Genomic DNA, 72,089 nt, shown 5'->3' with positions numbered 1-72,089 from the left:
CTATCTGTGGCCAAGATTGAAAGCATGTTCATGCTTGTTGTATAATGTTGTAACGTTCGCAATTCTCCCGCGGTTGTCATGGGATGAAATCCAGTGTGATGCGGACGGTGCTCGTTCCGCTTGATTGAGCATGGCTCTATACAAGAGCTATTTACACGGAAGTGTTTGTTATTGTTATGTTTGGAGCTCCGTAAGAGTTATTTAAACGTAAATGCTTGTTATAATACAAACATGTTATTATCTTTTGTTTCTAGTTGAAACCATCATCATCATCATCATTATGATGGAGACCATATAGACTTCATCAGCAAAAAATTAAGTCCCAGAATGTATTGTATGAGAACTTTATATAAATTTAACTCCTGTGATTTGATGTTACTTTCGTTCTATAGATCCGTTATATGTAGTGTTTGGACGTATTGCCTCTCCTGTTGGGCTGGTAATGTTACCGGAGGGAATAAAGGACGCCTTGAAACTTTCATCCGTCGGGCTGGTAAAATGATTGGTCTGGAACTGCCTTCCTTTACCGATGTGCACCTAGAACACCTCCAGAAAGATTTCGAACGCATTGAGTCGGATGCCTCTCATCCTCTCCACAAAGTGATCATAGACCAACTTAATCCAAGTGGTAGATTGAGGCTCCTCAGTGTGAAAACAAATCGATTTGCTAAATCCTTTATTCCCTCCGGTATCATCCAGTACAACAGGAAGTCAAGAAGATAATTTTATATTGTAATTTTTTAGATGTTTTAATATGAATGTTTTTATGCTATATTTGTTTTTATAGTGTTTTCTTTGTTATTATGACGAGCAATGAATTTCCTTTTTGAGGATCAATAAAAGTTATCTTATCTTATCTTATCTTATTATCATCATCAGTAAAGTCAGTCTTTATTCAATAGCTGATCATCATCAGCGTCATTATCGTGATCTTCATCACATCGGCAAGTTGCCATGGCCATCGCCATTGAGAGTTGAATAAAGTGTTTGATGCGTTACAAGTTGTCTGTGATTGTTTATTTGATCGTTCAAGTGAAAACCTACGCCCAACAGTAGAGGCTGTTACAGGCCCGTATTCATGACTATCTTTTGCCGATTTTAATACTGGTTTAGTCCAGGATTAAAGATTGTCCAGACTAAATCCAGAGATAGTTCAGTCATTAATACGGACCTTACGGGTCTTAGAGTAGACGTAGCAAATATTAGAATTATTATATCAAATCAAATAAACAATTATTACTTCTAATCAAAGTAAAGTTTAGTTGTCTGCGTCTCTTTATGTGCGTACGTTAAATTATATCAAATAATAATATAGTATGTCAAATATATTTCTTTTTTAATTTTGTCCAATATACATATTAAATATATCATTAATTGGTCATTACAAAATATAATTTAAAATCTGGTTATTAAAAATTGTATTATACTAGATGGTACGCTCGCTTCGCTCGCGTACCATCTAGGTCGTGCCCACAGATGGTTCTCGAATACACAGTAATTTCAGCGTCACAAAACTGGCGATTTCAAATGTACGTACCGCAGGACTATGGGCCTGTTTCTGCTGCATAAAAAATAACCGGTTAAAATCGGTGTGAATAAATTAAAATCGGTGTGAATAAATTAACTCAATTTTCTTGGCAGCAGAAACAGGACAAATTTGTGGTAACCGGTTAAAAGGCAGCGCAAAATAACCGGTTAAAAACACCAATTTAAATCGGTGTTAGAACGCCGTTTAACCGGTTATCGCTGAGCAATTCTTAAGGCTGGTTTCCTGTCGACGTAAGAAGTCGAATTTTGCAACGATTCTTGCGTTTCATACGTTTCTTACGTCTCTTACGAAAGTTGAGAAAAAATTGACGTCGTTGACGTTAGTCAAGATCGTGTCGGGCCGCAGAAAAACATCTGTAGTTATGCTGCTCCCGAAAGTTGAAATTTTAGCTGTGAAACACACGTCGTATGCTTACGTCGATTTTAGTGTTGTTACGAAAGTTGAAATTTTTGTCTTACGTCGGTCAGATTTATGACGTATTTGAAACAACATCTCTGATTGGTGTTTCTTTTTAGAGCGGGTTTTATCATTTTTCGCGCGAAATGTTGAATGATGTTATTGTACCTGTAGCTACTCATCAGTGTCAGTGCAACTCAGCATCAGTGTCAGTGCAGCACACCAACATATTATTTTTAGTAGATAGGCTAGGCCCTAGTAGGCCTATTAGTAATAATACTTAATTAATAATGTACTAATAGGAATTGATTTGACCAAAATCTAATCAAACTAGCCTATAAGGAGCCTAGGCTAGTAGGCCTATGTATTATTGTATGAATCAAAATATGAATAAATTATCCTGGCCCTTTAGGCCTAGCCTTAAATAGTTTTCAAAATTAAAAAAAAGGCAAATCATTTCGGGATTCCTATTATTATTAGACCTACCTAGGCCCTAGGTTAGGCCTTGGCCTATGGGCCCAGGCATACTCTAATCGAGCATGATATAGTACTACCGCAGTAAGATATCCATTATTTACAGGCCTATAATAAGAATAAATTTAACAAAACAATATAAATTATACAAAATCAAGCAAACAATTTTTTTTTAAAGTTACATAATAATATTATATTGCTTACAAAGGGGCTTCCTATATCTTATCTTGTTGCAAATGTTCATTTTCGTGACGTTTCTACCGATGCTGATTGTTTATTGCACGTCCATATATAAGAGTATTAGATTTTGATATGAGTTGTAAACTCCCTGATTAGTACATTATTAGGCCTATATTGAAACTACTGTGCATTTGTAAAGTATGTACAACATCGTAAAGTGGGCTAAAATTATAGTACTGTAGTAAACACATACAAATGTTATTGTCTGGCTTTATTTCACTATAAGGATATACACATTACGTCATAACTCTTGTCGCTCATTGGTTGCTTGTTACGATTGCGCTTACGTCTCTTGCGAAAGTTGACTTCAAGTCAACTTTCGTAAAGCCTGGTTTTGGAAATGCTAACGTTTGTTACGATTGTTGCGTTTGTTACGTCTCTTCCGTTAAGTTGAACAAAAGTGAACGTCGTTTTGATCGTTCTGAACCGCAGGCTCACGAGCCGATAACGACCCTTTCGTAAAGTTGACTTTTTTAACTTCAAGCGCTTACGGTCGTCTTATGATCGTTACGTAAAGTTGAAATTTTTTCTTACGCTTCTGTGTTTGCTCGATCGATGGTTGCCCATGTCAGGCAATTGTTTTTCAGGTAGGCAGCCTAGGCTTAGAAAGGCATACATGCTGTGTGGCATATACTGTACATAGGCCTAGCTACATAAAACGGAACATGCCTAGGCCCAGGCCCAGTCCTACATCATACCACTACTATTTTACTGTAATATAGGCAAGAGACCTGTACTAAAAATGTCCTAGACCGTAGCCTTCTTGTAGGCCTATCCTAGTAGGCCTACTTAGTAATACTAGGCCTAGGCTAGCCTACTACTAAAAGCCTTTTTTAGGCCTACCTACTATATAGCCTAGGCCCCTAGTACTTAGTAGTAGTAGTAGGCCTCCTATACTAGCCTACTAGGCTAGGCCCTACAAACAATGGAATTAGGCATAAATCTCTCTTTTTTTTTAGTGTGACTTTATTTTATATGATAGGCCAAATTAAAAAAAAACAACATTTTAACATTTTAATGTATTGGATCTACACACTCTACACAATAATTCCAACTTCTAAACTTCAACAAAAATGATCTACAGTGAAACTCTTCTTTTACATGCCCTTTGGTTGGAATGTGTTTAAAAACTAAATGTTTGTAACTAAAACTGTTATCATACTGTACACATAATTATAACTAATAACAGTAGTTCAGCTGCTTAACAGAAAAATGCTATAAAATTAAAATTTGTAGTCATTAACTTAAGAAAAACAAGTGAAAAACACTTTAAATATGTTTAATTATTTTTCTTTGATTTAAAATAATTATTGAAAAGCCTCAACACACTAGTTTTGAAATGTTAAATATTTTTACAGAGCAAATTTTAAACACAAAATGAGGCCTATAATGATTCCAAAGTAAATACTGCCCAGTACATAGGAAATATCACACTTATTTATTATTAACATTTTTACATGTGAACAGAAAGTCTGCTTCTTAGTACCACTGAAAATTAAACAAAACATTGATATTAACATTGATAATGTATCAACATTGAAAGTGTATGTGTTGCCTTTACAAATTGTTTTGCTTTATTAAATAGATATACAAGAATGACACCAGAAAGATTGAATCAACTTGTGTCCTTAATTCAGCCCCATCTGAAAGAGAGAAATTACAGTGCAGTGTACCACAGTTTCAGAGTTTAAAAACATGTTTATAATTTTAGTACTCAACTTTTTAGATTTATTTAAAGGTTTAATTTCCTGTATCATATATATTGTGTGACACAGTGTATGCAAAGAAAGTTACTGTATATCACTTAAGGTAATCAGTAAAAGTGTTTGTGTTTGCTTTTTAAAAATGTATTTAGTTAATAAGTAAGTAATTATAGTATTTAGTTAAAGGTTTGATTGTCGGTATTATATATTCTGTATGCCATGGTGTATGCATCTATTATTTTTGAGAATTTATATAAATGGCCTAATCCATAAAATAGTATTGTGCAGAATGTATTTGTAAATAAATTTATTTAACAAGTATTTACTGTATGCTTCTTATTATTAAGTGTGGAGGGATATTGAATGGCAATATTGTTTAATAACTTTATTGTTATCATTATTATTAATTGTTATTAAATATCTTACCTTCTGTATTTAATATTACATCTACTGCATCAGAATCTAATAGCATGCTTCTTATAGCAACACAAACAACAAAAACATTGATTAGTAAAACTCAGATGGAGCAAATAGTGCCGGTTTAAATTGTTTAAAAACATCGAATCATTTCTCCTAATAAAAGAATAGTTAATGAACTTAATTACATTATACAATTTATATCCAATTGATTATACATTAAGTATGACGGAAGCAAACTTTGAGAAGCATAATGCACTCAAATATGTGAATACATTCTATATAAATTTGCTTAAAGCCTGCATACGGTTTAATAATATTTATACTAAAAAACCTCAATGTATATGTGAAATAAAAACTCAGAGGTTATGGGAGAATATATATGTCATGCATAACAAAAAATCACTATTCTGTAAATCTTGGGTGAAATCAAGTATAAAAACAGTAGGAGATATTATGGATAAGTCTAGATTTAAGCATATTAATGAAATAACTCCACTGTTGAAACGAAGGGAAAATGCATTTTTAAAATATATGGCACTAATTGACGCTATTCCAAGAAACTGGAAAGTTATAGTGGTTGAGAAACCCTATTGTTATATACATAAAGAGGTTGATACAATAGACAAAAATGTTAATGTTACTTCAAATTATACAACTGTCAAACAATTCTATTTCACTTTTACCGAGGTAGCATATAAAGCGTGCATACCAAAAGCACAAGATAAATGGGAAAACCAACTTCAAAATTGTTTTATCGACTGGAATCTATGTTGGAAAAACAAAGTTAAGAGTATGTTGCACATAAAAAGAGTGGCTTTCTTTAATTTTAAGTTGCTACATAAAATTTTACCAACTAGGTGTAAGCTAAAATTATGGAATTTGTCAAACAGTAATTATTGTGAATATTGTAATGAGGAGGTTGAAAATGAAAAGCATATGTTATTTACATGCAAAGAAGTAAAACATTGCTGGGTAAAATGTTGCGCTATGTTGAAAACATGTTTTGCATTTACTCAGAAAGTTACATGGGAGAAAATTTTACTTGGAAAATATGATGTCAAAATTAATGAAATATTTTCCATTTTAACTTTCTGTGTTTATAAAAATAAAGTCAAACACAGACTAGGACTTGTTAAAAAATGTCCATGGTTAATGTTCACTGCGGAGTTAGAAGATATAATCAATTGTGAGTTTTTAATAAATAAAGAAAAGGCAAAAAAAATGTGGTCAGATATGGACCGTAACAATTTAGCAAGGTATAAAATTAACGTTTATAAAATTGATATTTAGGTAAAGTAAAATATAACTTTTTTTTTTTTTTTTTTTTTTTTTTTTCATTGCCTGAAAGAGATAAAAAGAGTTATAAAATTAAGAATTCTGTGGTAAATTATACGTACATTGTTAAGGATTGAAAAACGTGTAAAGAGTGTATAACATAGAGGAATTTTTTTTTCTTTCCTTATACTATTATATATAAAATGCAATGGTAGGAGTGAGATATCAGTTGTACTGAAAGTTAGTTAATGTCAATTATATTGTATTGTATCATTACATTACTCATGTGCTCAATGTACTCATTGTAAACGAACATTTTATTGATGAAGAAATAAAAGTGGGTCGATCCTACATAAGACAAAAAAAAAAAATGAACTTAATTACCGGAAGGAGAATATGTCAATAAAATAAAGAAAAGTGTGAATAGAAAGAACTTGAATATAATTGTACGTTTTTAATATAGGGCTAATTTTTATCCTTTTTTGGTAAAGAGGTGTTGTAAAAAAGCTGCTTTTATTAATGAAATTCGTATTTTCGTATCCTATTAAAAATAGGCCTATCCTTTTCCATTGTATATCTTGCGCTTACGACTCTTACGCTTACGTAAAGTTGACTCCAAGTCAACTTTACGTAAGAATCGTTAATAACGCAACGCAAGTGATCGCAAGCAATAAAATCCCGGTTTCCTGTAAATTCGCGATAAATCGACGTATCAGACGGAGATTCGATACCCCGGTTTCCTGTCGATCGTCTATTTTTCTTGCGTTTACGTCGATTTCACCAAAATATTGTCGTAAGCGGTTTCCTGTCAAATGTTGGTTTCTTACGTAAAATCGACGTAACAATCGTAACTGACGTTAGAAAAACTGACTCTAAAGGCTGGTTTCCTGTCGACGTAAGAACATCACTTTTGTTGCGACTACGTCGATTTGTCGTAAGAAATGCGGATTTTACAGGAAACCGATTACGATCGAAAATTTACAAAATCGACGCAACGTAAGAAAAATGGTAACGACAAACGATTTTATAGGAAACCGATGACCTAACAATTGTTGCGTTACGACGTTTTCTTCCGATTTTACAGGAAACCGGGATTTTTTATCTTACGCTTGAATGAACGCCCTTGCGTCACGTTTCTTACGTCTCTTACGAAAGTTGACTTGAAGTCAACTTTCGCAAGAGACGTAAGCGCAATCGTAACAAGCAACCAATGAGCGACAAGAGTTATGACGTAATGTGTATGTCCTTATAGTGAAATAAAGCCGGACAATAACATTTGTATGTATTTACTACTATAATTTTAGCCCACTTTACGATGTTGTACATACTTTACAAATGCACAGTAGTGTCAATAATAGGCCTAATAATGTTCTAATCAGGGAGTTTACAACTCATATCAAAATCTAATACTCTTATTTATGGACGTGCAATAAACAATCAGCATCGGTAGAAACGTCACGAAAATGAACATTTGCAACAAGATAAGATATAGAAAGCCCCTTTGTAAGCAATATAATATTATTATGTAACTTTAAAAAAAAATTGTTTGCTTGATTTTGTATAATTTATATTGTTTTGTTAAATTTATTCTTATTATAGGCCTGTAAATAATGGGTATCTTACTGCGGTAGTACTATCTCATGCTCGATTAAAGTATGCCTGGGCCCATAGGCCAAGGCCTAGCCTAGGGCCTAGGTAGGTCTAATAATAATAGGAATCCCGAAATGATTTGCCTTTTTTTAATTTTGAAAACTATTTAAGGCTAGGCCTAAAGGGCCAGGATAATTCATTCATATTTTGATTCATACAATAATACATAGGCATACTAGCCTAGGCTCCTTATAGGCTAGTTTGATTAGATTTTGGTCAAATCAATTCCTATTAGTACAGTATTAATTAAGTATTATTACTAATACTAGGGCCTAGCCTATCTACTAAAAATAATATGTTGGTGTGCTGCACTGACACTGATGCTGAGTTGCACTGACACTGATGTTGAGTAGCTACAGGTACAATAACATCATTCAACATTTCGCGCGAAAAATGATAAAACCCGCTCTAAAAAGAAACACCAATCAGAGATGTTGTTTCAAATACGTCATAAATCTGACCGACGTAAGAAAAAAATTTCAACTTTCGTAACAACACTAAAATCGACGTAAGCATACGACGTGTGTTTCACAGCTAAAATTTCAACTTTCGGGAGCAGCATAACTACAGATGTTTTTCTGCGGCCCGACACGATCTTGACTAACGTCAACGACGTCAATTTTTTCTCAACTTTCGTAAGAGACGTAAGGAACGTATGAAACGCAAGAATCGTTACAAAATTCGACTTCTTACGTCGACAGGAAACCAGCCTTTACGTCGACAGGAAACCAGCCTTAAGAGACGTAAGAAACGTGACGCAAGGGCGGTCATTCAAGCGTAAGATCAAAAATCCCGGTTTCCTGTAAAATCGGAAGAAAACGTCGTAACGCAACAATTGTTAGGTCATCGGTTTCCTGTAAAATCGTTTGTCGTTACCATTTTTCTTACGTTGCGTCAATTTTGTAAATTTTCGATCGTAATCGGTTTCCTGTAAAATCCGCATTTCTTACGACAAATCGACGTAGTCGCAACAAAAGTGATGTTCTTACGTCGACAGGAAACCAGCCTTTAGCTGCAACACGAAATAACGGTTATTTGATTGACAGTTGTGACCCCGGGTCAGATACCGTCGCATACGATGTGTTTTTTCCTCGTGGTTTTGACAGTCGAACGAAGAAGTGAACATGTATGTGGATGAATGAAATCACAAGATATGTTATTCAGTTGTGGGGGGAGAGAAAGTACGGGGAAGGATGGCAGGCAATAGAAAAGAATCACAGATAATAAATAAGAGCATTTTTGCGAAAGTAAAAGAGAAATTTGGGGTGGAGTTCCGGGGACTACCCAAGAAGCAATTTGAGTCGTTAGTACACGCTCGCGAAGGGTATGGATGGTCCTATATAAACACCAAAACTGAAACAAAAGGGACTCAGAATGTTGCAAATACCTACCAAACGAGAGTAGATAATGGTTAATTCATTATGAAAACCAAAATTTTATAGCAAAAATCATCCGAATTTATGTTATAAACGATGAATTTAGCAACAAAAACTTAATCCAAACGAGCGTATTTTTATGGCACGCCCTTAGTGCCTTTAATAGGAGAACAATGAACAATCTTACTTTGATCGTTTTACATATATTTTTTTTAGAAAAACATCACATCGACCGAAAACAAAGGTTATCAGAGCCTTTGATAATATATTAAATATGATTTTATTAAGCATAGAAATATGTTATTATTTATGTTAGTACATAAATATACGAAACAATGTTTAATACTCATTATTCTATTAAAGGCACTATGTGCGTGCGATATTCTATGACTTGGATACTCTCGTTTGATTTAAGTTTTTGTGGCTAAACTCGTCGTTTTTAACATAAATTCGGACGATTTTTGCTATAAAAGTTGGGGTTTCATAATTAATTAACAATTATCTACTCTCGTTTGGTAGGTATTGCAACATTCTGAGTCTCGTTTTTGTTTCCGTTTGGTTTTTTGTAGGACCGCGCTCGCGAAAGACAACAGTCGTTCACGTGGGAAGGGCCGTGTGTCATTATTGCCTTTGTTGAGGAATTAGGCTAGATAAAAATTATCCTAGGCGATCGGGCGCTGCACGACCCTCCCCATGTTATTGAAGGCGCCATGAGAATTAATTTTATTAACGATGGTAAGTAGGCTTTACAAAAACAAAACTTGTAGACCTGGAGACATTTTATTTACCTTGATTTACCTTGATCTTGGACATCTAAAGCAATGCTTGTGTGTCCCTCCGGTATATTCTATTACATGTTCTATCATACGGGGAAAACTTTAGTGGGTGGTGATTCCAAAATTTTTCTAGTCGGTTTTTAAATTGATTAACATTTGCAGCTTCTATTACATCCTGAGGCAAGTTGTTCCATGTGTCGATAATAGAGTTTGTAAAAAATTTCTGCCGTATCCTTAAGTGAGTACGAGGTTTGCTAATTTTCAAAAAGTGTCGTCTGGTTCTAGATTCAGTGGTTAACTTAAAAAAATCCTCATTGTTACATTTAGTGAAACCGTAGAACATTTTGAATACTTGAATCATTGCGGATCTCAATATTCTGTATTCTAGAGTAGGAAGGTGCATTTTGGAAAGTCGTTGACTGTATTCATACTGACGTAAATCTGCTATCATTCTAGATGCACGCTGTTGAACCTTTTCCAACTTATCAGATTCTTTCAAAAAAACATGTTGCCAAACAGTACTGCAATATTCCATGGATGGTCTTACAATCGATTTATACAGAAGAGATAAGGAGTGGCAGGATAAATAATCAAAAGACCTATATATGATGCCCAGCTTTTTATTTGCTTTCATAGCAACTTGAGCCACATGGGATTCGAAAGTTAATTTATCGTCAATTACGACCCCGAGATCTGTCATTTTGGAGACCCATTGTAGTAGTTTCTTGTTTTCTGCATGGCCCATCTTGTATTGAAATTTATTGTTCTTTCTACCAAAATGCATGACACTACATTTATCTAAGTTAAACGGTAGTTGCCATTTTATAGACCATTTAAACAGCTTGTCAATGTCATCTTGTAACTTTTTGGCATCATCTAAATTATTTATTTTTCTAAAAATCTTGGTGTCATCTGCAAAAATTGTTATCTCGGAATCTATTTGATCAGGAAGGTCGTTGATATACAAGTTGAAGAGCAGTGGTCCTAGAACACTTCCTTGAGGTATTCCACTTGTTACTCTTTTGCTGTTTGACCTAACACCATTTACAACAACTACCTGTGATCTATTAGTAAGAAACGCCTCTATCCACTGCACTAAGTTTCCTCCTATACCATATGCTTTCAGCTTGTTGATTAATCTTTTATGTGGAACGCTATCAAAAGCTTTCTTGAAATCCAAGAAAACGCAATCGAAACTTGAGCCTTCATCTAACCATTTGGTCCACTGATTTAGCGCTTCTAGTAGTGCTGTATTACATGACCTACCCGGCCGAAAACCATGTTGACTTTTGGTGAACAAATTGTTGCTTTCCATATAATCCATTATATTATTCCTAATGACTGTTTCCATAGTTTTACATACTAGTGAAGTCAGGCTCACTGGTCTATAATTCAAGGGTGTAGACTTATTACCTTTTTTGAATATAGGTATAACGTCTGCGAGGCCCCAAGATAGGGGGATAGCTCCTTGCTTCATCAATTTAGTGAATAAATGCTTAAAGAGATCAGCCAATTGTAAACTTGTTTCCTTTAAGACTCGAGAGTTTATTTTGTCTGGACCAGGAGACTTACAAATATCTAACTTATTGAGGTATTCCTCGATACCTTCCTTAGAAAAATGTACTATGTTTAGTACAATATCATCTACTCGTGGACTAAGTATAGGTATATCTTCAGTATTTTCAATTGTGAAAACAGATGCAAAAGAATCGTTTAGTAGATTAGCTTTATCAGTATCTTCTGTTACACTTTTGCCATTATTATCAGTTAGAGTTGGAATTCCAGATTTCTTTTTTGTTTTCCCTTTAACATACTTCCAAAAGTTTTTTGGATTGGTTTTGACATCTCTAGCTAGTTTTAGCTCAAACTCTGCTTTTGTTTTCTTAATTAGATCTGTGGTTCTATTTCTTTGGATGGTAAACTCGGACCATGATTGTTTATTCTTTTTCTTTTGGAACCTGTTCCATTTGTTATGTTTTTTCTTAATTTCGTTTTTCAGTTCGTTGTTCATCCATTCTTTTTTTGTATTTACATTTTTTCTTCGTAATGGGACATATATTGAAACACACTCATTAATTTTATTTTCAATTGCTTTACTCATTTCAATTCCACTATTTATTTCATAAAAATGTTTAACGTCTGATATTTTCAAAGCTTGCCTCATATTATCATACTCTCCTCTATAATAGTTTCGAGCCTCCGTATGTTCCCTTCTTTCCTGTCCCTCAACTTCCACTTTAAAGGTAACAATTGCGTGGTCACTTTTTCCTAAAGGCGGTTTAATATTTATATCTTCTACCTCATCTACATTTTTGGAAAAAATTAAATCTAGTAGACTTGGTTCTTGGCCCGATCTAAATCGAGTGGGTACTGTAATGTGCTGGTACCAGAATAGATCTTTAATAATATCAAGAAAACGTTGACTTTCAATCTTTTCGCCTTGATAAATTTTCTCATCTGGCCAACAAATGTTACCAAAATTAAAGTCACCGGCCACAATTAAGTAATCACATTTGATCATATTCACTCTGCCAAATAGCTCTCTAATTTTAAAATTATTTTCCATGGTGCTGTTGGGGCTTCTGTACATGCATCCTATTACCATTCTTTGACTGCCAACGTAAACTTCAACCCACAGTGATTCTTCAAAATCGCTCTCAAAGTCAACAACGGAAACTGATAAATGACTTTTAACGTAGATTCCAATACCTTTTTTTTTCTCAGAATAATAAAAATTATACTCTTCAATTTCCAATTCATTTTTTTGTACTTGGTACAAAGAGTGTTTGGGCAATATTTCAGTTAGCAAAATTATATCTGGATCAGAGTCTTTTATTCTTAACTTAAATTCATCTCTCTTGTTTAGAATTGAGTCGCAGTTAGTATACATGAACGTAATGTTACTAATTCTTGTGGTATTTGAAACATTAAAACTTAAATTTTTCTGTTGTTTTAAATTTCTTCTACTCGGCTCTGTCAGTGGTCCGAAAACTACGATGAACTATTTTATAGTTTCTAATTACGAGGTTTTCTTCTCCACTATCTAATCTCTCTTTAAGTTCCATTTTAAGTGCCTTATACTTCTCTCTCTCAGTTTTTGTTCGATCCTTGGATATTTGTACAGATTCTGGCTTTATATTTCTCAGTTTTTTTAAGACTTCATAACATGTACTGACTTGGCCCATCTCTACTTTCAATGGTCTGCATTTTTCTGAATCTCTTTTCCCAAGTCTGTAGACTGCTTTAACTTCATACTTTTGTACATCTAGTTTGCGACACAATATCTCATTCAACTGATCTGTGTCATCTTGTTTTCTTGTTTCTGGGTTTTTACTTTGGGATTCCTCAATTCCATAAAAAATAAGATTATTCTTCCTTCTTTCTCTCTCCTCGTATTCATTTAATTTTTCGGACACTATTTCTTCTACAACAGGTAAATTTCTCGGTCCATCATGTATTTCTTTTCTTATATCATTCAATCTTTCCTCAACATGCGACTGACTGACTTTAAAATCTTCTCTACACTCTTTCATTTCTTGTTTTAGACCTATCATGTCGGACTCAAGCTTAGTTTGTTTGGATTGTAAATTACTCATCATTTTTAACATATTAGCAGCAGTGTCATTACATGTTCTACAGTACCATTATTATGTTAACATGTTTAAGATGGCGATATCACACACGCATGTACTGACGTCGATGTAAACAAACAGCCACCTTACCACTTCCGTCTGAGTGTATTGCATTTTGGGTAATGATGACGTTTTGCTCGACGACCACCCATAGATTTAACCGGTTATTTCGGAGCACAAGTTGAGCAGAAACGCGGTCTTGTTATTGTTATCTATTTTTAATCTATTTTAAAATAACCGGTTAAATTGCGTTATGCAGCAGAAACAGACCCAATAATACATTGTCACAAAATGAGTCAACATTTTTGATTTGGACTCATTTAAAGAAACTCAATGTGTGTTTTGTATGGGTTTTTTTATATTAGGGTTGAGGGATGGGAAAGCGGATAGGTACAAAGAGGAACCATTTTTAAATATATTCTTTATCCACTCAGTAACGAAATATTTTTTTTGTGTTTTATAGGCCTATAAATAATATACCTCTAATTTAAATACAGTAAAACATTTGCGATTTAATACTTTGTTAAAACTGTCACTGTCATAATCGATTGAAATATTAAAGTACATGTCACGATACACCACTACGACGTTTATTTAATACACAGTATTTTCCAGCGAGAAAAAAATGGAGATTTCAAATGTACGTACTGCAGGACTATAATACATTGTCGTTTACAGAAACGAATAAATATACACGATGATTTATGTAGTCAGCTAAAATTAGCACCCTGGGAATTACTTCCGAGAGAGAAACAAAATGAGTCAAATTTTTTTATTTGGACTCATTTAAACAAACCCAATTTGTGTTTTGTATGTAACATTAAGGGTTGAGGGATGGGGGAAGAAGATAGGTACAAAGAGGAAACATTTTAAAATATATTCTTATCCACTCAGTAACGAAATATTGTTTTTAATGTTTTAGAGGCCTAGCCTATAAATAATATACCACTAAATACAGTAAAACATTTACGATTTAATACTTTGTTAAAACTCTCACTGTCATAGTCGATTGAAATAGTAAAGTACATGTAACGATACACCACTACGTACGTTTATATATTTTTAAATTATTAATTAATACAAACGTTGAGAAGCAACTGTCAGTAATAACGTTTATTTATTTGTATATTATATGTTTATAATCTAACAGTAGGGCCTACCCACACTCACAGTAATAAAGTTTATTTGTATATAATTATGTTTATATTATATCTAACAGTACCAACACTCACACAGTAAGAAATTTGCGATTCAAATTGCGATCAAAGGTGGTTAATACCTTAACAGTATTGTAGCATTGCAATACTATTTATGTTTATTCTCCAAGGGGGCCCATAAATCAGTGGTGGCGCCAGCGGGAGGGCCGGGGGGCCAGAGCCCCCCCGTCGGGGAAAGCTGGCCCCCCCGTCGGGGAGTATTGGCCATATTTGTCGGGGAGAAAAATATGATCATTTCTTTTCTGGTAAAAAATAAAACAATATTAAGTGTACTACTATATATTTTAAGTAATTGCGGCATTCCATTTTTGACGTACGTACGATATACTGACAGCGAAGTAAACAGTATGTGGTACGCATTTGTCTGGCGGTGTCTGTTTGTACGAATCTTTCACTCACTGCGGTATACGCGTCGACATATCTTGGCTGTATCATATTACATCCAGGGACCAAAATATGTATTTTTCAGATTCCAGGCGAAAATCGAAAATTCATTTGCAACTACGCATCGACGTACGTTCATACAGGGATAAAGGTACGAGTTATGTTCTCACGGTTGAGTTTACGAATTGTTTCAATTTACCAATAACCCTTGCGTATATGTTCGCTGTCGATTAAAGGGGTTTGGGTGGGGGTTCGATTGGGAAAAGGAAGCGGTTGGCCCGAACCATAAAACAGAGTCTGGTCACGTTTCTTTTCGCGCATAAATCTTGATCTAGGGTAGGTGGGTGAATAGGGTGGCTTACTTCTAAAGGGAAAAAAAAGATGCAACAAACCCGTGACCGTCGCTAGACGCGGATTCGGCGCACTTGACTCTTTTAATTAAGAAGAGTAGGCTAGAGCTATAGTTGTGTAAATAGGCCTACATAGTGAAAGAACTATTTATGAATTCAAGAGTTTAAAAAGAAAACGCAATTTAAAATCTTCGGAAAATACCCACAACTGAGTTATTTTCAAAACACATGCACTCCCACTACCAGCATCACGTTGTCTTAGCTCGCTCCTCGTGTGAATGCTGACGTCATCACTCTCCAAAAATACACCATTTTCCGCCCTGGTCCGTCTGCAAGCGTTAGCGTGGACCTGTATATTTACACCCCTGTACAGAGTAGAGTGTAATATCGTGAACTTTTTTCTCGCGTATGAAGGTTTTTTATATAATGGTATGCAGTATAAACGATAAAAAAAAACGATAAACATGATGTTCTTTTATTATTATTTCATAGGCATAACATAAACATGAAATGTCTTGTTCTATGTACACGGCCGAAAAAACGGCATTTTATTGATTTGTGTTATAGACACGGCGATTACGGCAATCATCATTGTATACGGTACTAAATTACATTGAGTTATTCACCCGGCTATAGGGTATATATCTGAGGTTAACAGACCACCAAAGCACAATCGTACACTAAACACATGCACTATCGAGGCATTTTTGGATCAAAGTTTATTATTAGTTCGTCGAAAAAGATCCGTATTAATTAGAGTATTTAGGAAAGATTTATTTAAATTTACATTATTATGTGACATTGTTATTAAATGTAAATGGAAACAGTTGCTCTAGCCCATTAAACAGTGTGTAAGCATCTATTTTTTCAAAATTTTCTGAGGCTCGGGAGGGGGAATACCCCCTCCCAAACCCACCCCCGCTTTCGCGCGTACGGCCCCCCGTGGGGGAATTCGGCCCCCCTGTCGGGGAATTCGGCCCCCTGTCGGGGAATTCGGCCCCCCCCCCCGTCGGGGAAATCCTGGCGCCACCACTGCCATAAATCTAAATCTATACCTCTATGGTTAAACCAAATAATTTGGAATGTTCCATTCATCACAAATCAATACATTTGTAAAAACGTATATTACATGTATCAAAATAACATTTTTTAAAGAAAATCGGCCTGTCTTCAACATTATGATGCTGTACTCGAACTGTTCAACCGGTTTTCAGCCATTAAAAACAATTATCGTAGGAGGAGATAGGAAAATGCGAAGCGTCCTCGTATTATTGTGTGCGGGTATTTTTCAAATTGACATCCATTAGACAGTGTATACCACGATCGGAAAACACCCCTATTTGGGGCAAATCGTTGAACCTAAATTCGTTTTAATCGTCAATAGCTAATTATCGAACTCAATTTAATTAGTAAACAGGGTTACATCAGGTGGTTAAAATTAGTACCGAAAGTACGAACCAACTTTATATACCATCGAGTAAACATTCTAGAAATAACGCGTGATTTACCGATTTTTGCCCTTACGTAAATTTATATTTTGATAAATATACTATTGAAAAATTGAATGAAGTGTTCCGGTGTGCTCTGAATGAATAAATTATCAAGCAACAATGAACTGTGGAACAAACGACACAGCGTTAGGCTCGTTATCTAACGCCACGGCCGTGGCGTAGTAAGTGCTTAGTTCACACGCAAGGCGTATGCTACGCAATGCGTACGCCATGGCTTACGCATATACGTGTATAAATAGGCTCTAACCTACGGTAATACGGAATCTCAGCGAGTTAAAGACCAACATTCCAAAGTTGTATGGCCTACATTTATGACAAATGTGCTTGTAGATTAATGCTTACGGTTTCCGTCACAAGGTTTTGTCTAATGTCAGTAATATTTAAATGTTGTCTTGTTATCTGTTGATTTTTGCTTGTATATTATATGTTATATTTTACGACTTTCAGCCCTGTTAATGGTGACGTTTGGTCACTGTAGGGTGATGATGAAATAAAATAAAATAAAATAAAAAATTATGAATGATTACTGTAGCTTAAAATCTCATTTTGTCTGTGATTATAATTAACAAAAATTAGAATTATTATATCAAATCCAATATTAAATTCTTCTAATCAAAGTAAAAGTTTACCCATCAGTTGTCTGCGTCTTTGTATGTGCGTGTGTCAAATTATATACAAATAATTAAAATCATATTGTAAATATATATTTTTTTTTTATATTTTTTCCAATATACATCACAAATACATTATTTTCATTAATACCAAATATATAGAAAAAAATATAAAACCTGGTTAAACATTGTATTATTTAAAGCTGTTTCAAAATATACTATAAGAAATAATGAAGTGATCCGGGATTGCTCTCTATGAATAATAATATAGCAACAATGAACTGTGTATAACAAACGACTTATTAAAGATGTAGGTAACCTGTACGGATTATGGATGGAATAACGCTATCTTCTTTGTGAAGCAAATGATACATATTGCAGATTGCGTTTTACCAAGACAACACATGCATCCTGTTTAAATTCAATTACAGACATCAATTACAATCCTACGCCCTGCCCTTCTTGTGATTTTCCAAATATAGGCCTAGTAGTTTCTCGACAAAAGAAACAACACTAACAATTAGGCCTACAGGCCGATACATACAACATTTTAAGAATTTAAAAAGTAAATTTTCCGAAACAAATTAGAGAAGCTCCTTAAATGTAAATTATGTCTACGCCAACCAAGCTTAATCAAGTTCGCAAGTAATTAATTTGCATATGTTAACATTGTTCCTAGTTTGCATCTTGTAGTAAAATATGACAACTTGAATCAGGTTCACGTTCAGGTTCTAATTTTAGTTCATTTTAAGACAATATCATACACTAGTTTGTAAAGAAGAAGAACTGTACAGTTGTTTTGATTTAACCGTGATCTCCATTGTATTTTAAATTACAGTTGAGTTTTATCCCTTTGTTTTGTTTCAAGCTGTACCGTTTATCTATTTATTTATTGGTCTGCATTGTACAGGCCACATACAGCAAACATGGGACATCAAAGAACTGCCCTAGTAGTTCTATTAATATCTGTAATTTGTAAATAGACGTTTTGAAGTGAATGCGGAATACTCATCAAGTCAACCGATACCGTGGAGTCAACACAAAGTAATAACACGCTTCCCAAGACTTGTCAGCCTATACATAGATTCTTTACTCGTTTGTCACTCCGAAGTTTAAAATAAACCATACTAGCATATACTGATCTTGCATTTTGTTCGCTTTTGATTCTCGCACTGAGTGGTGATATAGCATATATAACCCCGGCCCACTAAGGATCCATTCGGTTCTTGTACTAAGTGTGTCAGATCGAATCAACGTGGTATTCAATGCGACGATTGCAACTATTGATTCCATCTGAATTGTACCAACTTTTTAGAGGATGAGTTTTACGCTCTCGCGAAATCAGTCCATCACTTAATGCTCATACAATCAAATTACATTTTATTGGACGGCCATATAGTTAGCAGGCATACAAAAGTAATTAAATCTAGGACATTTCGTTTAAAGATGTATTGTCCCCCATGAAAAATAATGTTTTACTTTTTTGTTGTTGAATATGCAATTTAATGTCACATGATAGTTATCCACTTTTCGATAAATTTGATCTAAAAAAAGTATTTAAGCAAAAATGATCAAATTGACTGCCAGCCAATGGATTTTTGGTTGAATTTAACCATTTACTGTATTATGTTATTTTTTAAGTGAAATTATTATTTTTTTCTACGGCCAGAAGTGAGTAACTTAATTAAAACTACAAAATAATCTATTCAAAGTCTGATTTAATTAATCTTTATTTTTCATGTTATTGGGGGACAATACATCTTTAAGTACTAGCAAGACAAAGTTTGCATTTGTTTCCTAAAATAGCATTTACACAATCATAGGCCATCTGTACAGGCCTACTGTAATTTTCAACTCACTATCACTTCTAAATACACTTTGCTAACAAATAGTATATCAACACTTAAATAAACGGAGAGTGTTTGAATGTCTGATAACTGTTATCACTTACGTTCCAAAATAGTGGTGGCGTACTTGCCACTTTGTTGTGTGACATGACAAGTTCAGTTTATATTTGCAAATTGCTTTTCTTGTTTACATGAATGTTTTTCAATTGTAGTTGCTGGTTATGATATTTTGGACTAAATGTGATTTATGGACTGGTATGTGATATCTATATCTATATGTAGGCCTACTAAAATATAAAACGATCAGTGACTTGTTGAGGTTAATGTGAATGACTGCATAGTGTAGGCCACAATCTCATTGGCCCGTATTTATGACTATCTTTTGCCGATTTTGATACTGGTTTATTCCAGGACTAAAGATTGTCGAGACTAAATCCAGAGATAGTCCAGTCATTAATACGGACCTTACGGGTCTCAGAGTAGACTTAGCAAATATTAGAATTATTATATCAAATCAAATAAACATTTATTTCTTCTAATCAAAGTAAAGTTTACCCGTTAGTTGTCTGCTTTGTATGTGCGTACGTTAAGTTATATCAAATAATATATAGTATGTAAAATATATTTCTTTTTTATTTTGTCCAATATACATATTAAATATATCATCAATTGGTCATTACAAAATATTAAAAACATATAAAATCTGGTTATTAAAAATTGTATTATATAAATATACTATTGAAAAATTGAATGAAGTGTTCCGGTGTGCTCTGAATGAATAAATTATCAAGCAACAATGGACTGTTAAATAAGTTCATTTGGATCTGACAATATAATGTGATAAAATGTTACTTCTATTATGATCCAATATAATGTCAAGTTTACCGCTTGGTGTTATCCAAGAAGAGAAAATAACACCAAAGCAAAAAAGAATACTGTTTCCTACAGCAGAAGTAACACCACGAATTTACTGCCTTTCAAAAATAAATAAAATGAATTTACCGCTTCGTCCTATTGTTGACTGCATCAACTCCATATACTATAACTTAGGAAAAAGCCTCGCCGATATTTTAGAGCCCCTAGTTGGAAACACTATACACCATGTAAAGAACTCCAAAGACTTAGTTAAAGAACTTGCGACGTTAAATGTCCCACAGAACTACACATTTGTCTCGTACGATGTTGTATCCCTATTCACCAAGACACCCACAGAATTAGCATTGAAAATCATACGAATAAAACTAAAAAATGATGATGACTTAAAAGAACGTACAAATCTCTCCGTCGATGACATTTTAGAATTGCTGTCCCTTCTGATAAATACCACCTATTTCAGCTTCAACGGATCCTTCTATAAACAAATAGAAGGTGTTGCGATGGGAAGCCCAGTGAGCCCTATTGTGGTGAACCTGTTTCTAGAATGGCTAGGAGAGGAAGCACTTAAAACAGCTAATACAGAAATTAAGTCACTGATATGGAAAAGATATGTAGATGACGTTTTAGCAGTTGTTCCAGAAGGAGCTGCTGACAACCTTAATTATCATCTAAACTCAATCGATCCCACACACAACATCACTTTCACAGAACATATGACTAATAGCACTATACCTTTCCTAGACGTTTCCATTTCACTCATTGACAACAAAATCACTACATAAGTTTACAGAAAACCTACTCATACCAACCAATATTTACACTTTCATTCATGTCACACATTACAACATAAATTGAGTGTTGTGAGCACACTTACCCGTCTTTATATATGCGTGTGTCAAATTATATACAAATAATTAAAATCATATTGTAGATATATTTCTTTTTATATATTTTTTCCAATATACAGAACAAATACATTATTTTCATTAATGCCAAATATATAGAAACAAATATAAAACCTGGTTAAACATGGCATTATTTAAAATTTCAAAATATATTATAAGAAATAATGACGTGATCCGGGAGTGCTCTCTATGAATAATAATATAGCAACAATGAACTGAACTGTGTATAACAAACGACTTACTGTATTAAAGATGTAGGTAACCTGTATGGATTATGGATGGAATAACGCTATCTTCTTTGTGAAGCAGGTGACACATTTTGTAGATTGCGTTTTACCAAAAGAACACATGCATCCTGTTTAAATTCAAGTATATACATCAATTACAATCCTACGCCCTGCCATTCTTGTGATTTTCCAAATATAGGCCTAGTAGTTTCTCGACAAAAGAAATAACACTAACTTATTGTCAAGAGATCGGTAATTTGTAATTATATACTCACAAGAACTGTACAGTTGTTTTGATTTAACCGTGATCTCCATTGTATTTTAAATTACAATTGAGTTTTATCCCTTTGTTTTTGTTTCAAGCTGTACCGTTTATCTATTTATTTATTTGTCTGTATTGTACAGGCCACATACAGCAAACATGGGACATCAAAGAACTGCCCTAGTAGTTCTATTAATATCTGTAATTTGTAAAAGGAGGAAGGCAGAATACTTGTTAAAGTCAACTGATACTGTGGAATCAACACAAATAATAACACGCTTTCCAAAACTTGCCAGCCTATACATAGATTCTTTATTCGTTCGTCATTCCTAAGTTTAAAATAAACCATACTAGCATATACTGATCTTGCATTTTGTTCGCTTTTGATTCTCGCACTGAGTGGTGATATAGCATATAACCTCGGCCCACTAAGGATCCATTCGGTTCTTGTACTAAGTGTGTCAGATCGAATCAATGCGACAATTGCAACTATTGATTCCATCTGAATTTTGCCAACTTTTTAAAGGATGAGTTTTACGCTCTCGCCAAATCAGTTGACATCTGGTACTACACCCATGTTCCTTGCCTCTGTTCAGTGACTTCTTTTTTAAAACTAATGATACAGAATCTGTTGACAGTGAATATGCCTCCGACTCTGATAACGAACGTGTGGATTAGAGCGACCATGTAAACCACCATTTGAATTGCTAGAAGCAGTAAGACAGTCAACAAGTTTAGAGACTTGGAAGTAATCCAGTCGTCCCAAAACACGACTCTGACACGTGGTTCAATGATTCTAAATCTGACACTGAAATACCTCAAATTGGTTATTTCTTATAAAGGCAAGACCGTTTACTCGGTCCAAAAGTAGTGCTGGTTAAGTCGTCTTTCTTATTAATCAGAAGACATGATCTTGAACCCAACGACGATATATTGATAATGAACTAAGACCAACTTCTTACCAAAAAAAAAGCATTTGTTCTGATGGTAATAAAGACGACTTCACTATAAACTTACTTCTACTCTTAATGCTTTTAGACCCATGTACAACCGAATTCATTAAATCGGCGAGTTTATCATCCCCGTGCTAGATGTTTTCTTGAGGGGACTTTCTCTTAGACTTTACAAGATATATTTTTAACTCAGGTTAATGATTTACCATCACGTAATGGTCATGGTAACGACAAGGTCAAGTATTTTTTCTTTTACCTGATAGTGTAATCCTGTATAGGCCTAAAGATGGTAATGATATACCATCACGCAATGGTCATGTAAACATACTTGAACTCTTCGTTATGAGTATTATATCGAATATCTTGTATTTCTGAATCTACCCAGTTTTATCACACTGACCATAAGCTCTTGCATATCAGCCAAATTGACAGGCCTAATAGCATTAACGTCAATTGTACCATTTTAATATAACATTAGAAATACATTTGCCTCATGGTGTAAACTTGTACCATGCCACTGAACACTGATATTGTGGAATGTTTTTGCCTCTGTTAAAAACAATATTCTTAAATATGGAATAACCTACCAACTGAAATTAAATATTCCACAACAATTGCTTCATTAAAAGCTAGATATCGACGGTCTCATTTTTTCCCAAAAACATTTTGCCTCTGTTATAAACAACATTCTTAAAATACTCATTTCAGTAAAATCACCATCAAAGATACAACTGCTCCAGATTGGATAGATGGAGGTGAGGCATGGGCAAAACAAAGCTTATCTATTAATACATAAGAGAGTCGATGGTATTAAATGCCGAGAGGAAATTTAAAAAATGAAGATCTGCATAGGACTTAGCTTTGTCAGATGAGCCAAAAGGATTTAAAAAATAACAAATAAAAAATCGTCCTCATTAACGCAATATACAAACTGATATGGATCCATGCAGCGTCTTTCGCTGATAATTATAAAGCAGTCAATTCATGTGAACCTAAAATTATCAATTTGGAAAAATTAAATATTCCTGGAGGTTTTATAAAATTATGTCTAAACTATAGAGGGCACTATAATATTTTGAAAAAATGTCAAACCATTATAGAGGGCACTATTATAAGACTAAAGGTATTGGCATTTATAATAGTAAACATGATCTCAGGCTAGCCAAATGTGGAAATTATGGTTGCAACTCATTTTTTACAAAATTATCTTCTTGCTGATCGATATTAGTATGTTTGAATGATCTCTTTTTCTATCTATAGTGTAGTATAAATTATAAATATCTGGGTATAACGTGATCTAGTATAGCACTTCGGAGGTAAACATTATTAATTTATTATTATAGCATAAAAGATCCTGCATCCTGTTGTTAGATTGCCTGGACTTCGGAGAGAAACATTATTAATTTAACGTGACTTTGTATGCAACAGTACATATAAACACTATACACTTTTCCTCAGCAATAACATTTTAATCTATGTTGATAAAGATCATGGAAAAACTAAATTATAATCTCAGAGCTAGCTTGCAAATGTTAGTGTGGAGTAGTGTATGTTACCTTTTCAGTTATCGATATTTTTCAGTTATTATTATATATACTATAGTTTAAGTTATTATGATTATTTTCACTTTTTACTCTAATATTTAATGGTTTTTTATTTCAGTGATGTGTGACTACAACATAGATCGAGTCGGTTGGTTTAAAATTAGTTGTTCCTGTATTCACGCCATTTATTTTGTATCCATTTGTTGTATTGTTTGTATTCTTTTTATGTTATTTTTAGGCCAACTATGTAAAGGTGTAGTTTATGCCAACTATGTAAAGGTGTAGTTTATGCCAACTATGTAAAGGTGTAGTTTATCAAATCAAATCAAATCAAATCAAAATCAAATCTTTATTCGTTCCATATATACTAAATTGTACATGGAAAAATTGTTTTCCTCGACAGAAAAATATGGTAAAACATTCATAATTACATCATACATAGAACAAATTTACAATTTAAAAACATTAATTAAAACATTCATCAACAGTAAAACTTTAAAATATATATTGCATGTGCGCTTTTATGATCTAACAATCTTTGAGTTAAAAATATGAGTTGAATTTGGTACAAAAGACAGTCGGTTTCTTGACGTATCAGCTCTAGGAGCCCGTAACCGGCCTGACTTGTTCTTAAAAAATCTCATATGTAATGGATGTTTCTTATCTTCTAAAATTTTACTTAATTTACTTAGGACCTGTTTTTCATAAAGATATTTTAAATCATTAACCGTACAACCAATTATATTTGATGCTATTTTAGTAATTCTAATGAGACCTTTCTTGTGTGTTTCATTTAAATTACCGAACCAAGCAATAAAAGAGATAACTAGTACTGATTGAATAACTGTTTCATAGAATAATTTTAAAGTACCACAGCTAACATTAAATTTATTTAGCTTTCTTAGGAAATATAACCTTTGGTGACCTTTCTTAATTATCTCGGCCGTATTTTTTTCAAAACTAAGTTGATCATCAATATGTGTACCAAGATTTTTGGTTTCATGAACACGTTCAATTGTCTGATCATTAACTATCAGATAACTTTTTTAATTTTTCTTTTTCCTAAAATCCCATATAATTTCTTTAGTTTTATTAAAATTAATCTTAAGTAATTGTCATTGCACCATGACATTAATTTAACATATTCAGCCTTATACACATGATCGTCAGCATTTTTCAATAGACCAATCAGTACCATGTCATCTGCGTATTTTATTATATGACACATGCTACATGAAGATCGACATTCACTAGTATATATTGTAAATAAACTTGGTGACAGACAACACCCCTGGGGTGCACCAGTGTTAATCCTTCTAATCTCTGAGATAGATTTACCAACTTTAACATACTGTAGCCGATTTGTAAGAAAATCACCAACCCATAGAGCAAGGTAAGGATTAACCTTCCATTCAGACATTTTGTTCATTAAAATATGAGGCTGCATCAAATTAAATGCAGAAGAAAAGTCTATGAATAGCCCTCGAGCATAGGTCCCCTTCTTATCTAAATGTGAAACCACCAGGTCTAACAAGGTTATAATAGCATCATCGACCCCTCTATTACATTGATATGCAAATTGGTTATTATCCATAAAATCACTACATTCAGACATTAGTTGACTTCTAACAATTTTCTCAAGGATCTTCATTAGAATAGATGTTAATGCCACTGGTCTGAAGTCGTTAATGATTTTAGGGTTACACATTTTCGGAACAGGTATAATTTCAGAGACCTTCCATAGATCAGGTACCACCCCCGTGTTCAGTGAACACTGGAAAAGCTGGCTTATTATTGGTGAAAGCTGAGAGGCACATGATCTAATCAAACGCCCTGATACACCGTCCGGACCCTTTGCTTTACTAACATTTACCCTTTCCATTATTTCTTAACATCATCTACATCAATTTTTATTGAACTTTTATCATTCATTTCATTTTTAAACCCTTCAGCAGATGCAGTCATTTTACATTTAAAATTTATTTCATCAAATCTAGAATAAAAAATATTAAATCATTTGGTTTAAAACTGTGTTCCATTTCATTATTTTTCTTCCCCATACCTGTAATATGAATTTGTTCTCAATTTTTTCTCCATATTCTTTTTTACATGCTTTGATTTTCTTATTTACACATTTTTGAATCTTTTTCTTTTCCATATCGTTGCATTTGTTTTTGGATGCAATATATTTCTTAAGTAATTCCTTTCTTACATCTTTTGTGAGCCAAGGCTTATTATTATTAAATATTCTAATTTTCTTTTTGGATAAGATCAGATTTTGACAGAATTTTATGTATTCAACAATTGCTACTGTAGCCTCATTTAAAGTTTCCGAAGAGTCTATGAACATATTCCAATCAGTGGCTTCATAACACCCTTTTAACTCATTAACCTTATCCTCAGACCACACTAATCTTTCTATAACAATAGGTTTCTGCTTTTTAAGTTTCTGTTTATATTTCGGAATAATATTAATACAATTATGATCAGAATTTTCTATACCTGGTAATTTATAAGCCTTATAGGCTTCACTAATATTCCCAAAACACTTATTTAATACATTTTCTTTTCTAGTAGCACATTTAACATACTGTCTATACTCAGGTAGGAACTTCTTGATCTTGCAGGCCTTGTTAAAATCGCCCATCACAAAGTTTGGTGCATCTGGTGCAATCTTCTCCATCCTGCGAATAACCTCAGAGTCTGTGCCGCGATCATGTCGTTAGCATTTGGGTGGATATACGCACAAGTAATATATATTCTGTTAAATTCTCTCGGAAGATAATACGGTCTCAACGAAAGTGTCAACAATTCAATGTCAACAGAACAATATTGTTCCTTTACCGAAACATTTCTGCACCATTTATTATTCACGTAGATACATACACCCCCGCCTTTAGCTTTACCGGTGACATCCCTGCTCCTATCCATACGAAATAAGGAAAACCCATCAATACTTAACAATTCATCCGGATCAGTATTGCAAAACCATGTTTCTGATATGCATATCACACACACATTTCGGTATTCATTTCGATATTTACAACACGTTTGTAATTCATCCATTTTGTTTCTTAACGATCTAGCATTACCAAAAATTATCGTGGGCAATGCCGGTTTAAATCTACTATAGTTATTGTAATTCCTTCTTCTTACCCGTGCCTTAATACCTCCTCTGCATCCTCTCTTCCTTTTACGTATATAGTGAATAGGAATCGCTTTAAGATCAATTGGCTTTAGAGTTACATCTGGTTGTAGGCGAATTAATTCCTCTCGAGTGAATACCGTCGTGTTCGGCCGCCAACGAGTTCGGCCGCATGTATTTAGTATGGAACGCCAGGCTTGCTTGCATTGTTTATATTAAATGCATTGTTTAGATTGGCGATCTCCGTGGCTTATTCCATTAAAAAAAATAGGGGTGCATTGCTTTACCGATTGTTCTCTACATTTGTATTATTGTATATAATACTACGATTTCTTTTCAGATACAGTTAGATTCATCACAGATAGAGAAAAATGAAAATTATTTTATTATATACAATCTTAACACATTTATTATCAATTCCTGTATTTTTATTTAGACATGTTATAAGTTTGAGAATTTAGGAACGAATTAACTTAACTACCATATTTTATAAATAAACATATAATATAACATTTATATTTATAATTGTTTTTTTTATATATAACCACTAGCATGCATTAAAATTGACTTTATTACTAGTATACTAGTAATAACTTGTTATATTACAAAACTACTTAACTAATAAGTAATATAGTTTGCAAATAGTTTAAAATGTAACAATGAAACAATATCTTTTTTAATGTTTATTACTAACATACGATTTTCACTAATATCTTACTTCTTTACATACATTAAAATTGACTTTATTTCTAGCAATAACATGTTATATTACAAAAGTTCTTAACTAACGTATTTTGCAAATAGTTTAAAATTATATTTAATGTTTATTACTAACATAAGATTTTTTACTAATTTTTTAACTAATTTAACTAACATACATACATTAGCACTATTCAACGCGAGCATTGCGAGTGATAAGTTTACTCGCGGCAAGCATTTGAGAACGTACACTACGTTGGCCCTCGCAGTACTCGTCCCACAATGTTTCAACTCCATTCTTCTCAAACACTGTTGCTTTGCACGTCACATTCTTGTTTCTGAGAGAACATCTCCATGTTGTATTTGCCCGTCTTTTATCAATCTTCTCTGTATATTGGTACCCATGACTGTCTACAAACGAGTCCTGAAACAACAGAAGGTTAAGTTGGTTTTCACAAGAAAATGCGATAATAAAAAAATTTTTACAAAGAATAGATTATAAATATTTTAAGAACTTACATTCCCACGTTTTGTTGTTCCTGATAATCGCCGATAAGTAACGATGTCATCATCAACAGCAGGCATCACTGGTATTGGTTGTGGTTCAGGGTAAAGATTCAGTACCTCTTCTTCTATGAACGATTGGTTCCAAAAAGTCGCCAAGGTCGGCTGCAAAAATCTCCAGTTGCGGCACCGGTTGGACGTTGTTTTCTGGAGCACATTTTCTACATGTCCAATCAATAAAACCCTCTTCGACGGCTAACCTGTACGCTGCTCTTTTCACTCCTGAGTCAAACCGACGATGTTGCCATCTCTGTGACACTCTTCGCAAAACAGTCCTTCTTGCTGTTCCGTTACGGGTTCGCGACATTCAATACAATCGTTCATGGTTCGTAGATAATCAGTAAAAGTGCAGTTAACAATTCAGACGACAATTCAGAAATAAGTAATATTCCCTAAAATGATGTTCTCTTATAAAGATGCGCGCACTCCGGTTATTGTTTTAAAAGAATCCTTAAATGTACCGAATGTACTGTCATTAGATTAATTTAAGAATATGCACTTCTATAAGTTATAATGAAGAAGAGTGTGTGTTAAGTGTACTTTACAAATAAATATTAACTTTTAATTATGTTTTTCTTCATTTATCGTTGTTGTTACTGTATATCAATGTCGGTGAAGTTTGCCACATAGAATTTGTACATTTGAAAATCAGAATCAGTAATGTATACCACAACTTAATAACATTTATTTTTACAAATACTGTACAGAGTAAAATAAATATAAAACCAATAATGAACATATTATATTAACATAACGTAAGAAAAGAAATGTAAGTGAAAACGGACGCAACAACAATAATAAGCAAGGTTTATTTATTTAAATTGTTCTTGCAGTTAACAAACTGAATTACAACAATCGTGACAATTTATAAAAATAGTAAATATTGGATAAATAACATAATAAAATGTAACATTAATATTAACATCTCCATTAATCACACACAACAAGCAATCTAGCTTCCCTCTAATTTTTAAAAACATAAAATAATTCACCATTATTTTTATATTTAACTTTGCTGTTAATAACACTTCAACAAATTGAAGACACGAAACGTAACACATTTCATTGTTATGTTAATAAAAAAACAACCATGCTACACCACCTTCATTGTCTAAAATGGAATTCAAGACACTCCCTCATTGTTTTAAAACAATAGCAGTAGTAGCCTTTTCAGAGTTTTCGCAATCCAATGTTGGTAGGTTTTACTATGGAACTGTATAATCCTGAAATAATTCAAGCCTTACTAAATATTAATTTTTCCAAAAATCGCTATAAAAAAGGAATTTCGAAATACTGTAATGTTATTGTGTTCCTCCTATTTTCTTACGAAGGCATAGGCTTATTTAAGTATTGTTGATAATATACAATAATTATTAGACATACAATAGGCCTATATAACCAGAGTTTTAAAATACTTAATGTATTATTAACTGATTTAATGGTCATTTCTGTTTTTATTAGAACAAATTAGGCCTGCAAGAGTAAATGTGTAGAAACTTCACACACATATTTGCGTGTGTGCGCTCAACGCGTAAAGTTATGCAAATTGCTGTTGTAAATATAGCGAACGCGCAACGAGCGATCTCTCTCTCTCTCTGCGTCAAGTTTTCAACGAGAAGACATCGACATTTTTATGAGCAAACCATTGCGAGTTTCAATACAAGTTTTACGATAATAATTAGTTGTCCTAATTATTAGCACTATTACATTTTGATATTTAGCGTTTTAACTTTAAATATTTTACTACGTGTTACTGTATGTTATCGTGTTTCAATTATTGTACCGTTGTATATATGGTCTTTATTCTTTATATCAAACCAACAGTGTAAAACACCAATAACAGGTTGAAAATAAAAGCTAAACTATAAAATATGAGCCAATATAAATATATACAAATGAAAAAGAAAATTTAAATAATTTCATTAATAATACATTTAAATTGAGAAAAATTACAGTTAAAAATATCTAAAGAATTATTTTTTAAAATACAAGAATTGTACAATGACGAGAGTCTACAGAAAATACCATTTTTACAAACATTGACACGAGAAAATTTAACATGAAGAACGGGTTTACTACGAAGATTACGAACAGGAACATTAAAATAAAACAACGAAACAAGATCACATTCAAACTTAGAAGTAAGACATTTATACAGGAAGTGCAAGTCCTGTCTTGCTCTCCTAGATGTCGGAGAAACAATAGGAGGCAGGTTGGCTGCTGGGCCGACAAAGCGCAAGAACTTGTTATGGGTCCGATCAATTCTGGAGGCTTGAGAAGCAGAGAGTGAATTGTAGATAATTGAACAGAAATTAAAAGATGGTTGGACGAGGGAAAGATAAAGCGCACGTTTGGTGTATGGAGAAAAATGTTTGCAATTGCGCCACATCAGCCCAAGCAGCCTATTGGCCTTTCTGACAACATGATCAACGTGTGAAATAAATGTCAGTTTACGGTCGATGAAAATGCCGAGGTCCCGGTAAGAGTTTACACTTTCAAGGACTTCTTCTTGAACTGAGTAAGCGAAAATAATAGGTTTTTTCTTAAGAGAGCAAGACAGGACTTTGCATTTCTCGGACTTCAGGGACATTTTCCAGTCGGAAACCCACGTACCGAGTCTTTCCAGATCTGCCTGAAGTGCAACGGAGTCCTCAGTAGTGGTAATAATTTTGTAAATCTTGAGGTCGTCAGCGAACATAAGACAGTTGGAATTTTGAAAGAGATTTGGTATTTCATTAACAAATATATTGAACAGCAGGGAGCAAGAATGGAACCTTGAGGCACGCCTGAGATGACTGGGAGAGAATTGGAAGTGGCACCATCAATTACAACTCTCTGCATCCTACCGCCAAGATAACTTTTAAACCATGAAAATAAAGTACCATTGATGCCAAACTGATGAAGTTTTAATAATAATAGGTTGTGGGACAATTTATCAAAAGCTTTACTAAAGTCGGTGTAGATTATGTCACATTGCTTTTTAGTTTCGATGGCTTCATACACGGTAGACAGAAGAGTAGCAAGGTTTGTTTCACAAGATCTACCGGGCATGAAGCCATGTTGATCTTGGGAAATAATGGACGAAACATGACATAAAAGTTGAGTGTTGATAACCCTTTCAAGAACTTTGAAACAATATTATTGTCCTGAACTAGCCTAGCCTTACACTGCGCACGTACGTACGCGCTTCGTGTGGATATGTGGTTTCTACACTCCGTATAGTTTATTTACTTCGAGCCTAGGATACTTCCAGCTTTGGACATCGTTTGACTGCTACAATACTCTATTACCGTATTCTAAATAGGGTAAGTAAAGACCGAATTACTTATTCCCTAAAGTGGTGACCCCGACGTGATTCGTATGGACTAGTGGAGTATTCATCTGTAGCCTGTACTTCTTGTATGTAACATTTGTGGGCTATTATTAGCGATACTCGGCCTATCTAAGCCTATCCTGTATACGAGGCAGCAAACAGCATTGATCGGACTATAGTACTACGTACAACTATTTTTGAAAACATTTCTGTTACAAAACACAGTTTGCTTTTAATTATAAGGTAGGCCTAAAACAATTATTAATTTTTTGAGGCGAAAATGGAAGATCCTCCTCCAGCCGAAGCAGCAGTTGCTGTGGATCAAGCGGGAGGTAATGCTGGGGAACCAGTCGCCACGCAACGCGCATTACCTTTAGCGGCATTTACCCTCAAGCTACCACCATTTTGGGCTAACGATCCCGCGATATGGTTTGCCCAAGTGGAAGCGCAGTTCGCAACTCGCAATATTACCACGGAAGCTACAAAATTTGCCTATATCGTGGCGTCGTTACAGCCTTCGATCGTGTCCCGGAGGTACGTGATCTGCTCTTAGCTCCTCCTGCTGAGGGTCCATACAGCAACTTAAAGGAAGAGTTAATTAAGCGGACCTCCGATTCGGAGAAGAAACGGTTGCACCAACTGCTCACTACGGAGGAATTGGGTGACAGAAAACCAACACAACTTACTATTGCGCAAAATGTATCAGTTGTTAGGAAGCCGCACATTAGAGGATTCGATCTTGAAACAGTTGTTCATTCAGCGATTGCCCAATAACGTGCAACTGATTTTAGCCGCAACAGGCGGAAACGTTACCGTCGCTCAGATAGCGGAATTAGCCGACAGAATTTTAGAGGTGTCTCCCAGCCAACCCAGAATAGCCGCAATCTCTAACCCGACAAGTGCTAACGCCGACCGAAACGAAATTCAAACGCTACGAGCGGAAATTAACAAGTTGACCGCAATGGTATCATCCTTGGCAAACGATCAACATCGGGATAAGAGCAGGAGCAGAAGCCGAAATCGGAACCGTTCTTCCAGAACACAAACCAATGAAAATGACTCAGAGCAGTGCTGGTATCACACCCGGTTTGGCAAGGCAGCACGTAGGTGCAGGTCGCCATGCAGTTTCCCAACTTCGGAAAACTCCAAAGCCGGCGAATAACTGCGAAGAATTCGTCCGGCACCATTTCTGATAGTCGCTTATTTCACATTTATGATAGAGATACTGGACTAAAGTTTTTAGTAGATACAGGAGCCGAGATTAGCGTCCTTTCTGCAACAAAACAAGACCGTCAACAGCGAAAAAGTGATTTTGTTTTGCAAGCAGTTAACAACTCTCAAATCAACACCTATGGTGAAGGATCTTTAACACTTGATTTTGGTTTTAGACGGACATGCAGATGGGTGTTTACTATAGCCGATATTCCCTCAGCAATTGTCGGCGCAGACTTTCTGCAACATTTTGGTTTGTTAGTCGATGTTAAACACCGCAAGTTAATTGATTCTACTACTAATTTAAGTGTGCAAGGTACTGCATCTAAGCTCTGCTCGCTTAGCCCTGTTTTGCCTCGACCTGTGATTGATTCACGTTATGAATCAATACTTGGCAAATATTTTCCCAAAATGACACGTCCGAGTTTCAAAGAGGCCAAACTTAAGCATGATGTCACTCATCGTATAACTACCAAAGGTCCATCGATCGCTGCCCGACCTCAGAGATTGGCTCCACAGAAACTCAAAATCGCACGAGCTGAGTTTGACCATATGCTTCAGCTGGGCATTATTTAACCGTCAAAAAGTTGCTGGTCTTCGCCGCTTCACATGGTTGCGAAGCAAACAGAAGGTGATTGTTGGAGACCATGTGGAGACTACAGAGCCCTCAATAATGCTACAGTTCCGGATAGATATCCAATCCCTCATATTCACGATTTCACAGCTATACGCTTCAGGGAAAGAAAGTTTTCTCTAAGATTGACCTGGTACGAGCCTATCACCAGATACCTGTTGCACCAGAAGATGTGCCGAAAACCGCAATAACGACACCATTTGGGATGTTCGAATTTTTAAGAATGCCGTTTGGACTTAGAAACGCAGCACAGACATTCCAGCGGTTCATCGATAAAGTTTTACGTGGTTTGGATTTTGTATACGCATACATCGACGATCTTCTCATAGCCAGCAATGATGAACAAGAACACGAAATTCACCTCAAGTTGTTGTTCGACCGTCTTGAAGAATTTGGTATTGTAGGTAATCCTGTCAAATGTGAATGGGGAGTTTCGTCTTTGACATTTCTGGGACATCATATCGATGACATGGGTATCCGACCACTACGTTCCAAGATAGAAGCTATCGAAACATTTCCTGTACCCGACACAGTCCGTAAACTGCGTGAATTCTTAGGATTAATCAACTTCTACAGGCGTTTTATTCCTCAATGTTCAGATATAGTTCATCCGTTGACTGATTACATTACCACCGACGGCGATTACGGCTTTTGAGGCTGTTAAGGTAGCACTTGCAGAGGCAACTTATCTGGAACATCCCGATTCATCCGCCACATTATGTTTAATGGTTGATGCATCTAACTTTGCGGTTGGTGGTGTGCTACAACAGATGGTAAAAGACGTCTGGCATCCTATCGCATTCTTCTCACTCAGAATGAATCCAGCTGAAACAAGGTACAGCACATTCGGACGAGAACTGTTAGCCGCTTACCTTGCTATCCGACATTTTCGTCATTTGCTTGAAGCAAGGGAATTTTTCATGCTCACAGACCACAAACCGCTCACATTTACCGATTCCCGATATTTCGGCAGCAACCGTCGCTAAAGCTTTCGTTTGTAAATGGGTGTCCATGTTTGGGGCACCATCGACCATTACTACCGATCGTGGCAGCCAGTTTGAATCATCGCTGTTTAATGCGCTAGTGAACTTACTGGGTACGAAACGCATACACACTACATCATACCACCCAATAGCAAATGGATTAGTAGAAAGGTTCCATCGCCAACTCAAAGGTTCGCTTAAGGCCCTCGACGACCCTCAGCTATGGTCAGATGCTTTACCGCTAGTACTTCTTTGTCTTCGCACGGTGGTCAAGGAAGACTTGGGGCTATCGTCAGCAGAATTAGTTTTCGGCACCACGTTACGTTTGCCAGGGCAGTTTGTTACGCCTTCTTCCACTAATGCTGACTTGGACCCTAGTAACTATATTCATCGACTGCAGCGCATTATGCAAAACATACGACGTGACACAATTCTCGTAAGGTACACGTACATACAGATTTAGCTACACGTTTTCATTCGCTGTGATAAAGTCCGCAAGCCTCTACAGTGCCCTTACAATGGCCCGTTTAAAGTTGTTAGCAGGAGCGACAAATTTTTCGTTGTACAACTTGCAGGAAAACAGGACACAGTAAGTCTCGATAGACTGAAACCGGCTTACTTAGATGCGGATCAAACTAATTCTACGGACCTAGTCAGGCAGCAACATCATACGACAGAGACGCACATTGCAATCGCACCGTCGCCACCCCGCCAAACTCGCTCTGGACGACACGTACATTGGCCACAAAAATTCAATGAGCATGACTGTACCTGAATACTTTTTACTAACTTTATGAACTTATTTTTTCTATCGCTCTCACCTAGCGGCAAAGAGCTAGGGGGGAGCTATGTAGGAACTTCACACACATATTTGCGTGTGTGCGCTCAACGCGTAAAGTTATGCAAATTGCTGTTGTAAATATAGCGAACGCGCAACGAGCGATCTCTCTCTCTCTGCGTCAAGTTTTCAACGAGAAGACATCGACATTTCTATGAGCAAACCATTGCGAGTTTTAATACAAGTTTTACGATAATAATTAGTTGTCCTAATTATTAGCACTATTACATTTTGATATTTAGCGTTTTAACTTTACATATTTTACTACGTGTTACTGTATGTTATCGTGTTTCAATTATTGTACCGTTGTATATATTATTGTCCTTAACTAGCCTAGCCTTACACTGCGCACGTACGTACGCGCTTCGTGTGGACATGTGGTTTCTACACTCCGTATAGTTTATTTACTTCGAGCCTAGGATACTTCCAGCTTTGGACATCGTTTGACTGCTACAATACTCCATTACCGTATTCTAAATAGGGTAAGTAAAGACCGAATTACTTATTCCCTAAAAATGTACAAGACACAAGTACAAGTTTATTGCCCGTTTAAGAATATTATTATAATAATAAACGTATATCTAAATCATTTAAAATAGATTCAAATATATCCACACCACAGCATTGTAAATAATACTTTTATCACAGAAAGTAATTTATTCTTTACTCCATGCATGGATTAAAGAATCTATTCTTTAATCCATGCTCCATGGTAGTACACACACGTGTGCGACCTCTGCCGACGACTCACAAGAATGAGTAATCCGCGATTTTCCTTGTCCATGTGGTAGGGCGCCGCCATGAGTGAGGATGTATCTGGAATGTATACAACTTTTTGTGACGGTTTCACTAATCAAAGGCTGGACCACCTATTGCTGTGTTAGGCCTTTTTTGTGAACTAATTTAGCATGTTAGTAAATAATTGTCTGTAAAAGTGAATGTACACTAGTTTGTTAATAAATATGTATTATAAAATAGTTTACAATTGCAAAATATATTATCATAATTCTATGTAATGTGACATGTATAATATCTATTAAATCAAGTCTTATTTAGTATGTATACATCCGCTCTTATGAGGGCGGGCATCACTCTCTCTCTGGAGCTCTCATGCAAAAATCGCGGAATACTCATTCTTGTGATATACATTCTTTGGTCTAAGTCTAAAGAGATTACCTGGATTTTTTTAAGAAGACGTCCCTGGGAAATTACTGAAATTACGTGATGTTAATAAATTTAAAAAGTAGGCCTAATAATACGAATTTATCTAATTTCAACAACAAAAAAATCATTCTAAAACAGGATCATGGTTGAGATCATTGCAAGTCAGGATATACTATTGTGTAATAAATATTGCAGATCTAGGCCTATGGTAGGGATGTGACCCTATTCATCAATCGATCTTAAAGCAATCGACAGCCTTTTAGGCCTGGAAGAACAAACCATGTCTTAATCATTATAATCTATTAACTAAAAGACGCAAGAAAGATGTAATTTGGAATGACTGTGATCAAATAATTCATACATCATCAATAATCATCTATTTATCATCAAATAATCAGAGATATCTTTTATAACCATAAGCTAAAGTTGTCTTCCCAGATCGTTCCGTATTAAGTGGTGATAACGTTTTTTAATGTCATATCCTAATCCTGATTTTTTAATCAAATTAATATCGCAATATATATTTTGTTCATTATTTAAGGTGTCAACATAATCATCGAAATGTAATTTTGGCCACGTTAATTACAGATGCCATTTTAATGTCACATTAATAGTTATCCACTTTGACAAAAATTGAATTTACCTGAAAAAACTGTAATTTGTAAAAAAAGAATCAAATTGCTACAAGTAAATGGGTTTTTGAGAGAATTTAACCATTTTATTTTGTCATTTGTCGTTTTTTTACGGAAGTGATTAACTTATTAAAACTAATAACCTACCGTATTTATTCGAATAAACGCCCCGCTTTGAATGACGCGTCGCGTCCTCTTCATAATACATCATTTGAAATAAACGCCCAACCTTCCACCTCCTCAAATAATAAATGCCCCGGGGAATTTTCCCTCAAATAACGCTCCGCCAAATGCATACACACAATATTGTACCAGGGCGTTTATGTCGTGTTTCGGTTTCAACTACATACAATTCCCACACATCTTTTTTTTTATTAGGCCTACTGTTTGTTCAATAAATAGATCTATCAATATATCATTTTCAAACACAGATCTCTTGAAACAATCTCCTCAGTATTCGTATCACATTTTAAATTATTATGAATAACAATATCGAGTAATTATTTTCAACACCTTTAATACTGAATCATTTTTACTTCAAATTTAACAACATCTTAATAGTTGTAACGACATCACCTTACAATTAGATAGTTTCGGTGTCATATTACCAGTTACATTGCACCACTTGTTTAAGTAACTGTAACCTCCACAGCACACAGTGAGTGCATCATTGAATAACACCAGGAAAAGGGTGGGTGCTATTAAAGTAGGCTACCGTGAGGTACTCCACAGTTAATTGGTATGTATCAGAGACCACTCTCGCAAATCGAGTATTCATGATGTGCTATTGACGACCAAATCCTAAGCTCAATTAACCTATTGATACATACAGAGTGACCTACACGATGAACACAAATATTTGCATCAAAGCTATCTCTCTTAAAACCCTTCAGGATTTGTCAATGACGCTGATAAGATGGAAAGTTGTCGAGCTCTGCTTGAAGCTATTGCCTCTTATCCGTCACTGTTATTCTAGAGAATCCATTGAAAAATGAAATTTTCAAACAAAAATGGAGAGAGCGAGATAGGTCTAAGCACATTTACAGTCTTGGCATTTTTAACCTTTCATATTGTAAACTGAGTGGACTTCTTCCAATCCTCCAAAAAAAATATCTTTCTAGTACACTGTTCAACATATTCGTGATAATTGGAGTTAGTATGTGCAAAATCCATTATTAAGCTCACTGGTTAATTGTCGGGATGACCAGCTTTAAATGCTTTTAAATCAAGCTATATTAAGCCTTTTCCGTACTTTCCAGGCATATATAATAATAACAATATATTTATTTTAAAACGGAGGCTCGTTCACAACAAAATGTGTTCTTCCACGAGATGAAAGAAATACAATTACAATATAAAAATGATGAACAAATTATACAAAAAAAAAGTATATGAATATAACTGGAGTGGTTCTCTTGATGGCAATTATGCTGGTAACCTAAATTATGTTTTGTACAAAATTCCGAAGTCTGGCCCATTGATCAGTTTTTAAAATTTATCTTAAATTAAATTTAGCAACTTAATTAATTAACTAATTTTCTTATGTTGTGCGTCAGTTTTATCTGTAACCCGCTTACTGCTAGTAATCACTGGGAAATGCTCATTGTAAGTATCATGCATAATTGAATTATATAAATTAGTTTTGGCATTAACATTACCATCCGAGAGAAAAGGATCATCTCCATTGTATACATTGGCCGAAAGATCTAACTGACGAACTCTCGTAGAACTGTGTCTTCATTGTGATTTATGATCTTAGTGTTTATCTCATTCGTCGAGCAGATAAGAATAAAGTTGTGATGGTTCGACCGATTGGTGCTAAAGAGTTTGCACATTCTTGGTAATGTAACTTTAATCAAAAGGCATTCAAAAGAAGGGCAGTTGTTGTGGTCGGTAAGTGTCTCACATAATAGTTCCGTTGGCAATATAGACCACCTCCTTTTTGTCTTTCTATTTTTTGTATTAAATTGGTAATTATCAAATTCTGCAAACTCACTGGTCTCATCATTAAGCGTTTAACTCCTATCTAAACTTTATATTTATTTAGAGTAGCTTCATTCAGTTTATTATTTATAACATTCATGAGGAATAATCTAACTATTTAATGTTGTTGGTTACGATGATTATGACGTATTATCATATTATTGTATTTATGGTCAACTGAGCAATTTTGTATTACACACCAGTTATCGTGACCTTTTTTTACTCATGATGTTTGCCTACTATTTTTACTCTATAGTTCACTATGTCGGTCGGTCGGTCTGTCGGTCTGGTATCACTATGCGTTTTAGCACGCGACTTATGGCTGTTGGCCTTGTTCATGTTCACTTCACCATGATGAGTTGTTATTTTTTGGCGTGCTTACAGTTCCTCAAAGTATTTGGATCTCTTTCTTTTTAAGTCTAGAAAAAATTTAAAGACACGAATTAGTACACATTGCTGCACTAATGAGGTGACACACAGAATTCCGAAAGAATCCGTTACATTTTAATATACAGTTTCGAATGATGGTGACGAATAATGATTTGATAATAATGACGATAGTGACAATGATAATGAACACGAACGGTAATGATGATGAACGATGACGTGATATTTAAACGGCAACCAAAGAGACGCGGATGCAATAATTGAGGTGTTCTCTTCTTACAACGACACAGATTTAAAATGAATTAAGTTCAAAATATACAAATTATTATCACGGTAATTAAAAATATTTCATGGAAATATCATCCCGCTTTTATTCATTTATAATTATTTTATCATACAAATATAAACAATTTAGTACTGTAAATTAGATACTTTATATTCAAAATAGTGATATAAAAATATTTAAAATGTGTTTTATAATTTTCCTTTCGTAATAAAACGTCCATAGATATTTAACTACACAAAATACATCTGCTTTGGAGTACAAAATAACCGACAGATAGTTAACACTACATTTTATAAACTGATTCCTATATAATAATGGTATCATAACATATTAACAACTGATTCCTATATAATATGGTATCTAACATATTAACAACTGATTCCTATATAATAATGGTATCATAACATATTAACAACTGATTCCTATATAATATGGTATCATAACATATTAACAACTGATTCCTATATAATAATGGTATCATAACATATTAACAACTGATTCCTATATAATATGGTATCATAACATATTAACAACTGATTCCTATATAATAATGGTATCATAACATATTAACAACTGATTCCTATATAATATGGTATCATAACATATTAACAACTGATTCCTATATAATAATGGTATCATAACATATTAACAACTGATTCCTATATAATATGGTATCATAACATAATAATTAGCTGTGCACAATCATAGAATAAATGGCTTTCATTTTCAATCTAGTTTGCATGTTTTACTTTAATAATTTTTGTTTCAGAGTCAGTTTATTTGTTCCCATCTCTCTTTTTAGAATATAGGCCTATATAACATCATATCAGAGATGTAAACACATAGGACACATTTCAGCTGAGAGACTGGGTATAATGAGAGGGTAACCAATCTCTTAAATGTTCTCATCGATTTGTGCGGTTCTCCAGATGTATCACAATTGACTCCTGACATATTTCAGCTGAGAGACTGGGCATAATGAGAGGGTAACCAATCTCTAAAATGTTCTCATCGATTTGTGTGATTCACTAGATGTATCACACTTGATTTCTGACAATTTAAATGGAAAGAATTACCAAAAAATAGCAAACTCGTACACAGTGTGTTCACCTTAAAAAGAAATAAGAAAAGACGATAATAATTACAAACATGATATGTACTACATGCCTAAAAACATAATAACAATTACAAACATGATTATATTAAAAACATAAAATACTAAAACAAAAAATGTTGACAGACTATATAACAGGCTTATAACATGACATATATATATATTGATCTTACCAATAGGTTGATAATAATTGATCTTTTATAATTTTGAAAGTATTAACAGATGAGAATGTTGTATAGAAGCATCAATACCATCCATTAGATTGGACTATGCCTTTGAATAGTACTGTATTTGAATGTATTAACAGATAAGAATGTTGTATAGAAGCATCAATACTATCCATTAGATTGGACTATGCCTTTGAATAGTACTGTATTTGAATGTATTAACAGATAAGAATGTTGTATAGAAGCATCAATACCATGCATTAGATTGGACTATGCCTTTGAATAGTACTGTATTTGAATGTATTAACAGATAAGAATGTTGTATAGAAGCATCAATACCATCCATTAGATTGGACTATGCCTTTGAATAGTACTGTATTTGAATGTATTAACAGATAAGAATGTTGTATAGAAGCATCAATACCATGCATTAGATTGGACTATGCCTTTGAATAGTACTGTATTTGAATGTATTAACAGATAAGAATGTTGTATAGAAGCATCAATACCATCCATTAGATTGGACTATGCCTTTGAATAGTACTGTATTTGAATGTATTAACAGATAAGAATGTTGTATAGAAGCATCAATACCATCCATTATATTGGACTATGCCTTTGAATAGTACTGTATTTGAATGTATTAACAGATAAGAATGTTGTATAGTAGCATCAATACCATCCATTAGATTGGACTATGCCTTTGAATAGTACTGTATTTGAAAGTATTAACAGATAAGAATGTTGTATAGAAGCATCAATACAATCCATTAGATTGAACTATGCCTTTGAATAGTACTGTATTTGAATGTATTAACAGATAAGAATGTTGTATAGAAGCATCAATACCATGCATTAGATTGGACTATGCCTTTGAATAGTACTGTATTTGAATGTATTTACAGATAAGAATATTGTATAGAAGCATCAATACCATGCATTAGATTGGACTATGCCTTTGAATAGTACTGTATTTGAATGTATTAACAGATAAGAATATTGTATAGAAGCATCAATACCATGCATTAGATTGGACCATGCATTTGAATGGCATTTCTTGCCATATATCGGTTACGAAATTGAATTGAACAGTAAATATCGGAATAACTGGTATCATAGTTAAGAAAAGTAGTTAGCTTTAACAAAATAATTTGAAAAATGTATACATAGAAATACATTTGGTTAATTTGGTTAACACCATACACATCTAGAGACTAACATATAAAGGTTTCTTTATTCAGAAAAACAAAGTAAAACAAACATCTAGAAACTAAACTTAATTATATGGCAGTAAAAAAATTAAATTATAAAAAAATGTTTACAAAGTGGCATTAAAATTGCAGAATATTCTTATTTTAACTAACATTTATTCTTAGTTATGATTATGATTAAATGATCTACACTTTATAATGTATACATTATTCTGTTTCCAAGTGAATGTTAATAAGTTTGAAACTGGAAATACACATATTTTGTATTATACTAATAATAAAGGACAACAAGGATACAAAACAAATTGTATTTACAAACATACTGTTGTACAGTTTGATTCGTTGCAATTGTATATCTAAAAATCCTTCAACTTCCAATCCATCAATGTGGTTGTGTACTGCCGCCATAATTGTTGATAATATGATTTATCCAATTCAAGTTGCAACATACCAATATTTTAACGAATTCATATGAACGTTGTAAATTGTAACTTATGGTATTGCAGGTGGTCATATTTAATGTTTAAATTGTGCACACAACTGTATATTTGTTTTCATTATACTAGTATATACGCTGGAGGAGACAAACATGAAAAAGGTGTGGGGTTGCTTTTGGATGGTGATATGGCTAAATGTATGCTGGGCTATTGGGCTGTGAGTGAAAGAGTTATGTTGGTCAAACTGCAGGGACAACCCTTCAATATCTCTATCATAGTGGTTTATGCACCTACAGCTGACAGCACAGATGAAGAGATAGATAACTTTTATGCGACCTTAGACCAGGCCAAATCCCAATGCAAATCAGATGAGATAAATTTCATCATGGGTGATCTGAATGCAAAGGTTGGCCATGAACAAGATGGAAACACAGTTGGAGAGCATGGGATGGGTGAAAGAAATGCGCGTGGCGACAGATGGGTGAACTGGTGTAAAGCTAAGGATATGACCATAACAAATACATGGTTTAAAGAGCATCCCAGACGAATATACACAAGGAATAGCCCTGGTGATGTGACGAGGAATCAGATTGACTACATTGCAGTAAACAGTAGGTGGAAAAGGGCAGTGACTCATGCAAAAACATATCCAGGGGCAGATTGTGGAAGTGACCACATTCCAGTGGTTTGCACACTTCAATCAAAGTTAAAAAAAGGTGAAGAAAGCCAAAAATGTACAGAAATTAGACTTTGAGCAGCTAAACAGTCCGGAGATCCGTTTGGAATATTCCATTCAAGTGAGGAATAAGTTTGACATCCTTGTAGATGAAGGTGAAGAGATTACGTGGGATGCAATGAGAGACATCCTTGTTGAGACAGCCAAAGAATCCTTACCTAAGAAAGAGAGAAGAAGGAAGAACAAATGGGTGTCGGAAGAGATACTATCAATGATGAGGGATAGACAGAAGATTAGTACTAGATCAAGTAAATAATATAAAGATCTAGATAGAGAAATTAAGCAAAAGTGCAGGGAGGCAAAAGAAAAGTGGCTTAAAACACAGTGTGAGGAGATTGAGAGTGGACTAGAGAACAACAACCACAAGATTTATCAGAGACTTAATGAGTTCACTGGAAGGAAGTCTGGCTGCTCAAACTCTGGATGCATTAAGGCAAAAGATGGAACAATGCTTGTTGAAAAGACTGATATTTTGAAAAGATGGACAGAGTATATCGGGGAGCTGTTTTTTGATGTTAGACAAGCAATGCCAAGCTTTCCTGACTCAGAAGAAGGACCAAAGATCTTGAAAGCAGAAGTACGAACAGCAATCAAGAGGTTGAGGAAGAATAAGGCGGCAGGACCGGATGGTGTAGCCATCGAGATGATTGAGGCATTAGAAGAGTATGGAGTGGAAAAGTTAACTGAAGTGATCAATAAGATATACGAGGATGGAAGCTTCCCTGAGGACCTGAGTAAGTCCATTTTTATTGCCCTTCCGAAGAAACCAGGTGCTGTAGAATGTGAAAAACATCGTACAATCAGCCTCATGAGTCATGTCACCAAGATCATTCTGAGGATACTACTTATGAGAGCAAGAAGCAGATTAAAACCAGAGATTGGGAGTGAGCAGTATGGTTTTGTAAAGGATTCAGGCACCAGGAATGCCATCTTTGTGATAAGAATGATAACTGAAAGGGCAGTGGAGATGCAGAGAAAGATGTATACATGTGTTTCATAGACTACACCAAGGCATTTGACAAAGTAAGGCATGAGCAGCTATTTCAAGAACTTAGCAAGCTTGACCTACATGGAAAGGATCTTAGATTGTTGCAAAATTTGTACTGGAAACAGACTGCATGCATGAGGGTAGATGGGGAGTGCAGTGACTACACAAGTATTGGAAGAGGAGTGAGACAGGGCTGTGTAATGTCACCAGACTTGTTTAACTACTATAGCGAGTTGATCTTGAGGGAGCTAGATAATGAGAAGGGTTTGAGAATTTGTGGTAGAAATTTTACAAACATCAGATATGCAGATGACACAGTTCTACTGGCAGAGTCAGCTGAAGATCTCCAAAGGTTGCTGGATGTGGTTGTAGTAGAGAGCGAAAAGATGGGTCTGTCTATAAATTGTAGTAAGACAGAGTGTTTAGTAGTGTCAAAAAAGGAGAGTCCAACGTGTAACCTTCAAGCAGGAGACCAGTTAATTCAGCAGGTGTCCTCTTTTAACTATCTTGGGAGCAAAATAACAGATGATGCCAGGTGTGTAACGGAGATAAAGAGAAGGATAGTCCTTGCGAAATCCGCATTTGGAGAAATGGAGAATATCTTGAAGAACTGTGCGATGAGTATGGAAACCAGGTTGCGTGTATTAAACTGCTACATCTATCCTGTGCTGATGTATGGAAGTGAAGCCTGGTCAATCACAACTGACCTCAGAAAAAGATTGGAAAGATGTGAGATGTGGTTTCTAAGGAGAATGATGAGAATTCCATGGACAGATAGAGTTAGTAATGAAGATGTATTGATAAGAGCTGGAGTATGCAGGAAACTACTGAAGGATATTAGGATTAGACAGATGAGATTCATGGGACATGTGTTGAGGAAGGGAGGTCTGGAGAACTTGGCATTAACGGGGAAAATAGAAGGAAGAAGGAGCAGGGGAGGAAAAGAGTCACTTGGTTGGCCAGCATAGCTGAATGGATTCGGAATAGAGGGGAGAATACCAAAGAAGTGGAGTTGCTGAATATGGCAATAGACAGAGAATTGTGGCACAACATGATCGCCAAAGTCTCATGATATGGCACTTCGAGAGAGAGAGTATATAATGAGTTGGAAAGTTAGAATACAACCAAGAAGACCAATAAATGCCTCGGTAAATTACATTTAATTGATTTACAATCTATTGTGAGACTGTTGAGTTATTGTAAACAATAAAAATGAGCTGGAAAGTTAGAATACAACCAAGAAGACCAACCAATGCCTTGGTAAATGACATTTAATTGATTTACAATCTATTGTGAGACTGTTGAGTTATTGTAAACAATAAAAATGAGCTGGAAAGTTAGAATACAACCAAGAAGACCAATAAATGCCTTGGTAAATTACATTTAATTGATTTACAATCTATTGTGAGACTGTTGAGTTATTGTAAACAATACAAATGAACTGGAAGGTTAGAATACAACCAAGAAGACCAATCAATACCTTGGTGAATGACATTTAATTTTAATATACACAATAGATAAATGCACAAGTCAACATTATTTCAATGACAGTGATGCTGCTGATACTGCTGGTTGTAGGCAGTGACATTCAAACAATCATTGTTTTCATAGCCTGCATTTAACTTCATCTGCTAAGTCATTTCTGTTAGCTTGTTTAAGGGCTTCAATGAGTTGTGACATAGTACCTGACGACTTCCTGTACCATGCATCCAACATACTGAAGATTGCTCCTAGCAAGTAACCATGATTGTCTTGCTTAAAGCGATCAAGGTCAGCCTTTGCAAACTCTAGGAATATTGCAACTTGTTCCCACTCACTGCCAAGTTTTTTTGCTAATTCCATTAATTCTTTAGATGCTTCATCTAAGAAAACAAAAAGATTTTTCTCTTATTTTTTTCACATTTGAGATTTCACACACTGATATTAAATTTAATGTAATAGGAATAACATTTTTTCATAACAAGTTGAATGTGGAGAATACATTGTCTTACTACAGTATTACTTAAACAAAATATCACTGAATTACCTGCTGGGCAATTGTGTATATTCATTGAAAATCAAAATAGTTGTTCATTATCAAACCAAATACATGGAAAATAATTGAGATTCTTTATCTAAATTGTAAGCACATGAAAATGAGTACAAAAGTATAAAAGTATAAAACAATCAATGTTTTAGTTGCTGTTGTTGGAACAATGTTTTATTTATTTATTAAAATCAGACCAAAAGCTGCTAAGAAACTTTAATATAATACAAAATGGAATGGCGTGGAAGAAAACTAAGTTATAGACTTATAATGAAACGTAAAAAATATTAAAATACCAACAATGGTGTTACAAAAAAAAGAAATGTATTGTATGGGAAGTTGTGAAAATATACTATGTTATAGACATCAACTCTATAATGAAACGTAAAACATATTTAACAAAAATGTATTTATAAAAAATTGAAAAGGATGCTGATGATAGGGCTAAAATGATTATCAGTTTTTAGAACACTGTTTATAGCTTACTTTTGACTTCATCTGCTAAATCGTGTCTATCAATTTCTCTGAGTGCTTTAGTGAGTTGTATATTCCATGACTTGCTAGTACCTGCCTTCTTGCAGCAAGTGTCTAGCATGCTGAATATTGCTCCTAGCATGTTACGATTGCCATATTTAAAGCCATCAAGCTCTGCCTTAGTGAACCCAAGAAACACAGCCAGTTGTTCCCATTCATTGCCTAGCTTTTTTGCTAGCTTCATCAATTCTCTTGTTCTTTCATCTACAAAATAAGAATATACTTTTCTTTGATTCAGAATTATAATTATTATTAACATTTAGAAACATACCACAACAAATACTGTGCATACATGTAATGCGACTACTAATGACGAAATAAAATATGTTGCTTTGAAAAGGTGATCATTGTGGTATTCTGTGTAAACATTATGTGTGATGACAGCAGTGGCTTTTGAATAAATGGCCCCATCAGCTACGAATGCTTACTTGATTGAACACTTTATTTTCAGGCCTATTTATTGATACACTAATATGAAAAGTGCATTTATAATGATAACAATACTGATACAAATAAAAAAGAATGCATGTATTTAACTAGGCAGTTTAAACTCACTGTTGAATTAAAAAGGGTATTTGTGTTGACATCATATGACCAATTGCTTGTCATACAATACTACAGTAGTTTAAACCTGTAAAGTTTAGTAACATACCATTATGGTATGTATATATAATTTTAACGCAGCAGATCCAAAAGCAAGAACATAACTCACCAATTACAGATGAAATACAAATCCATATTTTATAAATCGGGATTAATATTAGGCTTAAGGCCAATTTACACAGATGAGCGTGAACTGTAAGGGGTAATGAAAAACAAAAATACAGAATCTATGTTTTTTAAACGTGGATGGCGGTTTAGTGGAAACCCACTCAGGATAGATATAGATCTTACGTGGGACAAGCATGCAGTTTACCGCTTACCATTATCACTCGTCTATGTAAATTGCGGTGTTGTTGTTGGGTCATGAGAAACATCTTAGTATTATGATTTGAACCAAGGACTAATGTACAGTAATACACCAAGCCACAGTGCCACTGCTAGTGTCATGATGCTTGTTTACCAGACATTAAACATTATGGGTAATTGCTTGTCTTTAATGACGTTTTAAAGTTTATTCTATTCTTTTATGAAGGGTGATAATGATGATGATCTTGTTGCACATATTTTAACCGCTTCATAGTTATTGTTTAAATTCTATTACATGTAATTTGTTGAATCATTACCTGTATGTATCTACACTTCTATTACAATAATAGATAAGGAAGCAGTAAAAGTATACACTAAATGCTACTTATGGCAAATGATCCAAAATCTAAAATAAAGCCCCTTCCCATGAAATTTATTCTGAAATACAATGCACCAGTGATTTGTATAATTTGTACTCTAGTATTGCTGAACTTACTGCCAAATAGCCTCTTGTAGCGTTTAACATTCATCCGATCTCCTTTGCATGGCAACATCTCTTCCTGGAAATCTCCAAGAACTTGCATGTGTTTCTTCTCAGATGTCTTACTACAATCACAGGGAATGCATCGATGGAATTTAATGCCCCTTCTTCCACCATCTTTAGAATGTTTGAAAGACATCTCAAGCGTTAAAATAACCTGTAAGAAAATAAAGTTGATAATTCCTTTTAACTAGAGAGTTTGTTCGCTTCACTCTACTGAGAATTTCTGAAACATGGCCAACGCCTCTGGAAACTATGTGTGTGAGATTTGAACATGTACTGAAAATAAGTCTTGTAAGATGCGAAATATATGCCAATTATGATTATGTCCCCTGTCAGAAATGATGTATGTACACGAATCGTCTCCTGGCCGAATCGTCCCGGTACTACATATTCATTGTGCGGTGTATTCATATTTTCTGGACTTATCGACGAATAAAAATATTGAATGTCGCCACCAATGGTGCATGTTTTAAAAGAAATCATAAAATACCTGTTTACATGCTTCAGGAGAAGGTTCACATTCTGTGGTAGTTGTTTCTGCAATTGCCATTCTGCCTTTAATTGTTGCCTAAAGACAAACATTTTAAAGTACATAAGTTTATTTGTCTATTATGTTTGTAATAAATCTTATGGATCTCAGGATGCCAATTCTGGACATTTTATTATTATTTCAGATCTGCTAGTGTTAAAAGATTAGAGAGAATTTTCAAAAGATGGCGAGCAGTCTCAAAGTAACAAATAAACTGGAATTTCAATTTCTTGTTTTTGTCGTTGCTGTTCTATTGATAGTCAACTGAAACTATTGTCAGTTGAAAGGCTGGTTAAATAACATTTGCACCAAACTTGCATAAAAATTGTTGTAGTGAAATTAGCCCAATCACACGCAGCATTAAGAATTTTACAGTAGGCGGAGGTATGAACTCTCAGAGTGCCATTCTAGTTTTTATATGCACTTGATCTGTTGTAGCATATTAATTTTAGGATTTGAAAGCTATTGCATGCATTATTGTCGCACACTTGTATATAACATATTTAATAGCACCAAAATATAACATTACACTATTGATAGTTTAAATTTAAGATTTAATGTCACCTTTAACATGAACTTTCGTTCATCTTCTTTAGTTACCAATTGAACAAGAGACAGAATCACATTATGAGATTGGTCTATGTAGAGCTCAGCATGATTATGGGATAGTTGTGGTTCATTTTCTGTCTCCTTCTGATATTCATTAATGAAATCAATCACTAAATATGGAAACAGTATGTCAGGCAGATGTCCACAAAGGTCGTAATAGATGCTGATAGAATAGTGCCCATCATGCACAGACTTCACTTCACTGGATGGTGATGTCTCAAAAGCAAGTCGTAGTGGTACAAAAAATGATCGCGTGACAACTGATTTCTGAAATAATAAATGTTAAAATTAATGTGTAAAAATGCAATAAAATCTAATCTGCCTTGATCAAACTTTAATCAAGTACAGTAAAATAATAGTGCTTAAAGCAATGTATCTAACATCTTTAATACTAAGTCTTGTTAAAATCAGGCCAGTAGCAAGGAAGGTTCAAGACTGAGACGGCCTAACTGCGTTATTGGGCAAAACGTAAGCAGCTTTCATCAATTACAAAAATTCCTTTATATCCCATTTAAACTACCTCTCAGAAGTCAGGGTATGTCAACAACAGGGTTGTTCTTAAAAAAACATATAAAATATTGGCCGTAAAATAAATTTGTGCAAAAAAGTTGAGAAAAAATCTTACTGTAGATGTACTTGCTGTGTTGGCTTGGCTGGTGGAGGTTGTTCTATCACAAATGAAACCAAATCGAATCATCAGGTCTACAAGGTATTGGAATTTCTTACTATCAATACCCTTCTTCTCCCACAATTTCTTTAACAACATCTCATCCAGTATGCCTTTGTCAAGGTTTCTAAAGGCTTCAAGGTACTGGGGTGTCTAAAATAACAAAACAATCAAAATGTACTTTTGTGTCCATGAACCAGTAGTGAATGAATGTTAAGAGAAAGAAGAGAATTTTTATGAGAACCAATATAATTAATTTAACTAGAGGGTATGCTTGCTTTTCGTATCCTGTATCTAGGAAGTGCCCTCAAATGGTTCTTAAATATTGTAATGAAGCTTTGACATAAAAAAAAATGTAGACAAAGCTATTGTATATGTGTACTGGAGGGCTATACCTGCAAATATGATGGTGGTGATGTATGTAGTAAAAAATCTTCCAAATATTGAAACAAATTTAAACAAAGCCAATTTTGTTTTGACACCTTTGATGAATTTGGGTGGACCTTCACAATTATATCATACACAAAACAATTATTTTAGATGGAGATAGCCTGCTGCAAAGCAGCATAATATTATTGTGTGTGGGTATGTTTCAGTATCGACATTGCGTACCACATTCTAAAAGTACTCCTATATATATAGATTCATCACATGTTTTACCACAATTGGAACATTTGTGTCAAATGAAACAAACTTGATTGTGTTGGGGTTTACAGATAAATTAGAGAAAGTTTAAGACTAATTAAAAGTTTCACCAATCTAGCATTTTTTTTATCTGTCAACTTCTGAACAAATGAGTGTTTTGTTGATCAACATAAGCCCACTTACTTTAAACTCATCGGGTGTAACCACTGTCACAAATGCTGTAACAAACTGAACAAGACTCATTGGGTCCAACACCACTTGATTTCGTAATAATTCATTATCAGGCAAGTAGATGATGTCACCAAGGTCGTACAGAAAGTTAAGCATAATTAACTGTTGGCTTTCATTACCAATTCCGTTTTGTCTGGCCATTTCTTTAACCTAAAATCAACAAAAATGCATGTGTTTAAAATTTAAATAAATATACAAGCTTTTGTAACCCACACAATAATGATGTGCACTCAAGGTCAAATACAATACCTTACCACAAGCCACATCTGGCTCGAATTTTGTATTCGGATATGTTTGTGAATGGTATTCTATTGTGCGTGCCATACTTACCTTGAAGTGAGAAGCAATTAATTTCTAAAAGCATTTCCAAATGACTATTGACAGTGTATCAAAATCAATTCTGTTTTAAACATGTTCACCCTCTGCATACTAAGTTTGTCAGACAAGTGCCAAGTATGAAATGAATACAATTGTTTTTAGACATCCAAGGTTTGTTGTGTAAGTATGACTTCTTATGTTTAATTGGGATCACGTTGTTGATGCATTGCTTGATGTATTCATTGATGACAGTCACACTAGCATTTATGTCAGTGTTGTCATAGTACACTGACCATTGCATCTCTTGTCCAGGAGCGGTATTTAATCGTAGCAGGTTTAAATTTATTATTAAAGTATTGCCTGTATTTTGGCAACATACATATTGTGTTATGATTCGAGGCACCTAAAGTGGTACGGGAGTTAGTTGGTTTATTAATGTATTGAACATAGCCCGGATAGTTAAGGTGGCATTTATTAACATCACCAATTACAAGTATAATAGAATTGAATCTGGTGATTTGTTTTCAAGAGCAGACAGTCTTGAATGTGTTGTTAAAGAAAAGTGATTTGCCTTCACAATATTTATTATTGAACAAGTTTTGCTTTCCCTAAAAACAAAATTTATAATAAAATACCTCTTCTGCAGAACATATCAATTTGTCCTTCCTCAGATTATACATTTCACATCTAAAACGCATCCACTTTAATGGAATAGACCGTTTTAAATGGTTCATAAGATCTTGAATTACTTCTTTCAGATCACTAAAGCCCTTGTCTGTAGTCTCTCTACTGTTTTCAACAGCATAGTATCCAAGTACATGTTTTTCATATGGTTTTCCTTTCAGGGAATCTTGAACTTTCTGTAAAACCACCTCGGCCTGGATTTAAAAAAAATTAAACACTACTACATAATATACAAACAAAAGACAATAAAAACAGCACCGTATTTAAACATACAAAAAGAATTGTTAATTTTTCTTTCCAAAAGTTTATTTTAAGACCTTAAAATGCTAACATGTAGTAATATTAATAAAGTCCAAATGTCCTCTTCTATGTTTCATTTTCATCAAGTATATTCTTTATATATTTCAAATTTGACAATCACTTGTTTTATTTCATGTCAACTTAATTTGCACAAAAAGCTAAATTACATTTGGTGGATTTAAAACTGTGTAAATTGATTTATTATTAGTCCTACAGTTTCAATGTACTATACCCATTGTGGTACATGTGCCCAAGACAAATATTTTAAGCTTTGTATTAACTGTAAACACAAACCTATTATAGATTATTACTAACCTCTTTATTTTGTTCTTCTTCTGTTTCTCCCAGACTTGCCTTGTGTGTGCCAACAACAAGGATAGCAGGTAAATTTACTTCCTTCTCAATTCTCTCCCAATATACGACTATGGGAATAAACTGACAGGATCGAAGACAGTAAAAACTGACGATTTGTCCAATGATGTTCACGTTCTTGCTGTAAAAAATAATTTGTTAAATTTAAATAATAATTTTCTATAAAAATCTATGAGAAATTGTATATTATTTTAGCAGCAAACAAAAATAGTATAATTTCAACTTTAGGTTATTATATACATATAAACATCACAGGCACAGAATAAATTCTAAACCGCCCAGTGATATACTGAAATTGAATTAATTAATTTGAAACGATAAGATGAGGAAATCTGTGGGAATGAAAAAAAGTCGACCCGGAACCTTCTGCCTGATATGCAGATGTCCTAACCATTCATGGTATTGTTCAAACTCGATTGGATAGTGACTCTTTAACATTCTCGGCGTGGTACGGCGGAACAGCACTAGACCCTCAGTTGTACGCACACGCACCAGAGATCAAATTGATACGCCCTCATCTTTCAGTATTTTATTCATGAAACGGGATCTCTGAAGAAATCGCCCCAACCAAGACTCGAACCCGGAACCTTCTGCTTGATATGCAGATGTCCTAACCATTAGACCACTGGGGCTTTCATGGTATTGTTCAAACTTGATTGGATAGCGACTCTTTAACATTCTCGGCGTGGTACGGTGCAACAGCACTAGTCTATATATATAAAAGTAAGTATGACATTCTTTGACACAGCTACATTGCAATGCAATGAAAGCATTTTACTTTTAACCAATGAATGAGATTGTTAACAACATCTAATCTAATACCCCTGAAATACTTACCCCATTGGGATCTATTACTAATGCAGGATCATCGAGGTCTTTACTCAAATCAAAGACAGCAACATAAACTGCCTCTGATGTCACAAAGATCTGCATACAAAATAAAAACAATAATTTATAAACTATTTGACAAGGATAGTAAAGCCTACTAATGCAGTGTCTTCTAAAATCAATAAATATATCCAGAACATATAGTAGAGCAGTTAATGACATGAGCTGTGCATTTTATTACCAAAGCATGAAACTTGGCACAAAGTTTCTATAATGTATATAGATTCAAAATATCGGGGGGTGCCAAGTGTCCAACGTCCGGTATGGCGGCCATCTTGATTTCAAAATGGCCACCATAAAAACAAAAAATGTTAATATCTTGGCAACTATACACATTAGAGACTTAATTCTGGTCTCAAATTGTTCACAAACTATATATTTCTATTTACTCTAATGAAAATTTTCGTCCAAAAATGACCGGAAATGACGTTTCTTTCAGTTTGACCTTTGACCTCGTATTTGTATATCTCTGTAACTACTGGTCATTTTCAATCGATTTTGGTGTCATTTTGTTCAGAATAAATACATTTATATTTGTAGTAATGAAACATTTTCACATAAAATGACCGGAAATACAATTTATGACCCTTGACATTTAATTATTGATTTTTAATTATGTGAATATACTGTATGTGGTTTTTGGTGGTCTTAAATGCACCTAATTTTGAACTTTGACCTGATAGGCGTAATTATATTAAATGATTAATGTACTTAAATTGTATATTGTACATAAAATTGGTAAATATTGTGCTTGGTGGTACCATTAATAGTTCAACGATGTTGGCACCTTCTGATTCGCTAAAAGTTTTAATAGTTTGACAGAGGAAATAACATACATGTTATGGAATACCGTCAAACCTCGAAAAGGTGATAGTATGAGCTTCTTTTCGAGATAGACTGTATTTGAATGTCAAATGAATAGTATGATGATCGTGTTTATATCAATATATTATTAATGACCTTACAAAGAACCCTTTATATTTCAATTATCAAGCCTCAGTTAATCTAGAATTTATTGTTTTCCAAGTGGCTGGTAGGCCTATTTTGATTGCATCTTCTTTTTGTAGGCCTATGCTTCCTCGGTAATATGGTCCTACCCCTCCTTCTTTGTCTGTAGATGGTCTTATACCCCATTCTTTGTCTGTGGATGGTCTTATACCCCCCTTCCTTGTCTGTGGATAGTCTTATACCCGCTTCTTTGTCTGTGGATGGTCTTATACCCGCTTCTTTGTCTGTGGATGGTCTTATACCCCCCTTCTTTGTCTGTGGATGGTCTTATACCCGCTTCTTTGTCTGTGGATGATCTTACACCCCTTTCTTTGTATGTAGATGGTCTTACACCCCTTCTTTGTCTGTGGATGGTCCTACACTCCCTTCTTTGTATGTGGATGGTTCTACACCCCCTTCTTTGTCTGTGGATAGTCCTACACCCCCTTCGTTGTCTATGGATGGTCTTATACCCCCTTCTTTGTCTGTGGATGGTCGTGAACCCCTTTCTTTGTCTGTGGACGGTCTTATACCCCCTTTTTTGTCTGTTGATGGTATTAAACCCCTTTCTTTGTCTGTTGATGGTATTACACCCCTTTCTTTGTTTGTGGATGGTCTTACACCCCTTCTTTGTCTGTGGATGGTCTTACACCTCCTTCTTTCTCTGTGGATGGTCTTATACCCCCTTCTTTGTCTGTGGATGGTCTTATACCCCCTTCTTTGTATGTAGATGGTCTTATAATCCCTTTTTTGTGTGTGGATGGTCTTACACCCCCTTCTTTGTCTGTGGGTGGTCTTACATCCCCTTCTTTGTCTGTGGATTGTCCGACACCCCCTTCTTTGTCTGTGGATGGTCCTACATCACCTTCTTTGTCTGTGGATGGTCTTATACCCCCTTCTTTGTCTGTAAGTGGTCCTATACCCTTTCTTTGTCAGTGGGTGGTCTTACACCCCCTTCTTTGTCTGTGGACGGTCCTACACCCCCTTCTTTGTCTGTGGACGGTCTTACACCGCTTTCTTTGTCTGTGGACGGTCTTACACCCCTTCTGTGCCTGTGGACGGTCTTATATCCCCTTCTTTGTCTGTTGATGGTATTACACCCCTTTCTTGGTCTGTTGATGGTATTACACCCCTTTTTTTGTGTGTGGATGGTCTTACACCCCTTTCTTTCTGTGTGGATGGTCTTACACACCTTCTTTGTCTGTGGATGGTCTTACACCCCTTCTTTGTCTGTGGATGGTCTTACACCCCTTCTTTCTCTGTGGATGGCCTTACACCCCTTTCTTTGTCTGTGGACGGTCCTACACCCCTTTCTTCTGTGTCTGTGGATGGTCTTACACCCCTTCTTTGTCTGTGGATGGTCCTACACCCCCTTCTTTGTCTGTAGATGGCCTTACACCCCTTTCTTTGTGTATGGATGGTCTTATACCCCCTTCTTTGTCTGTGGATGGTCTTACACCCCCTTCTTTGTCTGTGGATGGTCTTACACCCCTTCTTTGTCTGTGGATAGTCTTATACCCCCTTCTTTGTCTGTGGATGGTCTTATACCCCCTTCTTTGTCTGTGGATGGTCTTACACCCCTTCTTTGTCTGTGGATAGTCTTATACCCCCTTCTTTGTCTGTGGATGGTCTTATACCCCCTTCTTTGTCTGTGATGGTCTTATACCCCCTTCTTTGTCTGTGGATGGTCTTACATCCCCTTCTTTGTCTGGACCCACTACTTTGATTGATTAAATCAGACATTGTTTCTTGTATGATTAGGAGACCAAGACCTTCAAAGTGAAAGTCCACAAGTGGATGCCTAAAAAGGTCTTGTACAGAACAGTATATTGTAGGTCCATGTCACTAATTTGAGAATTACTTGAATAATTATATTGAGATGTCTTTTACGAATTGATTTGGTTCGGATTTTGCTAAAAAATCAATGAGTAGAGAAAATCGAGGAAAAGGATACAGATGGTTTACAGCAAAGGCCCATTACCATAAAAATGGAGTACATTTTTTTAGATGCAACGAAAATGAACAAGAATTATCTGAGTTTTTGACTAATGAAAGTAGGTCTACTGCACAAATGCAGGATAAGTTTGTAGTAAGTTTGAAAGACGGTATTCTCTTAACTCATGAAAATGAAAACTTTCCGAACTTGTCTCATATGCAACATCAAAGAGGCCAACGAAAGAATGCTACTTTACATCAAAAATATTTCCAAATGGCATCTAACAATTCAATTCAACTTTTATTTCAGACAATTGTCCATATGGTATAATACATTGCAAAAAAAAAAGATGATGGAGAGAGGACCAAAACTTTTATCTAACGATTGACACATCACAGTTTAGCAAACAAGTCGGCATAGATGAGCTCAGTGATTGCTGTTTCTCAGTGATCTGTCATACTTTACGCCTATCCTATCACATCAAAAGTCAAAAATTCAGAATAATAATTCCTGCTCATTTTTGCAGTGTCATTTATTTCGTTAAAAAAAAAATTAGGTGCATTTATACCAATGTAAACCACATACAGTATGTTCACATATTATATATGCCAAAGGTTATAAATTGTATTTCCAGTCATTTTATGTGAAAATGTTTCATTACTACAAATATAAATGTCTCTATTCTGAACAAAATGACACCAAAATCGATTGAAAATGATCAGTAGTTACTGAGATATACAGATAAGAGGTCAAAAGTCAAACTGGGAGAAACGTCATTTCCGGTCATTTTTTGACGAAACTTTTCATTAGAGCAAATAGAAATATGTGGTTTGTGAACAATTTAACACCAGAATCAAGTCTCTACTGTTTATAGTTGCCAAGATATGAAGACTTTTTGTTTTTATGGTGGCCATTTTGAAATCAAGATGGCCGCCATACCGGACGTTGGACACTTGGCACCCCCCGATATTTTGAATCTATATACATCAAAGAAACTTTGTGGCAAGTTTCATGCTTTGGTAATAAAGTGCACAACTTGGCTATTTTCATGGCACTAACTGCTCTACTAATATAGACCGCATATCATCAAAGAAATACTTATCTCTTAAAACAGCAATATAGAAATAATGTGAATAGAATACAAATATATTAGAATAAAGAAAAGTAAACTTTAGAAATAGTTCAGAGTGCTAAATAGAGAAAAAGCTCTGCTAATTCACTTCACATGTAGTGAGAGAAGTCTATGGATAGCTTGCAAAACTTTATAGATTGGGTGTGTGAAGAGATACACAGAGGTTTGTTGGGTAATCTGTTAACATTAGGATAGGTGGAAGGCCTAAACAACAATCTGTACAGTGGTCATGTTCCCACCTACCTACACACAGCAGAATCCTATCCATGTGATACAGATAAGATACTGCCATAATTAGGCATTAAAACTGTTAATACACAAACAATAGACCATACAAACATACAAAATGTCCTAAACTTACCTGATGTATTCCTTGATAGATTAACTGTCCCCAGTGATCCCAAATGTTAAAAGTTTCCAAAGGAGACTGTTTTACTTCTTGTTTTGAAAAAATTTCCTGAATAATATCTTTATCCAACGATTGTTGGACATTCAATGATGCATCTTCAGTTCCTTTATTAATCAACGGGAAAAATGTTTAAAAAATATTGTTTACAAATCAAATAGACTAAATATATGTAAAAAGATAATAGACATTGAATATATCATCATTATCAGCTCTACAACTATTATCATTTGTCTAAATGTTACTATTATCAATGACATCTTCTCTGTGGCAATTCTCTGTTGTCATTATCTTTATCATTATATCTTTACGTTCATTTTTTTGGTTGTGTTTCGTGGTCTCAACCTAATTTTTGGTTTTTGTTTTTAACATTATTGCACTTAAATGACAATTTGAATAATAGTGATCTACCTCTTTCTCATTTTAGTAAAATATTACACATGATATTTATAAAAGATAAAAAATAAATTTATAATGCACTTATATACTGTAGCAACAATATTTCAGTAAATCACTTTTCTTACAATTAAAATGTTTAAAAGATAAAACTTATTAAACATAACATAACAAGAAAAGATGTAAAAAGTGATTAAATGGTTCTTCTTTGGGTAGAAAGGCTATCTTGATCATTGTAGTAAACAATTTCACTGTTAATTTTATCAACTTTATTATTATTATTTGTGAATCATCATTTTTATCATTCACTAATTCTATTATTATTCACTCAGCATGTTCCATTATTTTATACTTGCACAATTAAAGTATTAAGAATTTAAGTTAATTACACACTTACCTTCTGCAGTTGACTTCTTGCTAACCTGATGCACAAATATAAAAATAACAAATATTATATAAATAACATAGAAGTAAATGTTTTACTTTCTGAACCATTCATATCAGTATAATGTTGTATATCATGTCAAAAGTAAGTATATAAATTCAAAGGCAAATTACTGACAATACTGTGGCTATCAGTGGCTGGATCTTAATAGAATAAAGAAAAGCTAAATCAAAATGATTAAGTAAAATAGTCGGATAAACTGCCAAAACTACTCTAGGGCTAATGTTAAAAGTATAACAGATTTAATTCCTTATTTTCAGTATACAAGTTATACAAGTACGGTAATGAATTTGAAAGTTGAAAGAAAGATGGATTGTTCTTTTCAAGGAGACAGAGTTGAGTTAAATAGAACAGTCAACAAATGCTATATTGTAGTACTCACATCTTTAGCTTTTGCAGGTGTTCCAGTATTCACCTCTAAAATATGAGTAAATAAAAAATAAAGTAGAAGAAAATCATAATTTATCTATTAGATGAACTGAGTTAAATTGTATAGCTGTTAGAAAAATAAAATGAACTTACCACTGTTTGTGGTGGTTTTGCTGTTTGTGGTAGTTTTGAACTAAAAAACATACATTTAGTTTATCAAAATGTACATGAATATTTATTTCTAAATCAATTCGTAAATCACCAAACTCAATAAACTGATTACAGAAAACCTTACCTTTTGACGAAAAAATGTTTTCCCCCAATTTATACCAGGAAATTGTATTCCTTTGTACTTTCTGTCTCTCTTACTTGGGCGTGACTTTTCCTGGCAAGAAATAAAAAAGTGAATCTGTATTAAGTAATTAAGATTTAAAGCAATGTCATTGGTAAAGGTTTCTATACAAATATGAAATGCTATGCTCTAATTATTAATATAATTTAGAAGGAAGTTTTGGACTTCCCAACTTAGAAATATTGGAAGACTTTATAAAAGCATGTCCACACTATAGAGGGTGCTATAATATTTACTTACAAAAAAAAAAATCAAATCCAAGAACACTTATTTTTTATAATAGTAAACATGGCAAACTTATTACTTCACTTATTAAACAATCCATGAATATCTTACGTTCAGTTTATTTCTAGAGTAGTAACATTTTATTTAACAACTTTGGATATTTTGTTGGTTAATCCAAAATAAATTGTATTTTAGGGAGAGAGTTGGGAGGTCTGATGTCTTTTGAAAGCAACTTTTATATTAACAACAATTTCATTAAAGATGTATTGTCCCACAAAAAAACATGAAAGATGAAAAAAAAATGAAAAAATTAATAAATTGGTCACTTATAAAATGATAAAATAAATGGATACATTCAAGCCAAAACCCACTGACTAGCAGCCAATTTTACAATTTTTTGCTTTAAATTACTACAATCTAACCCTTTCGTCGGGGAGCCTAGAATGTACGCTAAAGCAAAAATGAATTATGTCAATTTTTCATATGTTCACCAATTTTTTAATTTACAAGTAACCCTCTGTACCGTGGGGCACCTAAAATAAATATTTCATACATTACTAAACAAAAAAACATGCAATTTTCGCTTAGCCAACATCTTATTATAGCTAACTTTTGTACTATATTAAGGTATTAAATTTTCAATGTCCAGTATATCATGAACTTCTCACCACTCGGAAGTCCAGATGGTACGCACGCATACACTTGGGAGGTATAAACTGATTTTCCCGTCGCTTGCGACCACTTTTTTTAAGCCTCTAGGCCTGATGTTTTCAAAGTATAAGATGCAATTTTTAAAGACCTGCAGCTCTAGTTTTAAAAGTTTTCTTAGCTCAGCCCCAACCATAAAGCTGGTCATATTTCGAAGTACAATACATGCATTTTTCGGGACCAAACAGCTCTATTTTTCAAACATTTCATAGCTCAGTCACAACCATGATATTGACTTATACAGTTTGTTTTGAAGTATAAAAAGTCCAATTTCCGGGATCTCCAACTCTATTTTTCAGAATTTTCTTAGCTCCATCCCAACCACGGTTGTCTCGTTCTGTAGACTTGTAATTTCGTTTCATAGTAGGCCCATCAATATTATGTATAATTGCAACTTCCAAGGACCTAGCAGCTCTATTTTTCAAAATTTTCTTACAGATCAGCCCAAGGCACCCATTTACTATGTTTGCACCCCCAGACAGCAACCAGCCTACGCCTCTGCAATAAACAATATAGGCCTACCTCTTGGTCTGTGGGTACGTTTTACGTTTGCGTATATTTTCTATGCTACAATTTACCCGATAAATATAGGCATATTTTGAACTTTTATTTTTTAAATTGAAAAATATGGATTTAAACAGTCATCGCGTATCGTTTTTTTGCAAGCAGTATCTTATTTATGCATTATAAAAAATGGAAAAAAGTGATACGAATACCCAAAATCTGATTAAAGTGGCCTCAAATGACGCTAAAACATGTTGATTCCGGAGGCTTCGCCTCCTGACCCCCAGCCTAGTGAAGCTCGCTTCGCTCGCATAGCCCCGTCGTATGGGAATGTTCTTATAGTGTGTACATACCTTTTGTTACAGTGTGTACATACCTTTTGTTACAGTGTGTACATACCTTTTCTTACAGTGTGTACATACCTTTTCTTACAGTGTGTACATACCTTTTGTTATAGTGTGTACACACCTTTTGTTATAGTGTGTACACACCTTTTGTTATAGTGTGTACACACCTTTTGTTATAGTGTGTACACACCTTTTGTTATAGTGTGTACACACCTTTTCTTATAGTGTGTACACACCTTTTGTTATAGTGTGTACACACCTTTTGTTATAGTGTGTACACACCTTTTGTTATAGTGTGTACACACCTTTTGTTATAGTGTGTACACACCTTTTGTTATAGTGTGTACACACCTTTTGTTATAGTGTGTACACACCTTTTGTTATAGTGTGTACACACCTTTTGTTATAGTGTGTACACACCTTTTCTTATAGTGTGTACACACCTTTTCTTATAGTGTGTACATACCTTTTGTTATAGTGTGTACACACCTTTTGTTATAGTGTGTACACACCTTTTGTTATAGTGTGTACACACCTTTTGTTATAGTGTGTACACACCTTTTGTTATAGTGTGTACACACCTTTTGTTATAGTGTGTACATACCTTTTGTTATAGTGTGTACATACCTTTCGTTATATTGTGTACACACCTTTTGTCATAGTGTGTACACACCTTTTCTTATAGTGTGTACATACCTTTTGTTATAGTGTGTACACACCTTTTGTTATAGTGTGTACATACCTTTTGTTATAGTGTGTACATACCTTTTGTTATAGTGTGTACATACCTTTTGTTATAGTGTGTACACACCTTTTGTTATAGTGTGTACACACCTTTTGTTATAGTGTGTACACACCTTTTGTTATAGTGTGTACATACCTTTTGTTATAGTGTGTACATACCTTTTGTTATAGTGTGTACATACCTTTTGTTATAGTGTGTACACACCTTTTGTCATAGTGTGTACATACCTTTTGTTATAGTGTGTACACACCTTTTGTTATAGTGTGTACATACCTTTTCTTACAGTGTGTACATACCTTTTGTTATAGTGTGTACACACCTTTTGTTATAGTGTGTACACACCTTTTGTTATAGTCTGTACACACCTTTTGTTATAGTGTGTACACACCTTTTGGTATAGTGTGTACACACCTTTTCTTATAGTGTGTACACACCTTTTGTTATAGTGTGTACACACCTTTTCTTATAGTGTGTACACACCTTTTGTTATAGTGTGTACACACCTTTTGTTATATTGTGTACATACCTTTTGTTATAGTGTGTACACACCTTTTGTTATAGTGTGTACACAACTTTTGTTATAGTGTGTACACACCTTTTGTTATAGTGTGTACACACCTTTTGTTATAGTGTGTACACACCTTTTGTTATAGTGTGTACACACCTTTTGTTATAGTGTGTACACACCTTTTCTTATAGTGTGTACATACCTTTTGTTATAGTGTGTACACACCTTTTGTTATAGTGTGTACACACCTTTTGTTATAGTGTGTACACACCTTTTGTTATAGTGTGTACATACCTTTTGTTATAGTGTGTACACACCTTTTGTTACAGTGTGTACATACCTTTTGTTATAGTGTGTACACACCTTTTGTTATAGTGTGTACATACCTTTTCTTACAGTGTGTACATACCTTTTGTTATAGTGTGTACATACCTTTTGTTATAGTGTGTACACACCTTTTGTTATAGTGTGTACACACCTTTTGTTATAGTGTGTACATACCTTTTCTTACAGTGTGTACATACCTTTTGTTATAGTGTGTACACACCTTTTGTTATAGTGTGTACACACCTTTTGTTATAGTGTGTACACACCTTTTGTTATAGTGTGTACACACCTTTTGGTATAGTGTGTACACACCTTTTCTTATAGTGTGTACACACCTTTTGTTATAGTGTGTACACACCTTTTCTTATAGTGTGTACACACCTTTTGTTATAGTGTGTACACAACTTTTGTTATAGTGTGTACACACCTTTTGTTATAGTGTGTACACACCTTTTGTTATAGTGTGTACACACCTTTTGTTATAGTGTGTACACACCTTTTGTTATAGTGTGTACACACCTTTTGTTATAGTGTGTACACACCTTTTGTTATAGTGTGTACACACCTTTTCTTATAGTGTGTACATACCTTTTGTTATAGTGTGTACACACCTTTTGTTATAGTGTGTACACACCTTTTGTTATAGTGTGTACATACCTTTTGTTATAGTGTGTACACACCTTTTGTTATAGTGTGTACACACCTTTTGTTATAGTGTGTACACACCTTTTGTTATAGTGTGTACACACCTTTTGTTATAGTGTGTACATACCTTTTGTTATAGTGTGTACACACCTTTTGTTACAGTGTGTACATACCTTTTGTTATAGTGTGTACACACCTTTTGTTATAGTGTGTACACACCTTTTGTTATAGTGTGTACACACCTTTTGTTATAGTGTGTACATACCTTTTGTTATAGTGTGTACACACCTTTTGTTACAGTGTGTACATACCTTTTGTTATAGTGTGTACACACCTTTTGTTATAGTGTGTACATACCTTTTGTTATAGTGTGTACACACCTTTTGTTATAGCGTGTACATACCTTTTGTTATAGTGTGTACACACCTTTTGTTATAGTGTGTACACACCTTTTGTTATAGCGTGTACATACCTTTTGTTATAGTGTGTACACACCTTTTGTTTTAGTGTGTACATACCTTTTGTTATAGTGTACACACCTTTTGTTATAGTGTGTACACACCTTTTGTTATAGTGTGTACACACCTTTTGTTACAGTGTGTACATACCTTTTCTTATAGTGTGTACACACCTTTTGTTATAGTGTGTACATACCTTTTGTTATATTGTGTACATACCTTTTGTTATAGTGTGTACATACCTTTTGTTATATTGTGTACATACCTTTTCTTATAGTGTGTACATACCTTTTGTTATAGTGTGTACACACCTTTTGTTATATTGTGTACATACCTTTTGTTATAGTGTGTACATACCTTTTGTTATAGTGTGTACATACCTTTTGTTATATTGTGTACATACCTTTTGTTATAGTGTGTACATACCTTTGTTATAGTGTGTACACACCTTTTGTTATATTGTGTACATACCTTTTGTTATAGTGTGTACATACCTTTTGTTATAGTGTGTACATACCTTTTGTTATAGTGTGTACATACCTTTTGTTATAGTGTGTACACACCTTTTGTTATAGTGTGTACACACCTTTTGTTATAGTGTGTACACACCTTTTGTTATATTGTGTACATACCTTTTGTTATAGTGTGTACACACCTTTTGTTATATTGTGTACATGCCTTTTGTTATAGTGTGTAGGCCTACATACCTTTTCAGTTGAGCTGTGAGGCTTACTTGCTGTTGCTACACCTTCTTTATTATCTTCTATTGTTTTACTGATATTTTCTTCAGCAAGTCTTTTATACAATTCAATTGGATTTCCTGAAAATGAATAACAGTTTTTATTATGTAATTGTCTATTAATAAAATCTTATTTTGGGGCTGTACAATATAGCAAGTTGTGGAACTCTTTACAAAGTAAAAAATATTCAACTTTATTTTCTCAAAAACATGAAACAAGCTTACTCCTCATTTTGAAAAGACTGTATTATCATTATAATGTTAACACTTAAGTGTGGTTGTATCAAATTAAAATTCCTTGTTGAAATTGAAAATAAAAGTAACCTACAAACAATTCATGTTATACTGTATTATAATGGTTTAAAAACTTCTATATTCCAATTACAAATACACAAATTGTTCTGCCTTTAATAACAATATGTGCTATCATTTAGTTTTCAGTTTCTCACTAATAACTATTTATATTTTACTGAATATTAAGGAGATATTTAAGTGATGGATTTGTTACAATGTTGCTTAATTAATTTTAGTTTTTAGGAAAAGTTTGTTAGAGCCATTGTTAATTAAATTAATTAGATTTATTAAGGAAATGATATGATTTATTCCTGAAAATTGAACTTGGTGAATTACAGTATATGAACACTAATATTAAACACAATGTCACACTTTAAATGGTCTGACTTTATGATCTATCCCTCTTCATTTTTCATACTTTAATTTATTCATTTTTACCACTATCATCTGTAAGATCCTCTGTCCAGTTGTTTTGTTCTTTAGCCTTTGTTTCTACTGTTTTAATCACGGCAATACCATCTGTTATTAAATGCTCTTTGTTAAAACTGAAATATAATAAAAACATTATTGGTCATCCAAGTATGAATTTAGATAAAGTTGTTTAACATTAAATAAATTCATCAAAGTCGTAATTTGCTTGTTGGTATGTTTGCTTGAATATTTTAGATAAAGCATGTGTTAAACAAACAAATACTATAAAGTAGTTATATATATATATATATATTAGCTTTCCTAATATGAAAAATGTGGTCAAATCATTAATTAGATCAAAAAACATTTTAATGTTTAGATATAAAGGTAAAAGCGTTGTATATATGTATGTTGGGGCGACTTTTTCTCATTCTCGGTTGGGGCGACTTTTTCTCATTCTCACAGATTTCCTCATCTTTATCGTTTCAAATTAATTAATTAAATTTCAGTATATCACCGGGCGGTTTAGAATTAATGTTCTTTGCCTCTTGTGTTTATATATGTATATATTAAAACATTTATTATTAGATACACTGATTGAAGTTTTTATACTGTAGCAAAATTAGTTTTTTAAAAAAAAATTAATTTGATAGCCCTATGTAAACGCCCATTTACACTGGGATGATAACGATCAATGATAGATAAATATGCATTTGTCATACATAAAACAAAATATATATAAAATGTAAAACTAAAGGATAACCTTCTTTGCTTCCTTTCACACGTCCAAACAAATGACGTCATGATTAGTAAGAGCAATAATACTGTGACAATACAATGATTTTTTGTTTTATTATGCATGACGTCATTTGATTGGATTTTAACAAATATTATTTTTATCAAAACAGCATAAATCCACTAGTTTTAGAAAAAAATACGTCTCTATTTCTTTTGTTTTATGTAAGAGACATTCATGCTTATATATTTATCATTGATCGTTATTGTCCTAGTTTAAATGGGCCTTAAGACTTTGAAACCACTTTATTTATGGAACAGTCCTGCTGTGAGACTGCTGATTGGTGGATAAATATGGTAACATTTCAAGAGAGAAACCCACATGGTAGGCAGTCCAGTTTGATCCTCCAAAGATACCAGACTATTACCAGATACCAATTAACTCAAATTTGAAAATACCTCATCCAGGCAGATAAAATGTTACAATACTATAACACTATTATCATTATTTCTAAGCTTAACTTATACTTACTTCTTTCCAAGACAAGCATTGATCAGGCAAGTTTTGCCCACACCTTCCTGACCAATCACTTTAACCATTCCAAGATTCACTTCAACTTGACCTTCTTTCAATGCTTCAATGTAAGCTTTTTCAACTTCTTTACCACGAGCAGATATGGCATAAGGGATGTCTATTTCTACTCAGAAATAAAATAAGTATTAGTTATACAGTTCATTAAGCACATACAGTTCTACATTTTATTATTTAAACAATAAAATACAACTAATACATTAAAGCTAGATCTGAAATTAATAAAAAATGTTGTATGTATACATATTGTGTATTCAGTATTTTTGCAAAATTAAAGTAGGCTCATTAGTTCTAAAATGAAAATAATGTATATATGTTAATCCATTGTTGATAATCCCCTTCCTTCAAGAGACAGGAGAAATGGACTTATATGGTATACTATATTCATTTGTTTAATTTGTTCTCATATTGTTAGTTAGCTTAATTTGTATATGTTTAATTTTAAAATCAAGGATAATATTGTGTTGTTGGATTTAAAAAAACTTTTACTGCAGCTGTCTCTTAACAAATCTTCCCCTTAAAGTTATGAAATAGTCAGTTTGAAGGTTTGAGGGAAGTAACCTAACCTGTAATGTGTCACTTACTTTCAATTTCATCAGCCAAATCATGTCGGCCTGCTTTCCCGACAGCTTCACAAAGTTGTGAACGCCTGGACTCAGTAACTTGTACTGTCTTGTACCAGGCGTTCAGCATCTTATACATTGAAGTTGTTTTGGTAAATGAATTGACCTGGAAGGAATCAATATCTTCCTGTTTGAATCCAAGACATTCAGCTAGTTCTTCAAACTGATTGTACATGTTTTTAGCTACATGTAAAATATCTTTAGATGTTATATCTACAAAAAAAACATATTCTAATAATTCTCAAAAGATAATATATTATAGCAATTTTAAATATGAAAGTACATATGGTTTAAACAGATTTCATCCAAGCTTCCCAAGTAACATGTTTGCCTATGAATCCTGGAGTCCTGGGTTAAATTGCAGCTCTGAGCTGAAATATTCCTCATAAAGGATTGTAGACTGAATAATGACAATGTAGTTTAAAGCAACAATTTTTGCGTAAAAATGTAAATAATTCTACATTCTTTATTACACACTAAAGTGTGTCAAATCATGTCACGAAGTACGACATGGTATGGGTGAATACTCATACCTGACGATGTGAAATATATTTCTGGTAAAGGTCCACCTAAAAGAAAGTAGAATGTATGATATAAAGTTGATGAAGCTCTTTCATAATAAAAAAAAAAGACATACCATATTGGAAATAAGATAAAGATCAACATTTTAAACATTTTATTTTGCAAATTAACTTTTTGTCAGGCAATGATTTATATTAATTCCTTCAATAAACAATCAGAGAATTGTATTTTTGTATTTTAATTTTGTATTTTTTTATTATAATATGCTATAGATTAGAATACAATACAAATAAGAATAACAAAGAAGGCTACAAGAAACAGATTAAGAATGATGTTTTTGTTAATGTTATACTAATATAAACAGTTTTTAACCAAATTCATCAATAGTATTGTTTAATGTAATAAATGAGTAAAACAATCTAGGTAATCAGCAATTGGATAGGGTTCTTTTTGAGATGGTGTTCTTTGAAATTAATTGATCTATTTTACTTTCTGTAAAATCAACGATGTATATACATTAAAGAAATTATTCTTATTATTATAACTGTAATAAATTCTATTTGTTTGATATAGGCATTATTATTATTTCAATTTGGGATGGGTAATCACTGCTTTCAAGATTACTTATCAAAGCATTTTGTGGAACAAACTTGTTTTGTACTGTATTTAAACTTTCAAACCTTTCAACAATTTCATTACTTCTTCCTTTTGGGCTTCGACATCTTCATATTTTCCACATACATTTGTAATGTACAAATCAATAACAGATTTGCCATTCTGACAATCAAAGAAATAAAATGTAAGAATCCAAGAATAAATTAGTGATTACAAAATTCATCATAATAACATACAATAATAGGCATGATTGTGACAATCCTCAAGTTTCTACTTTTCATAAACTAAAAAAAAATGTAAATAAAACAATGATTGATATACGGTAGAATTAATATTATTATTTGTATTTCATTCAAATTAGACATATTTAATAAAATAATAAATATGTAAAAGCAAATAAATAAAGTGAATGTATAAATGTCAATGCATTCAAATTAGATGGTCAGTTTAGCACTATGAACAACAATATTGAGATGGAAACAAAGTATTTTTGGTACAGCAACAACATTTATCAGGAACATTTTATTCTAAAAATATTAATTATAATCATTGCAAAAGCATATACTATCATATTTAATCATTAAGGTAATACAGTACCTTTGATCATAACATGTGAATTAATATATCTGATTTAATCTAATTATTAATATTATGTCATAACTTACAAGATAGGAGGAAATTATAAATTGGCCTATGGAGGTTACAAATAGCATGAAAATATGTTGTGAAATAAACAGGACCAAAATTTACAAAAAGAGTACTCTTATGAAAAATGAAAATGAATATCATTTAATTTTTATTTAATAAAATTAATGTTATTATTCTAATTGTTTTAACTCAAATAGTTTACCTTATTTTTATTTGAAATAATACCTCTACCATGAGCCTTTATCAAACACACCATAGTGTTTCTGTGCTCATCGTAAGTAAGATCATTCAGAGCACAGACATGCAGGGCTGTGTTACCATCCTAGAAAAAAAAGATGACAATAATGTGCACAAACCATACTGAATATTTTTAAGGGAAAAAAGTAATCAAGGAAACCACTACTCAAACAACAATACAGCCATCCAATATTTTAACCTTTTTTTACTTAAAGAGTTCCACGGTTACAATCTTCTGTAATCGAAAACTGTATTTTCCTAACAATACATAACTGTAATCTATTAAATCCCTTGTGGTTTTAACAAAGGCAATCTTTTATGATTATTATTTTTTTACTCTTTCTCTATTCTTCTACTATACTGCAATAGTGCAAATTCCAATTTCAAATAAACAAAAACAATCATGAATGATGTAGACATATCAGTGTTATTGTGCATAATCATTGATTATGTACACATTATAATTAACATGATATTAATAGTTATTTTATTTTGACATTTAAGCATGTTTAAAACAAATGTAATTAACTTATGAAATGTTTAAATACTTTGTGAACTGGAAATGGAACCATTTTATAGTGGTTATTGCACAATTTCCTAAACAACCAAGGAGTATATAATTAAATCTGCAACTTACTATGAATATAAATGAACATCAATATAGATACGTTAAAGTAAACTATGGCAGCAATAACATTGTTAAATGATAGTTTGCTCTAGCCACATTGTGAAAATAAATAGTATACAATAACAATATATATTTATTATTTGACCCTTGACATATTAAGAGTTGCATTAATAACATAACATTATTACATCAGTGGTGAATAAAAGATGCAAAGAAAATGATTTGAAATTGAAATTGAAATTTATATTTATACTGGGTAAAGTCAAAGACTGGTCTCCCAGAGGGCCCAGTTGGTGATCAGTGGCTGTGATGTACTAATACACCGGGGTAACCCCCTACTCGTCTCGAAAGATGTACTAGGTTCTTTAAAGTGCACACGAGCTAGATGTGTACACTAGAACTACGGTTTATAGTCCTTATCCGAGAAGACTTGTTCTACCACCAGAACCATGGAGTGAGTGAGCCTCGAACCCCTGCCGATGTTATGGCTACGTAATTACGGTTCCACTGTCTTAACCGCTCGGCCACTCACTCACTAGATCGTACTTAATATTATGTTGTTTTACAAAAAATCAATTCATATCAAAAATTATAATAATCAAAATCAAAATATTTAAACAGACAATGAAGTCAATTTTGTTTAAGAACTGTTGACAATGAGTTTGAAAAAGGTATGAAATAAAAGTAGGTGCAATGTACCTGGTCTGATGATAAGAACCATGCAACATGTGCACATTGATTTTGCATTAAAAGAAATATGTATATACAATATAATAGAAAGTATTACAATAAATTGTATAACTTTATGAGTGATTGTATCTGCATCTTGATGAGTTTCAAGGACGTATACGGTAAGTAGAAACCAGGTGATACATTCAAGTTCAATTTCTCTTTCAACAATCAAAAAATAATAGTTTATGAGTTGTTAACTCAAAGTCATGTTTGGAGTAAGGAACCTAGAAGTTTTACATGAGACAGTAGTTGGTAGACGATTATAAAAAACAAACAATTACTCTGTGCATTTGTATAAGTTCAGTATAAGCACAGTTCTAATAATTATCAGAATTGTTCATTGAAAGTTTATTTTTAAAATGCGATTGAACAAAGCTTGTGAAGTCATTTTTAAACTTAGACCAATACAATGGCCAATCACCACAAAGTGAATGTATCAGTTTTTTTTATGTGAACCTATTCATTCTTTGTGTAAGATATTTTTATATACATTTTTGTTTGTTGCTTCATATCTTGTTATCCAGTTTTTGCTGTATGAATATATTAAAAGTCACTGTTAAATATTTCAATACGGGGAGGTGCAGCATTTATGAGGTATATTACCGAGGACTTGGTAACACAAGTGTGGGAAATGATGGGGTGAAATTAGTAGTTATGTCCGGCATCAAAATGTCACGATTTATCGCACAGTTTTAGAGAGGATTTTAGCTTTACTGGATGCTAAGCCCATTGCTAAAAGGGGTCATACCTTTGAGAAACTTAGCTTCCAGTGTTATTGTGAACTCCTTTGCAAACGCAATTGCGCCCCCTATTGCGTTGCCTTTTACCTGTTAGGTACTGTAGCGCAAAAGTGCCTCATGTCTGGAAGTGGCTGCTGGTTTGTATGCAAATAATAT

General features: G+C 33.8%; 6 protein-coding genes across 6 annotated transcripts; 3 read left to right on the top strand and 3 right to left on the bottom strand.

The window, feature by feature from the left end:
- Positions 1-9,896: 9,896 nt before the first annotated feature.
- On the bottom strand, positions 9,897-12,749 carry LOC140044198 (uncharacterized). The gene has a single exon (XM_072088675.1). The coding sequence runs from the start codon at positions 12,747-12,749 to the stop codon at positions 9,897-9,899; it is 2,853 nt and encodes a 950-aa protein (XP_071944776.1).
- Positions 12,750-20,283: 7,534 nt separating this feature from the next.
- On the top strand, positions 20,284-21,069 carry LOC140044196 (uncharacterized). The gene has a single exon (XM_072088674.1). The coding sequence runs from the start codon at positions 20,284-20,286 to the stop codon at positions 21,067-21,069; it is 786 nt and encodes a 261-aa protein (XP_071944775.1).
- An 11,949-nt stretch (positions 21,070-33,018) lies between these two features.
- On the top strand, positions 33,019-33,687 carry LOC140044195 (uncharacterized). The gene has a single exon (XM_072088673.1). The coding sequence runs from the start codon at positions 33,019-33,021 to the stop codon at positions 33,685-33,687; it is 669 nt and encodes a 222-aa protein (XP_071944774.1).
- A 1,069-nt stretch (positions 33,688-34,756) lies between these two features.
- On the top strand, positions 34,757-44,683 carry LOC140044194 (uncharacterized). Its single transcript, XM_072088672.1, has 3 exons — positions 34,757-35,169; positions 43,077-43,663; positions 43,947-44,683. The coding sequence occupies exons 1-3, from the start codon at positions 34,757-34,759 to the stop codon at positions 44,681-44,683; spliced, it is 1,737 nt and encodes a 578-aa protein (XP_071944773.1).
- A 1,593-nt stretch (positions 44,684-46,276) lies between these two features.
- Positions 46,277-52,903, bottom strand: LOC140044193 (uncharacterized). Its single transcript, XM_072088671.1, has 9 exons — positions 52,895-52,903; positions 52,319-52,561; positions 51,318-51,515; positions 50,448-50,642; positions 49,778-50,089; positions 49,175-49,252; positions 48,637-48,838; positions 47,184-47,435; positions 46,277-46,533 (listed from the first exon to the last, which is right to left on the bottom strand). Exons 1-9 carry the CDS (start codon positions 52,901-52,903, stop codon positions 46,277-46,279), a joined length of 1,746 nt encoding a protein of 581 aa, XP_071944772.1.
- Positions 52,904-57,948: 5,045 nt separating this feature from the next.
- Positions 57,949-67,999, bottom strand: LOC140044192 (uncharacterized). The gene is made up of 10 exons (XM_072088669.1): positions 67,773-67,999; positions 67,129-67,294; positions 65,889-65,995; positions 65,125-65,237; positions 59,894-59,983; positions 59,752-59,791; positions 59,612-59,646; positions 59,182-59,206; positions 58,344-58,495; positions 57,949-57,954 (listed from the first exon to the last, which is right to left on the bottom strand). The coding sequence occupies exons 1-10, from the start codon at positions 67,984-67,986 to the stop codon at positions 57,949-57,951; spliced, it is 948 nt and encodes a 315-aa protein (XP_071944770.1). The 5' UTR covers positions 67,987-67,999.
- Between the last annotated feature and the right edge of the window lie 4,090 nt (positions 68,000-72,089).

The sequence above is a fragment of the Antedon mediterranea genome, chromosome 3 (assembly GCF_964355755.1).
Source record: "Antedon mediterranea chromosome 3, ecAntMedi1.1, whole genome shotgun sequence".
Taxonomy (NCBI): Eukaryota; Metazoa; Echinodermata; class Crinoidea; order Comatulida; family Antedonidae; genus Antedon; species Antedon mediterranea.
The sequence above is the reverse complement of the archived record's forward strand: the minus strand, read 5'-3'. Positions and strand labels throughout refer to the sequence as shown.

Bases quoted from the DNA above. Each gene is read 5' to 3' on its own strand.
- LOC140044198 (XM_072088675.1), bottom strand. From the start codon at position 12,749: ATGTATACTAACTGCGACTCAATTCTAAACAAGAGAGATGAATTTAAG.
- LOC140044196 (XM_072088674.1), top strand. From the start codon at position 20,284: ATGTCAAGTTTACCGCTTGGTGTTATCCAAGAAGAGAAAATAACACCA.
- LOC140044195 (XM_072088673.1), top strand. From the start codon at position 33,019: ATGCAGTTTCCCAACTTCGGAAAACTCCAAAGCCGGCGAATAACTGCG.
- LOC140044194 (XM_072088672.1), top strand. From the start codon at position 34,757: ATGTTTGGGGCACCATCGACCATTACTACCGATCGTGGCAGCCAGTTT. The intron at 35,170-43,076 runs GTACACGTACAT...TCATTATACTAG, and splicing joins CGTGACACAATTCTCGTAAG to TATATACGCTGGAGGAGACA. The intron at 43,664-43,946 runs GTGAAGAAAGCC...AATAATATAAAG, and splicing joins TCAATCAAAGTTAAAAAAAG to ATCTAGATAGAGAAATTAAG.
- LOC140044193 (XM_072088671.1), bottom strand. The intron at 50,090-50,447 runs GTAAGATTTTTT...TTATTATTTCAG, and splicing joins ACACAGCAAGTACATCTACA to AAATCAGTTGTCACGCGATC. The intron at 48,839-49,174 runs GTATTTTATGAT...ATTTTCTTACAG, and splicing joins CTCCTGAAGCATGTAAACAG to GTTATTTTAACGCTTGAGAT.
- LOC140044192 (XM_072088669.1), bottom strand. From the start codon at position 67,986: ATGTACAATCAGTTTGAAGAACTAGCTGAATGTCTTGGATTCAAACAG. The intron at 67,295-67,772 runs GTAAGTGACACA...ATTTCTGAGTAG, and splicing joins TTTGGCTGATGAAATTGAAA to AAATAGACATCCCTTATGCC. The intron at 65,996-67,128 runs GTAAGTATAAGT...ATTATATTTCAG, and splicing joins AATGCTTGTCTTGGAAAGAA to TTTTAACAAAGAGCATTTAA.